The sequence below is a fragment of the Pleuronectes platessa genome, chromosome 8, assembly GCF_947347685.1.
Source record: "Pleuronectes platessa chromosome 8, fPlePla1.1, whole genome shotgun sequence".
In the NCBI taxonomy this organism is placed as follows: domain Eukaryota; kingdom Metazoa; phylum Chordata; class Actinopteri; order Pleuronectiformes; family Pleuronectidae; genus Pleuronectes; species Pleuronectes platessa.
Window position 1 is genome coordinate 17,733,572 of NC_070633.1, and position 71,863 is coordinate 17,805,434.

At 43.8% G+C, this 71,863-nt stretch overlaps 4 protein-coding genes across 12 annotated transcripts in view; 1 reads left to right on the forward strand and 3 right to left on the reverse strand.

Annotated features, from left to right (window-relative positions):
* The first annotated feature begins 1,926 nt into the window (after nt 1-1,926).
* LOC128445583 (protein diaphanous homolog 1) lies at nt 1,927-31,802 on the forward strand. The gene is made up of 12 exons (XM_053428336.1): nt 1,927-2,097; nt 11,861-11,879; nt 12,961-13,125; nt 13,281-13,375; nt 14,027-14,128; nt 14,399-14,638; nt 15,492-15,621; nt 15,811-15,935; nt 16,073-16,237; nt 16,676-16,808; nt 20,730-20,819; nt 29,424-31,802. Exons 1-12 carry the CDS (start codon nt 1,927-1,929, stop codon nt 29,609-29,611), a joined length of 1,623 nt encoding a protein of 540 aa, XP_053284311.1. The 3' UTR covers nt 29,612-31,802.
* Nucleotides 31,803-48,973: 17,171 nt separating this feature from the next.
* LOC128445521 (protocadherin gamma-A4) overlaps nt 48,974-71,863 on the reverse strand; it is a 248,766-nt gene continuing 225,876 nt past the window's right edge. For 7 of the 9 annotated variants that reach the window (XM_053428274.1, XM_053428270.1, XM_053428273.1 and 4 more), the window contains exons 2-4: nt 56,419-56,477; nt 53,166-53,263; nt 48,974-51,766 (exon numbers count right to left, since the gene is read on the reverse strand). In XM_053428274.1, the coding sequence (XP_053284249.1) occupies nt 51,471-51,766; nt 53,166-53,263; nt 56,419-56,477 (453 nt within the window). In that variant the 3' untranslated portion in view covers nt 48,974-51,470. Of the gene's footprint in view, nt 51,767-53,165; nt 53,264-56,418; nt 56,478-61,153; nt 63,903-71,863 lie in introns of those variants that run through there. The other 2 variants (XM_053428268.1, XM_053428267.1) reach the window with 2 other exon arrangements.
* LOC128446312 (protocadherin gamma-C5-like) lies at nt 64,825-67,338 on the reverse strand. Its single transcript, XM_053429331.1, has one exon. The coding sequence runs from the start codon at nt 67,336-67,338 to the stop codon at nt 64,825-64,827; it is 2,514 nt and encodes an 837-aa protein (XP_053285306.1).
* LOC128446313 (uncharacterized) overlaps nt 68,262-71,863 on the reverse strand; it is a 5,876-nt gene continuing 2,274 nt past the window's right edge. The window contains exons 1-2 of the mRNA XM_053429332.1: nt 71,655-71,863; nt 68,262-70,749 (exon numbers count right to left, since the gene is read on the reverse strand). The exon at nt 71,655-71,863 is cut by the window's right edge and continues 2,274 nt beyond it. Coding sequence (XP_053285307.1) covers nt 68,262-70,749; nt 71,655-71,863 — 2,697 coding nt within the window. The remainder of the gene's footprint in view (nt 70,750-71,654) is intronic.

Here is a 71,863-nt window from a genome sequence, read left to right on the forward strand (position 1 = left end):
ACATGGAATGCTCGGTGCATATGTGCATTCACAATGACAAGTATTGCAGTATGCAGTGCGTTAAAATTAGCCTGATCATGCACCCAAATCCCTTTTTAAAAAGTCGCTTCTAATAAGATGCAAACGCATTGTCCTGAAAGGTCACCATCTGGATGACATAACAGAAAGAGTAGCTGTGAAAATGGTGGCCGAAGGAGTGTACTTCGTCAGTGCAATGCTGATGTAATTTCGTTGTCGCAAGACACAATACAGCACACACAAGAAAATAAAATGTCTGTCCTTAAGTCCTGCGAGCGAAGCACTCTGCAGGTATCTTGACTGGTGACAATCACGGCACATATTGCGATTGTCATTTCGGGTTAGTGCACCAGGGCAGGGTTTGATTTGGGACAAACACTATGACAGTATTCTGTGTATATAGTGAGTGTAATGACTCCTATTTGAGACAGCGTACGTCTCCCCGCTCTGCTGTCCCTCCCTCTGGTCCTCCCCCGCAAACAACTCAGTCCAGTCATGTTTCCCGTCCCGCTCCATCTCTCACCTTTTTGTTCTTTCTTTTTTTTTTCTCTCTCATTCAATTCACCATAATCTAATTCAGTCTGTCTCCCACTTTCCCATCTTCTGTTACACCTCTCTCATCCCTCGCTGTTTCTCCCCATCTCACTCTGTGTTTTTAAAGGTCAGTTTTCTTCTCTTGTTTCTCCCAAGGACTCTGTCTCTAGCTTTTAATTATACTCTGCGGGCCCTGTCCCTGTAGAAACAGGCACACATGCGGATTTATGCACCTGCACTGAAGTGGAGTGCATTCATGCATGACAAACAAAGCAGGCTCAATCAGTATTGCCCAGCATAATTTAAATGGTTATGTTTTTTACCCTGTTGTTTCTTTATGGGTTCTTTTATACTCACTGTTTTGAAATTAATCATTAAAAGTATGAGGGAACTTTTTTTAAGTAACTTTCATCGCTTATTGATGACTGATTTGAGTCGATCCATGCTGAGGTCCACTAAGGTAGCAGGAGTTTGTCATGCAACTGGACAGCAAAGGAGACAGGAGAAGGTTGTCATGGTGATTCGATTCCCTCGAGGCTAAATTCCCCCCCCTCATTTATTCTCTCCACAAGTCTGCTTCCTGTCCACTTGCTGTATTTTTCTTTTTTCCTCTCTTGCTCTCGGTTATTGCTTCTTGTTGTCTTTGTCTTAACTATCCTTTTTCCTCCTCAGCCTGTCGCACTCAGCCTTCTGTTTGTTTCATTGTCTTCACGTCTTGCTCAGGCTATTCCCTCTTTCCTCTTAATGTCTTCTTTTGTTCCCATCTTTCCATTTGTTTCTCTTTCTCACTTCTTTCTTTTGTCCCTGTGGTCCTAACCTCTTGTCCAGCCATCGAGGGAGGGAGAAGCAGAGGAAGGAAAGGAATGCTAATTTCATCACCACAGCGACAAGTGCAGGAGGAGAGACAGAATAGGGGAGAGAGAGAGAGAGAAATGTCACTCGTCCGAGGAAATGAGATGGCCATGCGCTATTTGCGTGTGTGTGTGTGTGTGTGCGTTTGCGTAAGTCTCAACAGAAAAGATCAGGGTTACAGTCTGAGTGACATTTTGTGTATTTTTCTTTCGCTTTTCCTCGCTCCCCTGCCGAGTAAATGATGTATATGCATATATAGATGTGTGTTTGTGTACAGAGAGCAAATACTAATGTATATATACATATGTCTGTGCATTTCTTTTTTTTGTTGTTTCTTTTTTTATTACCCTTCGGTGCAAGGGCTGTTTTCTACCCCCTCTTTGTTTTTCAAGTCAGTCATCTGTCTCCCTCACTTTTTCTCCATTCCACTGCTCTGTCTCTCTCTCTCTCTCTCTTCACCCCTCACTCATGTCGGAAATGTAATCACGTTCGGGCTTCTGTAGTGAGGGAAAGAGAGGGAGCATGGCGGTGGGGTGGGGTGAAGCGAACGTGGGGAAGAGGAAGAAAAAGGCATTTGTATGTGTACCCAATTACCACTCCAGCCAGCCCAAAGTCACCTTCGCAGAGAATGGACGCACGCACACACCCGCTCAAAATAGCTGCTTCCATCCCGCCTCCTCCGTGTGTCTGTGTGTGAGTGTGTGTTGGTTACAGTGGTGATGAGGTAGACTGAATAATATCATGGCCTTTTCCTCGTCCGTCAGCTCAAAGCTTATTATGTGTGTGTCTGTGTCTGTGTGTGTGTGTGTGTGTGTGGCCTGTGTCTGATTGCACTAGCTGATTGAGTCCTAGCCCCGCAGATTTCATCCTAGACCCCTGATTAGGTGTTGTGAGGAGGAAGGAAGGAAGGAGGAGGAAATCATGTGTGTTTTTTCTTTTGCGTCTGTCTTTGTGCAGCCGAATTTGAATATAGATTTTACAAATGAACACACTGTTAAAATGTCAAGGCATTTAAAAAAAATGGGATTAGAACCTGGATTTATGGTGAAAGTATCAAACATGTGCAGATCAGTGTTAGAGGGTACAGCCTCGGGTCAGACTCATGGTGCTGATGGTTAATTTTGATTCTTGGGCCTGCTGACAAAAATGGTCCTTACAAGTAAAGCAGTGCGTGTGTGTGTCCTTGTTAACTGTGGCCTCGTTCCGCCTTGCTTCTTAATTAAGAGACCCTAGGCCTCCCAGCTCTGCCTGCTATCCCACACTCCACTGGGGCAGAAAAGGATAGGAACAGAGAGAGAGAGAAAATGGTAAGGAGACAAAAGACAGTGAAAGAGAGAGTACAGAGAGATGATACGTGTCAAAAAATATTGAACTTAAAGAGTGATAGAGAGAAGAGGGAGGAAAGCTAAAAGAAGGATTGTCTGATGGTTTGAGAATCCCGACCTGATGAGGGAGAAAGTAATAGAAGGTGAGGAAATGTGGATCCAAAGAGGAATGATGAGGAATGATGCAGAATGATGGGACGCAAGATTCCAACACATTCCACATTTCCCTACTAAATTGATGCCACTCATTTCCATATAGCCATCTATGCATCAGATCACACCACTGTGTGTTTGTATGTGTGTGTTTTCAAGTGGTAATATGTTCCACCTTATTCTTTACTCCCCATCTGTATTGGATCTTTCGCTCTGTCGCTTCCCATCTCTCGCTATCACATCTGACTAACTCTTCGGGAATGACTGTGTGTGCGCGCATATCTGCGGTTAGATATATGCCCGTATATCCTTGTATGCCTGTCCCAGCTATCTCTGCCATTCTCCCCCCCCCCCCCCTCCCCCCTCCCTCCCTCACTTGTCAGCTTGTGGTGAGTGGTGAGATAGTGGGTTAAATTTTAATGGTGCTGCCATCTCTCAGTAGCTTCTGAAAGAGGGCCAATGCAGACTGACACACTCACTGAGCCATGAGAAGAGACAAGACAGAGAGCAGCGATAGCTCACTAGACATTCATACACATGCTAGGTCATAAGTACACAGCACAAACAACAGGTAGAAGAAAGAAAATACTGCACCTGTCTTGTAGTTTAGGGAGTATTCTATTGACTTGCTGTCAGACCTAAGATACATCCACTGTGAAGATACAGGACACTGTTGCTTCATTGTCAAATATTAATGGGGATATGAAGCTAAACCTGCTAAAAAAAGGTGATTGACTCCTTCCCCAATGCCGGAAGAGGATTATGCCTTTTAGATTGAATTTGCTCTGCATCATGTTCGACATCAGAAATACACCAAAATCAGTAAATATAAAAACAAATAAAAACAATTCACATGCAGGTAAATTTGCAAGTTGAAGTAGCTCCGCTTTACATAAAATAATCTCTACAATGCACATTTATTTTCAGACACTTATCAAAACCCATGCATGCTTGATGCTTGAGTACTAAATCAATCTTTTCCTCAATATGCCACTCTTGCCAGTAATCATTTTTATTTACACAAGACCCAGAAAATCTCTGCACACACAGTCCCTCTAGGAATGCACTGGGTGAACACACAGGCAGGTCTCTGCATTATGTGCGCGTGTGTGTGCGCATGAATGTGTGAACACAACAAGCACACAGACACACACACACTAACACACACACTGGCTTGCACAAACACATGCTCGTCTCTGAGCCATACTTGTGTTATTCCTTGATTGTTTTCATTCGCCTGGCCTCACATAGCTGTCTGAGTGGCAACACGTCCCCCGACGACTCACTAAGCACACGGTGGGATTACGTGTGTACTTTTGTGTATGCGTGTTATTGTTTTGTGTCTTTGTGTTGCCTGTATGTGTGTATTTTTGTCTAGCCCCAACTACAGCCAATTCCTGAGAGAGGCCAGCAGACAGATGTTCTAGGAGAGAATTTGCACGTCTGTCTCTCTGTTTAAATATGTTTCTCTCGTGTAGTTTATTTTGGGGGGGTGTTTTTTCTTCCCCTCTCTCTTGGGGAGGAGGTAGAACTGATTTCACACACAGGAAACCCTGCAGCACCTCAACAGATCTTTGATGAGACAGACTTTTCCCCAGGTTTAAATACAAAGGTGGAGGTTGCCAGATCATGGTTGTCACCCCCCCTCCAGCTACCGAATTGACTATGATCCAGTGTTATTGATGTATTTGAAACACCTGCAGTAGTTTTCCCAAAGCATGTGCAACAAAGGAAAAAGGTTCACACCAGACAATGAAAAGAAAGACTTGCGGTGTTCTCAGCGGTATGGATGCAAGACCACTGCACTCGCTGTATTTGAAAAGATTCAAAGCTGTAAATTAAATACATTAAATTCCAGTTTAAAATGAGAGGATTGCATATGGAGATTTGTGTCCATCTTGGCTGTTAATCTTCATCTTTGAGGCAACGTCTTCCAGGAGCAGGACTTTGATTATCTCTTAATCCGTTTGACCATATCTCATCGTCTTTTTCTTCATCCTTGTTTCTCATCCTATTTGCTCCACAGTGTGTCCTCCATAATGCTGCCTCCCATTGCAATTTCTCTAGTATGTTACTCATCCCCTTTACCCCAGAGCAATATTATCCGTCTTTCCCCCTATTTTCCTTTTACAATCTTTTACATCCTCTCCTCTCCTCTTCTCTCCTCTCGGTTTAGTCATATTAACATGTTGGCTGAAAAAAAAAAGCATAGTGACAAGCACAAGAAAATAGCCCAATCTGTTAGCCGCTAGACAAATACACTTTCTCAAGTGTGTGTGTGTGTGTGTGTGTGTGTGTGTATCCTGCAAGCGATGGCTGACATTAGAAAAGGCAAAACTCTCTCCTTCTCTCCAGCCCCCTCTTTGTCTATGGGCCACGCTCAAGGGTTTATTAGACCCAGCAATACTGGCCCACGTCATTCTCTTTGCCACATATGCGTGTATGTGTACATGCTCCTGTGTGTGTTTGTACTTGTGTGCCAATCTTTCCACCATGCGGTCAAGTCACAATTGCTAATCAGGCCTGCGAGCCTTGCCTGAAGAGACCAAGACACGATGGAGGGGAGGGGGGGCAAATGAGTGAGTGCTTTCCTTTGTCCTCATCACTGAAGCAGAGATAAAGACGAGTGAAGGGATGGATGGTTGGAGACGAGAGGACAGAAGCTGAGGGATTAACAGAGGATGAGTCTGTGCTCCAGCCCTGCGATGAGCTTTTAACTGTCCTCCATGGCATGACACCGTGTAGACCTCCATTTTTCTCTGTCCTCCTTTCATCTATTTTGCTTTGCATAAGTCAGGACTGCTTGTATTCATAAATTGCCCCTCTATTTCTTACCCATGCTCTTTTTTTTACACTCTCCCTTTTTCTTGCCCCTTCTCGCTCCCACACACTCTGTGTCTGCTATCTTTCTATAAGGTAATAATGAATATTTGAAGGCTGAGAGGAGCGCTTCAACCTAATCCTTTTTGCCCGGGGCAAAATATGCCTCATGGGGTGAATGTGTGTTACAGTTCATCTAACTTTTTAATTGAGATGGAAACCCAGTTTATAAGTTTTCATTTCTACCTCAGTGGTCATGTCAATGAGACTCTCTGCATGGTTGTGCACATGTAATAGAAGCGGTCAGGATGAACAGTGCACTTAACTTGCAGGGAAATGTCAGTACGTTTGGTAGGCAGCTGGCGCCGTGTGGAGCGAGGGTACCATTGAACTGCACGACCTGACTCGATGTGTCCATGAGCAACACTTTGAATCCATACCAATAACAAAACCCCAATTTAAATCTGTAGCCTCCGCTGTTTATTGAAGGTAAGGCACGGCACCAGTTAAAATTGTAATTCATGAAGGGGGTCAATTAAGTATAAAGTTATTAGTTCTTAATTTCATTTCTTACAAACTAGATTCAGTGTGAGTCCTTCAGGTAGTCAGACCTTCAAAGAACACTAATCTCATCAGTCAGTGTGTCTCTCTCACACACACACACACACACACACACAAAGTGCATTAAGTTTCTGCCAACGTCACCGCATGTCTTTAACAGCGAAAGAACAAAGATCAGGGTGATTTACACCAAGCATAACACTGAGCAAGCCTGCTTAATTATGTAATTCACTCTCCTCCCCGTAGAGGGAGCACTGTGCTGTGAAGGCCAGTGCAGCGTCAAGGACATTCACACTGTGAATAACAAACACCAGAGTACCACAGAAAAACTACTTAGATACTCAGTGAGTCACTCCGTTCGTCTCTCCCTCTCTTTTTCACTCTCTTTTTCACTCTCTTTCTCTCTCTCTCTCTCTCTCTCTCTCTCTCTCTCTCTCTCTCCCTCCCCCTCTCTCCCTGTTTTTCACACAGACACACACCGGTGGTTTGTGAGTTTAACATTGCACCTTTGTGTCTTTGTGTTGTCTCCATGTTCCCCATTCAAGTCCCGGGTATTGTGATTGTCTCAAGGTCACATCCTCATCATCTTTGTCCTTTACAACCAACTTCTATCTCTCTCCCTTTTATTTGCTCCCTTATCGTTTTTGCACCTTTATTTGCTCTCGCTGCTTTTGATTTGATTACCTTCTCTCCTTTAGACTCTCCAGCTCTCCCTCGCTCCCTCTGTCTCTCCTCCTTGTAATTAGCCAGTGTAATTGCTGTAGTAAATCTTTTCTGCTGTCCCAAGGAGACTGGCTGATATAGGACTGATTTAATAAGCAGACCATAGCCACTCACCTCTCCCTGTGTTTGTGTGTGTGTGCGTGTTGTGGGTGGGTGGGGGGGGGGGGTCTGTCTGTGTCCTCTGTTATTTGCTTTGGGGATTTATGGGCTGTTTGTGTGGTTTCAGCAAGTGCAAATTCAAGTTCAAGGTAGTGCTGTGTCGGTGTGTCGACTGTAGTGCACCTTATCAGCAATGCAGGCAGCATACCGTGTGTGTGTATGCGTGCCATCAGCGATGCAGTTACATGCCGTGAGTGCGTCATTGCCGAAGACCTTCATGGCCAGAAGAGCAGAGGGAGGTCAGAGTGGCCCTGAGAGAACAACACTGACACACAGTGACACACAGGGACCAACTGTTTCCAAACCTCTGTCCCTTCAAACACATCCACACACTCTTTCCGGCGCCGTCTCCCCGTTTTTTTGTTATGTCACATACAAACAATCACAAGCAGAACACTATTCACTTTAGCTTTTATTCTTCTCTCCCTCTCTCTTTCTCTGACATACACCTATATATACACACATACACAACTGGTTTGGGGAGTGTGATGGAGTGTAAAAGTAATAAATACTGTATCCAGGTGAAGTTGCAGTCTGGTTGCAGTACACCAATCTGTCCAATGGAGGGCACTGTGACCCCATACAAAAACTGTAACCTCACTGAAGCAGCCACACTTTGTGCCTCCTGTCAATACATTTAAATGGAAATCCATTTACACTCTAGATTACACTAAAATACACGTTGTTTTTAATAAATAGAGCAGTCAAAATGACTTAAATTGTGTTGACAAATAAAAAAATCTACTTTACATTGAAGGTCTATGGTAGATTAGTGTAATTATGTTAGTTTAAAGTAAACTGAATTGTGTCATTCAAGCATCAACAAGATTATTAAAACTCACAACATAGATTTGAAACGTGGTGTCGCTCAAGAAATAATTGACTGGTCACTTAATATACTGCCTCATGTCAAATTTATCTCAACTCATATAAAAAACTACAGAGTGAGCCTGAATAATAATAAATAACAAGATGCTATGTTGTCAAAAATATATGACAAAGAACCAGAATGTCCATTTAGTATTGATTAGATTAGTATGATTAGAATGTGATCAGCGAAATAATGAAAAATAATTTTAACAGTTAATGCAAATTTCTTTCATCAGGCAGTAAACATGAATAAAGACACTATTTATAATTCTGATGTGAAGCAAAAATTGAGAAGTGGGCTCTAGTGAAACTAGTTCAGTTATTCAGATTTTTCTCAATTTTAGCTTTTAAAAACGTAAAAATACTGTGATAATATGGAACTTTATCAGTTCAGATAATTTCATGTGCAGTCACACTCTTCATACACCAGGGGTGCGCAAGTGAGCACAGCTTAGCCACGCCCATGTGCCCTCCCCCAGCATCCTGGCCCTCCCACATCCTGCCCCCGTCCCCCCTCCTCCGTGCCCCACCCTGCCATCTGGTCCTTTTCAGACACGCACACACACACACACTCATGCACGCACGCACTCAGTCAGGAATCTTTTCTCCTCATTTCCTTTCACAGTGAAAAACAGGATGAAGGGGCTCTTTCAGACCCGAGGTTACTGTGGAAACCCCCTTATTCTTCTTCTGTCAAACACGCTTAGGTTGTAACACACACACATTCTTATTCTGAGAGTGACATAATGTTGGACATTTAAAGTTTAAAGGGACCAAAGCTACAGCTGTCCTTCTGTCTGCCACTGTTCTGTCCTTCTGTTTATTTTAGACAAAGAACGTTATGCCCCCCCCCCCCCCCCCCCCCCCCCTTCTCCTTTCTGTTCTTCTCATTTCACTTTTAATACTTTTAATACAAGGACTTCAGAATTCTTAAAGAGAACTTTCTAAACCCATGAATAGAATGTGTTCTTATTTAGTTTCACTCAAACGTATTCAGTCTGTGTTGCTGTTAAAAGTTGGCAAAAGACTTGTTTGTGTCTTGTGCGTTTCTCTCTCTTGAGCAACCTCAGCAACTTTTTTTTTTTTTTTTCCAAAGAGCAGCTCACCCCCACAGAAACTGATGGTGAAACTTTAAACCCTCTCCTCTGCTCCAGTTTACACAATCCCCAGCCCTGGAATGTTGAATGGAAAAAGTTAGTTTAAAAGTTATATATATGAATGCTGTGCTTTTCTCCTGTGTTGCCACCAGAGGGCCCCGTGAAAAGCACCCTTGGCATGGCGGATACACAAAAGAGCACATCATATGAAAGCTTTTAGTGGTTTAAAAATAAACTGTAGTGCTCCGCAAACAGGGAGTGGTGATGGTGGGATGAAAGCACTGCATGAAAAGAATGAAAGAGAGAGAGAGAGAGGCTATGAGTGAGGACTGAAACAGTTTTTTGAGTTGAGAGTGTTCGAGGATGAAAGTGTCTTATTCTCTCTCTATGTTTGTCTTATTTGCTCTGTCTTTTCTTCTTTTTTTACCTCTTTCCATTCGTCTAATCCTTTTTACTTTTCTTTCTCCAAGCCTGGCTACCCATCATCTTCCCCTCCACACATTTTTCTCCTTTTAAGGAGTGAGGGAACAAGAGAGGAAGAGAGTGGGAGAGGGGGGGGCACTCAGGTCTGCTGACTGATAAACAGACTCCTCTTTGTGCAGAGAGACACACACACACACATGCACGGATACACTTAGTTACATATTGACAGAGAACTCTGCATGAGTTGGCTCCTCATGATTCTTTGTACCCTTCCTTCGCCTCCTCTCCCCCTCCATCCCTCCGCCTTTGCCCATTTCATTTATTTTCTCCCTCCTGCTCCTAATTAAAAACAGAAGTTACAAATGGAAGAATTTTGTTTTTCTTCATGACACACATGTGTATGCATGCAATGACACACGCACACACTCACACACATACACATCCCCCCCCTTTTTTTTCTCTCAGTACCAAGCAGCTGTTGGAGAGTAGGGGGGAAGGTGGTCCAGGAAATGATAAGTGTGTGTGTGTGTGTGTGTGTGTGTGTGTGTGTGTGTGTGTGTGTGTGTGTGTGTGTGTGTGTGTGTGTGTGTGTGTGTGTGTGTGTGTGTGTGTGTGTGTGTGTGTGTTGGTGTCAATCAGATGGGGTGGTAGTGATTAGTATTCAGAAAAGGGTCTTTCTTTGTGTGACGGAAAACAAAAAGGCAGCTGGAACGATAAAACATGTGGATGTCAGAACTCCACAAGTGTGTTCATATTTGCTTGAGTTGTGTGTGTGTGTCTGTCTGGTAACAGTTGTGTTCTGCCTCTGTCATCTCCTCTCCTCCCCAGCAATGACTAAGTGCAACGTGGTGCAGTGCTAGATAGCCTCCACCAGAGATGCCATTGGCTCATAAATGAAACGAGCCGGCTGTGCATGTGGAAAACACGGAGCAGCCATTTTACACTCTTGCACACCAGACCCCCATTTTATGAATCAGCCATGATGTCATAGACTGATTTCATTGGCTAGAGCGCAGCTGGCACTGTGTCTATTATAGCACAGATGTACACACACACACACATGCTCACTCACCAGTTCTCCATCTCTCTGAGACACACACACACTGACCTAGTGACATGATGCTGTCACTAGATCAGTAAATCCCAGACTAACTGGATTATTCCTTCTTGAGATCATATACTGGCCAGATTACACAGTCATTTGCGCTGTAGCATGTACACTTGTCTTTGTACAAATCTCCATATGCATGTTTAACTGTGCATACAAGAGTTTGTTGTGCTTATGCTTCACTGATTTTAATATTTATCTTTATTTCTCTCACCCTTATCTTAAATGATTTTATTTCCCTCATTTTCTAGATGGCACCATCTTAAAGAAGTTTATAATTTTAGGTTGTTATCAGTCTCCCCGTCCGTGTCTCTGTGTTGAGAAGGTAATTTGTGACGGCCGGTCAACTCCTTTGAGTTTCTTCCGGCCCTTCAGCTGTGTTTATGTGTTTGCGTGCAAAGATATTTATGTTGTTTCCTCTCTGATGTCCTGGTGGGTTTTCCTACCCTGTGTGTGTGTTAGCACCGGTTCACTTCCTGTTATGGTTTCCTTCTCTCAGCAGGGACTCTGGCTGGAGAGCTGGACACTCAATAGTTTTTATTCATGATAAGATATGCACGCAGCTGATTACAGTGATATAACAGACATCACAGGTATATGGCAGAAGAGTTCAAACGGATCAGATTTCAAACTTGAGAAACGATGATGGTCGATTCTGATAGAAGAGTTTCATGAAGCTGAAACTGAGTGATACACTGGGACATACTGAGGCCCCCGTGCACTGACCGACTGACTGTTTTGTGTGTATGTGTGTGAGTACTCAATGAATGGCTACATGGAGAGCCGCGGAGCTCATTAAGAGGACAAGACTCGTTAACAGACTGTCCAACTTGGTCTCTCGCATGGAGACAAAGCACTGTCTGACTGGACATATGGAAGGATGGGCCGATGCATGAATGGGTTGTTATGCTGTAGTGGCTGTCTCCGTTACTGCGTGAATGAAACTATTTTTCATTAATTTAACAAAGTAGAGAAGAAATGAATGGATGTTAGCAAAGGGGGGTTGAATGGGTTTAGGTAATCCTTATAGATGTGATTAAAGCAGATGTTCGCCACAACATTTCATCTTTATTATTCAATATTTTATGATTTCAGGCTAGGTCAAGGCTTTATTATAGCTTCAGATGACATTATATGAGGTCATCACCTGGCTGTGGAAACAGATGGGCTGCTCAGCACACAGGGACTGATTTTGACTCGCATTGTTTGTGTTTCAGATACTACGTGACAAAGAAGGTCAGCACACTCGTACTGTATGTGCTGCACCAGCGTTGTCTCTGGCTGTTTTCCAGACAACAATTCTTGTTTCCTGCCTTGTTTTTAAAGAGATAAGACGAGGACAAGGCCACAGTACAAAAATCTTACAAGGAGAATTACTAGACCTGAAGAGGGAGAGAGAGAAATAGACGAATATCGGAGAGACAAATATGTTCATAGTTTTTGAAACACAGAGGCAAAGGAAAAGATACACTTTTTTATGTACTGTGTTTACACAGTTAGAGGTGTTCCATACCATGTTTCTCGTCCCGGGGACTGAACAGTTACCTGTGCATTTAATATCATGTCAATTTATATAACAACTTATATTAATAGGTGTAAGCTAATCATGATATTCACTTTTTGTGCTGTATTTTCAGGTGACCTATTTTAAAATAGGTTTAATACTATTGGCAGGATCAAGTGTGACATCCTCTTATGCACTGACCCTAGATATGATGTGCCTTTGTCTCTATACAGTGGGCTCTAATGCGCTCAAACCTGAAGCCTGTTCATCTTGTCCAGTGCATATTCTTCTCCCCCCCCACACACACACACTGACATAGACCTGACCTTGTCAGAGTAAGTTAATTTGAAGTGTGTATGTGTTATAGTACTGTGTAATCCGACTGCAAACTTTAAATGCCGTCAGCTAACAAATGTCTGACCAAATTTACCATACTACCCCCCCCCCACACACACACACACACACACACACACACACACACACACACACACACACACACATATCTTTCCTCCAGTGTTAGAGCCACTTCATAGTAGTTCAGTCTTACCAAAGGCCAATGACGCAATAATCCTATCACCTCCGTGACACCATACAGTTGGGAAAGGGCAAAAAAAGTGAAGGCTGTGTCAAGTCTGTCTGTTGTTATAGCCATCACATGAGCCCTCTATCCATCGCTCAAATCCACAGAATCCACCGATTTCACCACTGTCCTTCTGTCTGACATCGTTTCTATTCATAGCCAGCTGAACTATTTATCTGAAAGTCACATATATATATATATATATATATATATATAAATATGTAATTTCTAAGAAAGTCTCCTCTGTCCCTCTCTGTACATTACCACCTCCCTTTCCATTTCTTTGTCCACCTCTCCAGCCAAAAAGGAGCAGGATGGTGGTGACGAGAAGAAGCAGCTGCAGAAGAAGAAGGTGAAGGAGCTCAAGATTATTGACGCCAAGACATCACAGAACCTCTGTAAGTCCGCACTTTGACATTTGATACCCCTATTCCAATTTCATGGGAGTATCAAGTACATTGAATTAACTCCTTCACTGAAAAGTACATTCTAAAGCACACTCAACTAAATACCAGTTGGATTTAAATATGATCTGTATTTTGTATGCTTGCAGCCATTTTCCTGGGATCGTTCCGTCTCCCCTATGAACAGATCAAGGATGCCGTCCTGGAGGTCAATGAGAAGATCCTAACAGAGTCCCTGGTTCAGGTACTGAGCTCAGATCTGCTTCAGAGTCTATACACAGAGTAAATGGGCAGAATAGTATATTAAGTGTATTTAGTTTTGAATTCACCATTATTTCTTATTCTTGAGTAGTGACCATCACTATGGCAGAAGTCTTTGATGATTAAAGTTCAGATGATTGTGGTACTGCTCATTTAGATGAATTAGTAGCTTCATTCACAGTATTTATTTCCATTACTTTGTGTAGTTGATGCCATGGTATTGTATTGGACAAAGCTTGTTTCAATATTAGGATAATTGCTAAAGAGTTTAGCAAAGTGGCTAATGCAGATGTCACATCTTTATGTTTAGATAACAGGATTTAATTGATTGGTACTAAAATATTAATGACAGAAACATCTGAATTATAATGTTTATTAAGGGAGGAGTTGTAATTTCACTTATATTTGGTAAAGCTGGTTATTTATATTTCAACGTACACAGTTGTCTGTATTTCTGTATTTGTTTATTTCAATCAAACAAGATGTTCCAATCACTAAATCACTTTGCAATGTGTGACCAATATTTCTGTGTTGTAAGACCCTAAGTTTCCTTTCATTGTGAAGTTTGTGACATAGACACAAGTGTCTCCATATCCAGTTAATCTTGTGTGTTTTCTCTGTTATTACCATGTAGAACCTGGTCAAACAGCTGCCATCAACAGAACAGCTGAGTACCCTGGGAGAGATGAAGGATGAATACGATGACTTGGCTGAGGCTGAACAGTTTGGAGTAGTGGTGAGATGAGACACACAAACCTAAGACACACACAAACAAACGGCAAGTTTAATAGCTATTATTTGAATTGCCAGCTGACTTGAATGTGACTTGCCCCAAAGCAGCGAGGAAATCAGTGTGATGACAAATGAGGCATGAAGAAATGCTGAGCGAGTGAGATAGTCATGCAGTTGTCGCTATATTAAAACACTGCCTGTTGAATACAGACTGCTTTGTTCAACTGTGGAAAGTGTGATTAATGGATGAAGCCCCCCCCCTCACTCTCTGCAGATGTCCTCCGTGAAAAAACTGATGCCACGTCTCGAGGCCATCCTGTTCAAGCTGCAGTTTGAGGAGCAGCTGAACAACATCAAGCCGGATGTGGTGTCTGTGACGGCAGCCTGCGAGGAGCTCAGGCAGAGCAAGAACTTTTCCACGCTGCTAGAGATTATCCTCCTCGTTGGGAACTACATGAACTCTGGCTCTCGCAATGGAAAGGCATTTGGCTTCTCCATCTCATACCTGTGCAAGGTAATAGGAGGTGTAGCCAATCAATATAGACACAAAGTGAAAACCAGCCTTTACTCTTACCTATTGTGTTATTTCCTGAGGTCAAGTGTGGACATGCCATATGATTCAGTTTTATAGCAAGTGGTCAGGGGTGATCTACTGGGAGATGTGTATGTAGACAATAACATGTAGGGTTTTCCCCTGCACCTTTTTAATAGGTAGGTATGTAATATCACAAATATCCATACACAGGTAAAGGTGACACCATAGTCCCTTCAGTAGTACACTGATGCTACCCAGACATGAACTCCTGATATCCTCCTGAAATTGTCCAGGGGGGCTAAATGTGAGGGTTAGGGTTTCTCACCTGAATCCACTGGAAATGTTCCTGTTGTTCTGAATGTCCGACCCGGGGAATCTCCTGCTGCTTCCTCCATATGTGAAAGGCAAAGTCAAGACTTTCCAGTTGTCGTGATATTTTCCGGAGTTCATGTCTGAAAATGGCTAAACTTTGTGTAGCAACAAGAAATCTATAGTAGACAAAGAAAGAAAGAAAGGGCCACATCTTGCTGATAACAATAACGATCCAATGAGACAGTCTTTAATGTCATCATGTACACCTGTACTTTTCCTGCTTTGAAAGTTTCAAATGTCTTCTCTAACAAAGGTTTATACCATATTACATCTAATGTATCTATGTAGTATAGACAATAGACACTCAGAGAACAGTGCATCAATGCTAAATGCTTTTAAAGCATATTTAACACATATAGAAAGTGTAACACACTGACAGCATATACATGCAGACATTGAATAACTTTTGATTGATTGCCATACCAGTCTACCCTTTTTAATCGATCCCTCTTCCAATCAGCTGCGTGACACCAAATCAGCTGATCTGAAGCAGACACTGCTCCATTTCCTCGCCAATGTGTGCCAGGAGCAGTATCCTGATATCATGAGCTTTACAGACGAGCTCATCCATGTGGAAAAAGCCAGCAGAGGTACGTGGGTCATCTAGCTGACCTTTATATGTGCACTTCCCCACAGTATCATCCAGTATGACTAGATTTTACACTCGTATGGATCACACATGTTCATATTATTCACAACAGGACTTTTATTAAAATGAAAAAAAACAGATACTATGTCCATCTGATTGGACATTAACATTTCCCTCCTGTCCCCAACAGTTTCTGCAGAGACGATTCAGAGGAGCATAGACCAGATGGGCCGTCAGATCAAGAACCTGGAGAAGGATCTGGAAACCTTCCCTCCTCCACAAAATGACAAGGACAAGTTTGCAGAAAAGATGTCTATATCCTTTTATTCTGTTTCAAATTTAATAGAATGTGGATATTTACAATTCCAATACATCCTAAGAGTGCATTTTGATGACCTCCTAATTAACATGAAGAGATAGTGGTTCCGTGTTCCTTAACACATTGTCTCCACAGTTTTGTGGTCAGTGCCCATGAGCAATATGAGAAGCTGGATCTGATGCATAAGAATATGGAGAAGCAGTATTCTGACCTGGGAGAATATTTTGTCTTTGACCCGAGAAAAATGTCTGCTGAGGAATTCTTCGGGGAACTCAACACCTTTAAGAACATGTTCCAGGTGCGTCAGTGTTTTTATGTGAATAAACAAACCCAAGTGTCATATCATTAAAAAGGGGGTAGTAGGGTTTTCATTGTTTCCTGACCACACTCAAAAACATTGTTATGCATACAGTTCAAAGGCTCACACACATGGAGTTGGGGAAGAAAAAGTCAATGAAAGATAATGTCAAGCCCGGATCGGATAAAACAGGAGCCGGTGCACCTGTCTGTATTGACACAATATTGAAAGGGAGTGACTCCATTATATTGTCAGTTTATACATCAGCTGTAAACGGCCATTGGGAGGTCCCTCTATGGAAGTAACTTGTTTTACCAGTTATTATGGATAACTGCCATCCACTGAAGTGGATTTAAGTTTTGTTAACATACAAAATCATCCAACAGATCCATCTTACTTCATGTATATTTTCTCCTTCTCACTAACTTTCCCCGACAGCAAGCGGTGAAGGAGAATCAGAAGAGGAGGGAGGCTGAGGAGAAGATAAGGAAGGCCAAGCTGGCTCGGGAAAAAGCGGAGAAGGAGAAGGAGGAGAAACTGAAAAGGAACAAGCTCCCCGACATCAACACAGGTCACAATATCTGGATCATATTTCTTTACCTGCATATGTGACTGAAAGAAAGAGCGACTCGCTCCACATCTTTTAATTTTGTATTTCCCTCAGACTCCAGTTGGGGGCAGTCAGAGTCCACACTTTTGTGGAATATATGTGTATGTGTCTGTGTGTTTGTGTGTGTCTGTGTGAGTGAAAGAGCAACCCATCAGTTTTTATAGACCGGAGTTAATCTAATGTTGATGACCCTTGTTTTGAAGTAAACACATGACAAGGAAACTCCTCATAAAGTGAGGAGGGGGAAAACAAAGGGTATGCAAGCAACTGCTTGACCTCTTTTCACTCGTGGTGGAAAAAGGGGATTTGCCTCCATTAAAGAGAACTGAAAGGATGGCTAAATCTCTTTATCACCCAAAAACACGTTTTCTTCCCCCACTGAGATGCTGTTATACTTTGTAAAACGCTTGCAGTACATTGTCCTGTGTAACAGACACACGTTATCGCACACTCGTCCCTGTATACACACAGTTAAAACTCAAATCCTCCCTCGCAGACATTCATGCTCAGGCACTTTTTCCCCCTTTCTCTGACTCTGACCTAGTTTCAGAACATTCCTCTTTTCTGTGGCTCCACTCAGATTCTCCTGGGACTCAACAGTCAAAATTTGCTAGAGCCCCCGTGTCTTTTTCTCAGTCAGGGTTAGTGTTAGAGAAATGTTGCGTTGGCCAAACTGTGTGTGTGTGTGTGTTCTGAACCCTTTTTAATAAAAGTCTTTCTGGCCTTTCTCCTACTCCATGATCCAGCTGGCTTCTCCTCTCCTCTCTTTCTTACTTTTGTTCCATCTCTCCCTCTTGTTTTTTTCCCTTTCCCTCCCACTCTGTCAGCCGTTCATTTAAAGGGCACTTAAAGACACAGCAACCCACTTGGAATATTTTGCCTCAGTGTCGGGGGAGACAGTTTCTGATAGAAAGTAAGATAGTCAAATTTCATATTTAGTCCCTAGGGGCATGTGCGAATGGAACATAATAGTGCTTCAAAGATGAGTGTGTGTGTGTGTGGATTCGTGGGATCATTTACATACAGGTGGTATATTTGACTGCCCCTGTTGCTTCGAGTCATTCAACACCCACACGCAAATCTGCCCTACACACACCTGTTCTTTGTTCCGTATTTGTTTATGACCTTTATACTGGGTGGCTTTGACACAATGGTTGTTTTCAGCAGCCAGTCTCTCGCATGCTGAAAATCTCCACTGGTTCCCTGGCTCCCACTTATCCACTCACATACCCTTGCCATCTCATGAACTCTTAGAATGAGTAAACATAATGTCCCAGTTGTTGGCTAAACCCTGCAAGGTCAGTGTGTGTTTGCAGTTTGTGGCCCTGTCATTCCTGTGTGAGTCAGACGGACCCACAGACGCTCCACTCAGCAGGGCCATCACATTTGCTAAGCATGTGATGATGGTTATTGTGAATAAACAGTCCTCCTGTTATACGTCATCGATTTAGAACTTGAGATTGTTTTTTAATAAGAGCTTTTACTCACATTGTGGGGCTCTTGGTAACGCAGAGGATTCAGGATTCAGTGTGTGAGACTGGCAGATGCCACACCCAAAGGTCCACATTCACCATCTGTGGTTAAAGTAAAGTCTTTGCTCTAATTTGATCTGATGACTCTTTCTTACCACTATAATGAAAAAATCCATTCCTGTTTCTTACATATTTTATCTTTGGACATGGGCCAAAGCTGTTTGGGAACCAACCATTCCTTATTTCCACAGCTAGGTGTCAGTACTGTCTGTTAAAGATTGTCTGAGGCTGTCTTTTCCTTTGAATGTGGGGGTGTGTGCATGTGTGATTTACACACCCATGCAGCTGCTAGTATGGGAATGGCCACCGGGAGTGCTTGTGCTCCACCAGAAAGCAAGAGAGGTGGTAGTGAGGGGGATGGTAAAGGGAGGGAGGAGGGTAGGTCAGCAGATGCTCTCTTGCGGATTAGACTGTGTTGTCATCTCTCAGAAAAGAAGGTTAAGAGGAAGAGAGGAGGACAGGAGAAAGGCACATGGTGAGAGAGGGATCACATGGGATGAGATAGGATGGCCTCATGTCTCACCCCCGCTGACTGTAGGAGAGGCACAATCATGTCACATTAGAGATGCTAAATCTGCCCAGAGACTCATTTGAACGCTGTCTTTCCTTCTCCATATGCTTTATCTTTTCCTCTGTTTTTATTCCATTATTTTTTCTATTTTATTTATGTTGTTGCTCCACCTCTCTTCTCTGTCATTTCTTTATCCATGTTCTCATCTGCTACTGTGTGAACAACCGTTAGGGGTGCTATTGCTCCACACAACATTCTACCCTCCTCTGTGTGTATGTGTGCGCGCATGTGTGTTTGGTGTGTGTGCCATAGATTGGCTCCACAGAGACATCTTCAACAGCTCATGATCTTAATGCTATTAAACTAATTCATTCGCCTTATGTTCTGTCTTCCTTCAGGCAAAACCTTGCTGTTTGTGTCACGGTGTGTGTGTGTATGTGGTGCATTGTTGCACTGAGTGGAGCCAGTTCAACCCTGATTTTGTATAAGTTGTCAATAATAAGCTAGTGTTTAAATGTCAAGTCCACAGAAAAATCATGTGATTTAACAAAAGCACATGATAATCAACAAGTGCCTCCCCTCTCCATTATTTAAATTGTTACTAGGTTCTAACAAACCAAATTCTGTAAAACTTGTCTTTGTTGTAAGAACACTCATAAATGTTTTTATCGAATACTGTTGCTCTTGGCCACAGTCTCATAAAAACAAAATAGAACTGCATAAGGTTTGAGAGTACAAAGGCCCCGGGACTTTCTAGTTTTAGTCGGGAGTTCAGTCGGTCAACAAGAAGTCTGTTTTATATACAGCCAGGTCATTGTGTGGTCCCTCTACTGCCTACGGTACATTTTCACAAATAGGTTTGTGTGTCTCTGTGCTTCCACTCGTGGTTTAAGCCAGCCATGTGATTAGTGTAAGAGGAAATGTGCCAGATGTGTTTCCCCAGAAGACGGAAAACGTGGCCTACATCAATCTAAAGTGTGTATGCAGTTCCAGGACATGGACATTGAGGGGTGTATGTGAGCTGTGCAAGGGCTCTGTGAATGTCTGAGAGACTTTCTCTGACGTGACAGGCGAGACCACTGGCCATCTGCTTCATGGCTTACTGCAGGATTAAATAGTGTGTGTGTGTGTGTATTTGTGTTTGGGGGTTGGGAGGCGACGACATAAACCTTTAACCCCCAGCCCCACTGCCCCCTCGGTCTGTTTCAGCTTCAAATAGAAATAATTAAAACCATCTGCCTGAGCGCTGAGCTGTGCCACTGAATCTTGCCCACAAAACAATCATGACAACACTCACACAGCAGCATTACCATGGAGTACCCCCTCTCCCTTGGTTTGGCCCCCACTCCTAATTTAAGGCCACCAGCCACTGAGGCTGTGCAGAGAATATTGATGTAAACAAACACACAAACAACCAGGCCACCCATACAAACTGTACTTGCACACCCACGGAGATATAAGGAGCCTTGCATCTGTAAGCTACAGTCTTATTCCATAGTATTTTAATGTTTATTTGCAGGTATAGTCTTTGTGTTTCCAATAAGGGTGTGTTTGTGTTGTAGTTTAATGTTTAGCCCCCTGGCAGTGACGCTAGCTGAGCTAGGTCACTGCCTATCTGGGTTAATATAGCTCATTTGCTCAAGTGGCCACGTGGCTGGTAAATGAACTCCTGCCTGCATGTGTGTTAGTGTGTCTGCTAAATATGTGTGGAGGATTTAAAAAAAACACTGCTGTGAGGGAAAATGTGTGTGTATGTAGGTAGTGTGCTTGTTGGTTTGTGTTGATTACTCCTGTGGTTGATGATGCATTCCTGATTTCATGTTTTGTTGCTATTTACAGAGGGTGATGAAACTGGTATCATGGATGGCCTGTTGGAGGCGCTGCAGTCCGGTGCTGCTTTCAGGAGAAAGAGAGGACCCCGGCAAGCAGGTACACACACAGAAGCAGAACTGTAGATCCCCACGAAACATGTGGATGTTTCAAAGTGTCATGTCTCACTTGATTTACAGATCTCAGGTAATTCTTTATGCACATTTTTGGCATGCGCACTATCCTGAAACACTTGTACCATATGAGACCAATTTCTGCCTCTTCCTCGCTGTCTTTATATTTCTGTCAAGGCATAGCAGCAGATATGTTCGTTTTCCTGTCTCTGTACCACATGTTCCATGGCTCAGAGGCCTGTGTTAGGTTTTGGCTGACCACAGTTAGCATGCCTCAAATCCAATTCTACGAGGAGCTGGTATAACAACAAAAGAAGAGGGGAGGGTGCCAAGGGTTAGTGTGGTCAGCAAGATACTTACAAGGGGAGCGACTGATGAGGGTGTGGTCGCAAAATAGGAACATATAAGAGAAATATGAATGTTGAGCCAAGGAGGGTAAACCAGTGTGGGAAGAAAGTTGGAGGAAGTGAGATCACTGAGTGAGACAACACATATTTCACTTGAAGTCCCCCTCCTCTAATAAATCTGTTTTTATTATTGATACTTCATTTGAAAGTTAGAAGCTATGAGTTTGAGTCCATTTGTTAAATTCATCTCATGGTGAAGGAGAGAGTTTGACCTCAAGGCTACATCCATACTACTGCAGTGTTTTTCTTCATTAGGGAAAATATGTCATAGTGAGTAAGGCATAGTAAGAAGTCAATCATGGTCCGATAAACAACTAACACAAGTGTGATGTGAAAAACTGGAAATCACCTGTGCACATACCCTGTTTCACATGGTTTTCTCGAAAGGTTTGAATCCACAGCTCACTATAAAGTGATTCTAGAATCTGTTGAATTACAGTAATACAACGTTCTATTTTATCTGTGAATAAAACGTTTTTTCAGAACATACTCCTCATTGCATCCCCAGCCTGTATTGATTCTCTTTCAGGCAATGTAATTCAGTTTGTCAGCTCATAGAGATAGGCCATTACTCTGTTAAGTTACTTCCTCTGCTAAATCCAGCTGCATTTATTGGAGATGGGACAGTTTTTCTCTCTCCTCTTTTAGTAAAAAAGAAATTTAGTAGATATGACCAAGCAGATGAAAATGAGGTCATGTGATCTGTTCGGATGTATGGAACATGATTCCTGGTGTTAAGGAACTCATGTGGAACCATGTGAGAGGGAAATAGTTCCATAGCCATTAACTCTAGCGACTTGTGTGTGTGTCTGTGTGTGGGTTGCATATTCACACATAAGAGAAGTTGGGGAAGAGTGTGTGCAACCCAATCCCTCCGTCAATAGAAGCCAGATGTGAAGCGGGGATCCAGAGAGGAATAACTAAAGGATAGAATGCTCTTTTTCTTTCTTGCTTTCTGTCTCGCTGGCTTTTATATTTTCTCTCTCGCCTGCTTGTTGTCCGTCTTTTCTCTTGCCTGATTTATTTCTTGCTTTCTCTCTTGCTCTGTGTCTTGCCTTCTTTCTGTCCCTCTAGCTTGTTTTCTATCTTTTGTAATTTTCCATCACAGTAAAACAGGGCTTGTGCCACACTGATGAATTATTGCAGTTCACAGTTGTTAGTACAAAAGGCTCAGACTCGTCACCAGTAAACTGAGTCAGACAACAGTAAGAGGAGGGAGCAGGGGAAGGAGAACTCTATGACTAAGAATGGGGCCCATTTGAGGGCTCAGTCAGTCACCCGCAATACTGTTTGGCCACCTCACACTCCTAACAGGAAATACCTGAACATGTGTGTGTGAGACAGAGAAAGGGAGCGCGAGCCTTCCTCCCTACGCATACTGTTCTGTGGTAGGAAAGTGGCCGTATGTATCACATTTCTGCTCACTGCCTCCTCCAGTCTGCTCTCCTCCACAGCCTTTTCATCCCTGGTTTTCTTTTGCCCAAGTTTAGTGTTTTCCTTGGCTCATTAGAAGCTTGTGAAGCCACGCTGGGATTTTTTTGGCAATCTCAGATGTGTGAGAAGTTTACATTTTCTTCTCTAATGTTTAAAGGCCATTCCTTTAGAGTTGCCAGCTCTGCTTCTTCCAGCCAGGAAGGGCTTCAAGTCTTTCACCCACACAATAGGAGGGGGTCTTCGTGCTTGTGACCGTGCATGTTTGTTTGAGTCTCAATTAAGTAAAGCCGAAGTAGGAGGAGGCACATCCTGACTTTGGATCAACTGATAGATATGCACTAGGTCGGCGACAGGCAGCCTCAGTCAGCAGGCTGGAAACCACTGCTCTATCAAGCTCATGTACACAGGGAGAGTATTTTTAGTGTTTGCTCCAATATATGTAGAACATCTATAAAATGTGGCTCATACAGGGTAGTAAAGTGGATACAGAGAATTAGATCTGGAGAAAAGTTATCTTTAATTTGTTCTGTGCTTGTGTTATAGCCGAGCTGGGGAATCTTCTTACTCACGAGGTTCATTACAATTGTTGAAATTTAGACATCATGACCCAATGCAATGACTAGGACTGCATCTTTTTTTCAATATCTTGCTGATGCCAACAGTAATTTGCTCTGCCACTCTAAACAATTTCACTTTGTATGTTGCAGCAACTTTACAGCGACAGCTAGGCTCCTTCACAAATTGACCTTCTGAATTAGGTTTCAGCTTCTTCACTACTTAACTAGCTTACTCAACACAAAACCGCATAAAAGAATATTAACACGCAGTCTTTTAAAAGGTTCTTGTTTGGCACCAAACTCTGCCAAAGATAATTAACTTTAATCAGCGTTTGTCCTTATTATTCATCTAATTTCTTGATCTGGTTTATGTTTTCAGCTGTAATGACACTCAAGGTTTCCCCTTTCCATCACTGCGATAGCTTCCTCGTAAACTTGGCGCACTGGTTTCTCCCACCCTTGTAAAACATCAAATCCCACATCTACTATTAGTTCTGTTCAGTCACCATGATGTTTGTCAGCTAAGTGTGTGTTTCGTTCACCATAACAGTGACCTGAAAGACAAACAGACAGAAGGAGTAACCTGAAGGAAATGTTCTACTATTTTATAATATGTTCTTTGTGTTTAAGTCATGTGGGCTGTTTGTGGCCCGGACGTCAGAAGTTCCCCCACCTCTGTTGTACAATAACATAACACAGTACAATAACACAGCTGGGGTTAAATGGGACTAATGTTCTTGAGTCTTTGAGGTTAACACTTTATGGAAAAGATTTGCATTGCTTTTCTATCATTAAAAACATTTGAAGCTGGTCATAGAGTAATATCGTTTTTGGTGATATAGGGCCGCTTTATAAAGAAAAACAAACTTTTGATTATGACTCTAAATTAACCAGGAAATGCGCACACACACAGAGACAGGCACACACACACACAGACACGCACGCACACACACATGCACACAGACATTTGCATGAGGGTGAACAATCTCCCTTTAGCAGCAAGGACCCAACATTGATGACACTTAAAACTTCATAATTATATCAATAATAGTGATGATGGCATCATGAAGCAAAGAAAAAAACATGGAGGCGGGGTTAAAACGCTCCGGAAGAAATGAGTACACAAAGAGAAAAAGTAAAAACCAGCCAATCAGAGACCAGAGCTGGAAAAAAAAATTAAAATAAGAAAAACTGAAAAACCATAAACAAATAGGAAAACTTATTTTCTTGCCCTCCAATGATTGTAAGGGATAATGTCCCCAGTACTAAAGCCAGTTGAACCAGTTGCTCATTGTTCCTCGTTCTTATTACATTTCTATGCAGTTAAAACACTATTTATTTAAACTCTTGTGTTCAGTGGTATTATAGATCAGATGTCACATAATGGCACTACACATGTAAAACCCAGGTTCATCCAATTGAATGATTTATAATTAAACATAAGTGGAGACAAACAAGGAAAATAAACTATTAAATCAAAATTAAGTTATTTGATAAAACAGAAGGTTCCGCTTCCTGATAGTCCAACATGATTCCCTTGCACATGAAAAACCGGTACTAGTGCCGGTTTACTTATTTATTCATCATTTAGTGCATGTCATAAGCTAATTCGGTTTGCATTTAAACTAAGTAAAGTATTAAGTGGGAATAATGTTAGTGTTAAAGTTTACCCTATACATCCTAATGCTTATAATCTGGGTCTTAAAAAGCCTTTTTAAACCTGCTTTTGCAATTTTTAGAATCATAAATGCAAATAACCTAATTATACAACCTATAACCTTACTCATAGTATGTCACATTGAAGCTCACTCCCTGAGTCATTCTAGATGCAACATGTGACATGACATTTTATTATATAGAAGAAATTAATTTATGAGATATTTGCATGATTACTGCTAATAAATTTATGACTGTGCTTTCAAAACACAAGCAACATTTTCTATTTAACCACATACATTGTTTTATTTAACTTTTTCCCCCTGTGGGTCTTTTGATTGCCATTGTGCATGTAATGGTCTTTATTACGTGGAGTGTGTCCCTCCTCTTTGTCTTCATCCAGTCACAGCTGTGGCGACTGCAGACATCACCAGCTTGCTGTTAAAAGCCGACTGAGGGCTCACTGAGTGTGTTGTCATGCTCATTGTGTCACAGCAGTGTGACTGAACACAAAAGTCACGAGGCTGCAGAGGCTCCCACCTTTGACCTGCACCTCAGGCCACTGTGTGTGTGTATTTGTGCTGGTTGTATAGAATAAATAGATGGCACGGGGGATCCTCAGCTGTCTACCCACCGTCTGTCTAGCCCCCCCTACACAGACACACACAGACAGATGCCCACATGCCAATACAAAGACCAACATGGATGACGTTTGCATACCAATACATAGGCCAACACGCACATTACGTTCCAGAGCGCAGACCACCTTGCCTATTTTGGAAAACACCATCACATTTTTAGCTTTATATTCTGATCTCAATGTCCCTTCGTGTCCTTTTTTAAGAATCCAGACTTGTCAGCCTAGCTACATTTGGCTTATTCATGTGTTTGTGCTCTAAAAGCAATTGAAGTGAAGGAATGACGTGTCTAAACGCTCACTATAGACACATCTGCTGGGTCTTGACCCTCGCTCAAACAACCAATCACAGTAGCAACAAGTTGACAAAGCGGCAGTAAAAGGAAAGGGTGGGGGAGATAAAAGGCAACAATAGAGGCACACGCTGCCTCTGCAGACAGTCTGCTCTTACAAAAAAGAAAAGACCCCTACAAAGATCTGTGCCTTCACAGATGTCCACACACACACACTTGCGCGTGCGCACACACACAACAGAGCTAATTCAGACCAATAGGAGAGCACTCATCAATCAAACCATTCATGAAGAAGAGATGTTGGCCTGTGCTTCCTCTTCTTAATCCTCACAGAGATCATTCAGACCATCAGACCACGTATATGTGCCAGTTTAGCACATTCAGTGACATGCTGTGAAATTTATTCTTGCCCATCAGTATTTACCCAGAGACACAAGCCTCTAGTGGTGTTAGATGACGTCACTCTTTCCCACAGTCCTCTAGTGCAGATCAGCAGCAGTGTATTCCCCTTTTGTAGCCTGAAGAGGGCGATATAAGTCCCCGCTAAGCCAGAGACACTGATGAAGATCTAGCCTCCATCTGCAGACACACCATCATGCTAGTGGAGGCACCGGCACCATCACGTGACTGCAACGGAGTGTGAACACGGCTGCTTCCTCGTCATACACACATCGCACCATGCTGACTTCACTGTCATTAGTTATCTGTTATGATCTGTGATCAAACAAGAGCTGAGCATTCTTTATATCCTTCATTATTGAAGCAACAACCTTGTCATCACAAACAGCTCTACTCTTGCTAGTTCCCTCACGCTTCTCCATGTTTCTGTGTTTTCCCCTCTTAATGGTAGCGCACGTATACTGTAACAACAAAGCGTTCTTTCCGTCAGCAGGCAGTCATTATGCAGTCTCCTGGTGTGTAATTAGTTACAGATGATATTTTAACTACACTCTTTGTAACCCTGATCGACTCTCAGCCTGCAAGCTCACTCATTCCCTCTCACACACGCCGGTAAACAGACCTAAAAACAGTCTTTCAACAATGGATCTGACGTCTCATCATCCTGGTTATGTTCTTAGGCTTTGAATAGCTCCTTTCAGAGCCACACAAAATTTGGTTTGTAAGTATATATCACAATTGACCGATTTATAAGTATTACAAATGAATGGGCTTAGACTTAGATCACACCCTCCAAGGGCAGGTAAAGGTAGGGTGGGTCGTCCACTAACTAGAAGGTTGGTGGTTCGATCCCTGGCTCCTCCAAGGTGTCCTTGGGCAAGACACTGAACCCCATATTGCCCCCTGATGGCTGTACTGACAGTGTGTTGTTGATGTGTGATAGAGAAAGTGCTGCAAATAGTTAAACTGTTTATTGTATAATAATAGGATATAAGTACAAACCTTAATAGTTTTTTTCTTTGTGTTACCAATGTAACAAACTGCATGTTCATACTTTCTGAGCTGTTTATTACGTGATGTTTCTGCTCCTGAGGCTGTGTGAGTTCCTGTATTTTAACTATATTTAAATATGGAAAGACATTTTCCTGTCATGACGTTAATCTGCAGGTTTTTGTCTCACCTCATCTTTTTCCCATGCTGCTTCCAACACAACCCTCTGATCCTGACTCTTATCCTCCTCCATGTCTTCTCCTGAGAGGGATGTGAGAGGAGAGGGATGTGAGGGAAGAGGAGAGGAGATGGGTTGACGGCCTTTTCAAAAGCTTTTCTCTGCAGGGTTGGATTTTTTTAGGACACGTTCAGCACAGCGCGAATACATGTAGAGCAACACCCACGCTGGCAACCACACGTACTTGCGCTCTCTCTCTCTCTCTGTTTTTGGGTCAATTGCATAATTTCTAATTAATAAGTTTATGAGTGAGGGAGAGGAGCTGTGGAACGGGACGGAAATAGATATGGAGGCATGTGAGAGGAGACTGAGAAAGAGACAAAGCGTTCCCAAGTGTTGGTGTTGACGATGGGGAGAAATCTGCGTCTCTCTTCCTCTGTCTCTGTCTCTGTCTCTCAGAGGAAAGAGTTGGAGGTGATGGTTTGACACCCCAGCTGTCTGTGCTGATCAGTCCAGCTGAGCCTCACATTGAACCGAGACACCTGTGAACATGATCCCCCTTCTCCTCTCTCTCCCCAGACTCAATTGTGTCTCTGTCAGAGCTCATTCTGGAGACCTGCTCGGTAACTGTGTGTCGGGCTATGTGTGTTATGTGTGTGTTGTTTTTTGTCGTCCATCAGAACCATGCGTCACGTCTGCTTCCATGGTTCATTTGCATGTGTATTTCTATTGGTTTGCATCGTGATGTTGATTTTTTTCTTCTGTAGCGCAGGAACACATTCCATCTGTGTTAATGATACTAAACTTGTAACATTTAATTCAGACCATCTTCTGCTTGAAGATTGAGGAGCTCTTAAAATAACAGCAAACACACAAACACAATCTCCCACTGACCTATATAATTCAAAATGGCCGCTGCCGCACAGCTGTCCTCCCACACAGCAGGATGATAAGAGTGGTAAAGGTTAGAGTGAGGGAACGAGAGGTAAAAGCTTGTGTGTGTTTGGCGGAAGAGGATAGAACAGTAAGCAGGTAGAAGAATAAAAAACGACAGCATCTTCAGGGCATAATCCATCGCACTGTTTCTCTCTCTCTCTTTCTCTCTCTCTTCCTCCCTCCCTGTGCATCTCTAATCTCTCTTCACCACATCCACTGTTCCCCTGTGATCTATCCCACTACTTATTCCTGTCATTCCTCACGGCTCATCCCTCCTCTCCCTCCGTCTCTCCATCTATGTGTGTCTCATTTTCATTCTTAGCTGCAGCTTTAATCCTCCCACAGAATGAATCATCCAACTCTTCATGGTGTTTCAGCCTCTGCCTTCTCCTTTTCCTCCCCTCCTTACTTTAACACACTCACTTTCTCCAGTTCTACTTGTCTTATTCCACTTGTTTCGTTCCTTTTCTCCTAATCTCTTTGTCAAGATCATACGTAGGCCTAATCTGACTATAGCAGTGAATTGCCCCAGCTATCTGATTTGCGCACATACACGACCACGTCATTTGTATTTTTATGTTAATTTATACACACATTTGACCAAAAGTCCTGCATCTAAATTGTCTCTCCAAGTTTACATCCTTGTTGGCGTCTTCTACCTGTATGATACCTCTTTTTCACCCTGACATATTTCTACTCTTTGTGTTCCCACTTGCTGTGTTCTGACATGGGGTCACTTCCAGAGTTTTTACGAGGTGCCTGGCAGAAAAAACTCCAGAGATTGTCCGCATATGGCCCCTCCAAATAATTTCAGGAGATCTCCCAGAGTTCAGTGCATGTCTGAAAGCAGCTTATAATATCCTCAGAGGCTCACACTTGCTCACAGAGTGCGCGCAGCCTCGTGTGTGTTAACATATTGAAGATGTGATGCTGTATGTTTAACCGACAAGCCTGAAGCAAGCAAGTCTTTTTTTGCACGTGCATCAGATATGTTACTCTGGCATGCGCTGACATACCTGTATGGATTTGTTGTGATCAACTATTTCTCTAACTTATCGTCGGGTCTTATTTTGCGTGTCTCACTCTGTCTCTCTCTCCCTCAGCTAACCACCGACGAGCTGGTAACGCAGTGACCAACATCCTGGCCAAAGAGCTGATGCAGGAGGACACGCCTTCGTTTAGTAAAGTGCCGGCAAAGAAGAGCAAGACCGAGGAGAAGGAGGAGCCTAAACTAGAGGGAGCCGAGTCGCTAGAGGAGTTACTGGAGGCTGCTCCCACTCGCTCTAATTAGACAACACATGCAGAATGTTTTTAGTCACTGAGAGGGTGATGTACAGATAAAGATATATTTCTGAGGCATTCCAACGGGCCAACATCTATCTGAGATTATTTTACAGGGAAAAAATGGCCGTGTTTTTCTGACCTTTGTCTTAACAGGAGCATCTTTATGGGTAGCGCTGTCTGTGTCTTCTGTGAGGACGGACAGAGGCAGAGGACGAGGGCGGGGCTCTCACCTCCGATCTTGGATGTCCCTCATCAACCTTTCGATCTTTGCCATTGTCATGATAATATTCATTTGCCTTTTTCAGCACGTGCACATATCTGTTTATGTATTTTTGGTTTATTTCTGTTTCCCTTTCTCCGTATTTCTACATCTTTCACTTCACCCGTCGTTCATCAAATGGCATTTTGAAAAATTCCAAAGACTTAACTCAGGAGGGATCCACCCATTGTGTTGTGGTAATGCCCAAATTCCAAATTAAGATTGGGAACGTCTGGAATTTGGCAACATCCTGCAGGTGCTTCATAGTTTTCTCTGGATGTTTCAGCCACAAGCAGTTTGCGCTTTTTGATTTATAATTTTTTTTTTTACATACAACAAACTGTGTTACATCTACCTATTATACTGTATGTTACTGTTTGTAAATGTTAATAATTTTTGCTGTATTGTTGATGAAAAAGTGCCAACCAATAGAAACCCAGTCTTGTCAATTCCCTTCCTGGTTTTGTCCTGTCACAGTTTGCACTGTGGTGGTGTGGGGACCAGTCAGACAGTAGTCGTCACCTGGGTGCGTTTTCATTTTGTTTGCATGTTTGAGTTGGGATGTTGAGAATTAATTAACACAAACATGTCTTAAATGTGTTGCCACAAATGCACACAACGGTAAAGAAAACTTTTCATCCACGAACATTAATGTTCTCACAAACTTACACGGTGAAGTAAATTTAGGGGAAAAAGTTCTTCCACAGTCACATAAACCAAAAAAACTTTAAAAAGGGTGTTTCCGTACAAAACCTAGTCTGAGCAGTTTGCATGCCTGTGTGTGCGTGTATGAGAGTGTGCGTGTGTGTGTGTGTGTGTGTGTGTGTGTGTGTGTGTGTGTCAGTCAGAAGCATAAGCCGCCTATATTTAGCCTTGTGTGTACGATCGACTCCCTACAAGTGTCTGTGTTTGTGCATGTAGGCTTGAGTGCGCGTGTGTGTGTTGCCATCTGTAATTACTGTACGGTACCGACCATGCTGTCATAAATGTTAGGTTTCACAAGCAGCTTTGTGGTCGTTCTGCTGAGGATATAGCACACTGGAAAACTGCCCAAAAACTGCTGAGACAAGTATGTATGTGTATATGTGTGTGTGTGTGTGTTTTCGTTCGCCCTCCTCCCCTCCCACTGAACTGCAGCAGAAGTTGCTGAATGTCTGGCCTTGCTTCCACTGGTATTCAGCAGGCGGCAGCAGACATGTTGCCATGATGCTGCGGTGTAATATCTGACAGGAATCCTGAGAGGTGATGTCAGCTGCTACACACAATATTTATTCCTATGCAAACACAATAGTGTAGCGTGCACTCTCTCGCCCATCCAACCTCAGGACATAAAATAAACCACTGGGCCAACTTATGTGATCCTTATCAACCCGCTGACCCGAGATCAGTGCGTGGTGTTGCCGAAGGGGAAGCTCGATAACTGCAGAAGTTCCGACTTTTAGGAATTTAAAAAAATCACAACTCCCCAAGTGATTACATGACATTTCCATATATATATATATATATCTATATGTCTGGAGGAACTGGCACTTAACATATCAAAATAAATGAGCTTCTTTCAGAACAGCAGGAGGCGACATCTTTGTTCTGAACTCTTGCTTAAGTCTCATACAGGAACACTGATTTATAATTGGGTGCAAAACCCTATAGACCACTGCACCCGCTCTTAAGTACAAAATATGTCCTAAACCAGAGAGAGAAAATGAAAGGATATAACATCACTGGAATATTTTCTGCTTCTTCTTTTTTTAAATTTTAGTCATTCCTTTGGCTCTTAAATTCTTTTTTTTAAGAGAATGTTTTCTATGTGAATTTTTACAGTTAATTGTTTTAACGTATTTGATTGTTTTCTCCGAGATTTCCCTATGTACACAGAATAATGCACATAGTCGTTCTGTTTGCTACACGAAACTTAATAAAAATGTCTCAAGAAATTGAACGACTTGCTAGTTTTTTTGTTGTGTCACACGGATGTTGCTTGTGTGTTAAGACACGGCTCCTCAGTCATTTTCATGTATTTACTAAATTTCTCTCCCCCTCTTATTCCCTCTCTCTTCTTCCCTCTCTCTCTCTCATGTAAACACATTGTGCTGTGAAATACCAGACAGCCGCTGCTTTCTGTGAAACCATCATTTTATTGCCAAAAGGCAGCAGAAGAATGAATAAACAGTGGAATTAGTTATTTTTACAGACAATTTCCAGACACTTCTATGGCTCAAGGGTTTCCACAGACATTTTCCACCATTGATTGCCTGTTTACAACATGATCCCTCACCAGGACATTTATACAGTGTACGTGTGTCTGTGTATTTGAGAGATGGAGAACAGTTGATGCCTTTATTCTGTTTTTCATCATGTGTCCCTTCTTTTCTCATGTTCTGTTTACACCCTCATGTTGCTGTTCTTCCTCTTCTCACCACCTCGTGTCTGTTAACATATACACATATATAAACTCGGCCAACTGCACTCCAGCAACAACAACATCATAGTTTGGCCTCAGTTTCTATTTGTTTTGTAATAAAATACAGGCTTTCTAAGAAAGAAAATTGACTCGGGGCCAGAGTGTGGATCATCGTATGTTCACAGTGTTGGTGGCCCAGTTTAGATGTTGTGACTTTAAAAGAGAACAATGTTCACACTGTTAACTTTTAGTGGTCTGTCCTATTTTAGGCCTTTTATAATGTTTTAATTTAATCTGTTTCTACTCCTCTCTGTTATTTCTGTATCTGTACTCTTCCTATATGATTTTCAAATTTATCCTGAATTGTCTCTTATTGTTTCCATTTAGTAAAGCACCTTTTCACTGTGTTTTGATAAGTGACATAAATAAAGTTTATTATTATTCAAAAAAAATATTTTTATTAACCACATTTTTATACAGCTCTCTCTGGTGCCACAGACGTCTATTGCTTAACGGACCTCTGGAATAGCCGACATGCAATGTATGAAAAAGTAAGTGTGTTAATTAAACTAATTAAACTAATAGATAAGACACTTGAATAGTAATACAACAAATGACAATAAAATCTTCACTGCAGATAAACCAGATAGGATGGACACAGACATAGGCAGTGCTCTATTGAGGGATGCTCCCCAGGACCTGTAAACGTTAATATGTGTAATATGTGGATTTCCCTTTTTACCAGCTCACCCAGAGGAAACTCACCATGTATCTGACCGTCGGCACAATCAGCAGCTCGGATCCCTCATCCCCTCCTTCCTCAAACCACAGCTGACACTCAGAGAAAGTTTCCAAACATATAACATGAATAATCATGACCTGCACTGATCCCAGTTTCCTCCCTGCAGTGGTCAGCCCAGTCACACGGGGCTGTTCTGTCTGGAAATACATCTCAGAAATGCCCTGCTGGCTCATGCCACATACCACAGATGCAGACCTGGCAGAAAAGCTGGAGGTTTTCCTGGACTCAGCTTTCTTCATTGAGGTGAATTCACAGTTTCAGTCAGGATGAAGGCCGCGGTGTGTTCAGACTGAAACCTTCGTGATTCGATATCCACATCTGTGTCAGCACACACCAGCCAAACACAAAAGTAAGGGACACAGCACTGCGGCATGTTGGACACGTCCCCACGTTACAACCAATTTGCTTCTGCTTTTGATTTAAATTGGAAATATAAACTTGTGTCCTTTATCATTCAGCAGTTCACGGTTTTACCTGAAAACTAAGTTCACATCCAACCCCCCTGTTTGTGTGTGTTAATGAGTAAGGATGAGAAACATCAGACAAGCCAGACTCCATGTGCAGGGTTTTATTGGCCAATAAACTTTACAGGAAACTTCCAGTGAAAGCTAGAAGGAGTTTAGGGATAATGTAGCTCTGTATAAGTTCTGCTGGGTGGTTTGATTCCAAAGCTTCAAGCACTTACCTCGTGTTTTCCTCATTAAGCTATTGTATATGAATACAATGTTTTTGCAGGATTCTGAAAACTTTTCAAACATCTAAATACACATTGTTTGCATTTCTCTCATTTTACACAGAACCCCTTCTCCTGTTTTCTCATCCCTGATTTAGCAATACTCTGGGAAAATAATGAGTTCTGTTTTTGGAAGTGGTTTCATGTGGAACACCTGGAGAATAAGGAGCCAGTTTCCCAGCAGCTCTCCTGTGCGCTGTGAGCGAAGGCCTCGGCTCCGCGGTGAATCTGAGCTTTCACCTCATTAACCGCTCCGTGTTAATTTAGCCGGAAAACGCTGCTTTCCTTTCATCATTTATCACCCTTCTGTGGGAAAACACACACACATGTAGGCCGTGGGGCTGCGATCATTCTGGCGTGACACTAGAGAAGATGGTAAATCAAAGTGTGCTCTGTTTGTGTCTTTGTCGCTTTTTCCTGTCGGTTTGAAAACAGAAATCAGCATCTGATCCTAATCAAAGACAACAACAGGTCCCATAGTTGTGTGTGTGTGTGTTCCATATGCTATCTACAAAAGTGTTGCTGAAGTCATTTGTGTAGCAGACCTGCAAGAGTGAGTTGGGTGGTGGAGCGGAGAACATTTGTCTTTTGATAACATTTTGATATTGCAACTGCAAAGAGATCAGAAATGATACTGGCAGAAACAATACAACCCAATTATTCGCAAATGACAACCAAACAAATGACATGAAACAATGTGAAATCTACACATCCATTCGTTTTTATTGTGTTTTCATGGTTATATAGCTGTGACATCACAAAGTTACAGAAGTCCTGCCAGCAATATGGTGGATATGGTGTTTGAGTATTTCTCTGTGGATCGAGTGTTTTAGAAACTTTCACAGTTTTCATAGAGCACCCTGATCTTCTTTGTTATCAAGAGACAAGGGAATCTCACTTACTGCAATATTGGACCATTACTCTTTGACAGTCATTAGTAGTTAAAACAACTTTCTTCCTCTTAAATTCTATCAGGTGATGAACACGAACCTAGTGATTGAATGTCTAATTTGGGTTATATTATTTGCTTTTAAATTAAACGCTCACAGAAAGAGGTGTGACGTCGTGCTCCAGTGACTAACACAGTTGGGAGCCGAGGGTGAGATTTGCAATTTAAAACAGTGAGTGTGTTTGAGAATGAATGAAACAAGGAAACACATAGAAGAGCAGATGAAAGGACGGGGAGCTGAGGGACTGAAACAGAGAGGGGAGATATGGGAGGAGACGTCGGCCATGATGGAGTGAGGTGAAGAACAAAAGCTGAGGCCTGTTGATTAAAAAGATGAGAACTTTGTTCACACCGACGTTACAGCAGGAGCCGCTGAGAACAGGCGACCTGCGTGTTTGTGTGTATGTCTGTGTTTGTGTCCTGTGTGTGTTCTGTGTGTGTTCTGTGTGTGTGTTCTGTGTGTGTGTTCTGGACTCACGCCCGCTGTGTTTGCCTCCTTTGTTTGGCTCATTTTCATCCTTGAGTAAATGGAGCCTATAGGTGTGTTCTCACGTGGGCGTGTCTGAGCGGGAGGTTCTACTCCTGTTACACTCCCGAGACACGCGGTTGGCTGCGTGTAAACATCCTGTTTGTGTTGCCAACAGGAAGCTGGAAGAAGTCACACGACCAACTCTGTGATACTGAGTTCATGTCATGTTGTGTGAGGATGAGACATTGATGACGCTGCAGCAGGAGGCAGGAGGTACTATGTTACTTCTCACCACTTGTCTATTACAAGTTCTGCACTCCCACATCCACAGATCCTCAGTTCACTCACACATGTTGCTTCTATCAGGAGGTCTCTTATTTGTCACATCAGTTATAGAAATCATCTTGTAGTTTAGAATGAATCGATCTCATGTGAACGACAACATGTTGCACCACTTTTTGTACATTCATTTTTTTCTAGAGTTTCCAGCCATTATCAGGTTGGTAACTAAACATGTTCTTCTTTCTTCAGCTGTCACACATCACATTTGGGAAGCTTTAATAAAACCTGGTGGAGAACAGTTGTGCCATCTGTTTTAACTTTGTTAAACATCGCTGTTTCCATGCCCGCAGGTATAAATCGTTCTAGGTCAGATGAGGGAGAGATGGAAATGTAATGCTGCCTCACCAAGACGTCCACTCATGTGGTTTTTAGTGAAATGATCTGATGGATCTGAAATTAGAAATATGAGCATGACAAAAAAAAAAATTCATATAGCAATCAGGCTTCATTAATATCCGGACATCGTCAGGTCATCATACTCATTTTGCAAATGCTTTCACTTCTGATGAAGTACCTGTAAAACAGCTGATGTTTCATATCACACAGACCTGTACTTCTTATCAAATGCTAATCAGCAATTATTGGCGTGTTTCAATAGCATTTAGTATTTATTTATCACTGATATTTAACACAGGAATATTAGCTTATCGAAATGATAAACATCTACACACACTGCTTGGGTGAAACATGCTGCAGACAACAGGTGTTGAAGGCCGACTGTTTCCTCGTCTACAGGCTGATTTATCCTTTTCACTAAATTATATTATCATTCTTCTTTCTCAGTGTTGTAGCTGCACAAAAGCTGCTAATCAAATTTGTACTGGAGACAATTAGAAGAATTATCTTTGATTATGGCTATACTAAAAAAAACGATTATCTTTAGCTTTTGTGTATTTATTTTTAATATGAATGTGGGTTTGTTGTAGTTGCAGTTATATCATGGATTAACGGAAGGATCCAAAGTGAAGTCTCATTACTATGAGTTTCAGGTTTTCTTGATTCCCAGACTCCTCCAGACTCTTGTCGTGACATTCTAGGGAGTCGGGGGAGATTTGTATGCGTGTGTGCGTCTGTGTGTGTGTGTGGGTCTGTGCCCTTATATGCGTGAAGGGGGTCTGCTGGGGGAAAGAGATCTGAACAAAGAGAGGGGGCAGTATAATTGGCTTCAGCACTGCCAGACGACACAATGATACGGCCATTGATAGTGGAATGAGTTCCCGGGAGCGGTGGACCAATGGAAGAGCAGGAGGCTGTGAATCACAGCTTCTGATTGGCTGGCTGAGGGAGGCTGTCGGTCTCCAGGTAGCAAAGTGAACCTTGGAGCATATCTGTCACCCCTCCGCCTCCTGGAGAGAAGGAGGAGGAGAAGGAGGAGGAGGGAGAAGGCAAAAGAGGAGGAGGAGGAGGGAGTGGTAGACGTCGAGATGTGACCTCAAATGTGGAGAGAGCAAAATAATAGAATGACATACAGAGAACATATTTATTTTAATTTGTTGGTTTCCTTTTTCTTTCTGTTTTCCCATCCTTTCTTTGCTCAGACTTTCTCTTTTGGACTGACATTCTCATGTGTGTGTGTGTGTTTGTGTGTGTTGTGTGTGTGTGTGTGTGTGTGTGTGTGTGTGTGTGTGTGTGTGTGTGTGTGCGGGTGTGTGTGTTAGTGTGTGCGTGTTAGTGTGTATGTGTGTGTGTAGCTCTGGCCGCCATCAGCGTCCTCATTGCCAGAGCTCTGGAATAAATGTTTCATTTGTCTCAAACTTGGCCGAACACTGCTCAGCTCCTCTGTCTCATCACCTCAGGTTCTGAGAACTGTGGATTAAAGTCTAACTTCATTTGTTTAGTTTGGCCGTTTCTCAGCTCTCCTGCTGGTTAAGGAGTGAAATACACTCTGCTGTGGCATTTAAACTCCAGAGAAACAGGCTCTGAGTGACTGAGGACCATTGCCAAGAGAAAAACTGGCTTCAGCTGATGCTCCTAGATAATAGTACGCATGTGTATTTGAATATGTAAATGGTGCTGTGGTGTTTACAGTATGCACTTGCAATTTGCATTAATTTTCCTGCACACACACACACACGTCTCTGTCTGGTGTGTAATTGTGTGTCCTCCTGCTTGATTCAGTCTCCCTGCCCGGGTCATCATATCTTAATACTATCACCTTGATCAAATTACTCGGCTTCATGTTCAACACTTCCCCATGTGACACACAATTAGTGGACAATTAACATGGGCCGGAGAGTGTCAACCGATTGGCTGTGCCGTCGCGCCGCTGAGTGACATCTCCATCATCACAGCGCCGGCCGTCTTCCACCCGGAGGCCCCGAGGTTCACAGATGAAGAGCACTGTCTGTCTGAGTCTGTCTGCTTCTCCGTCTTCATGTTGAGCTGCATCCATACACAATTCTGCTCGTCCCTCCTCATCTGCTCCTGTATTCCTGCTTATCTTCTTGTCTCCTACCATGTATTATGTTGCCAGTTAGGGCAGAATTCCCTTTATTTCTTTAAATCTGCCCAAACTCACCATGAACCCCACAATCCCAATTCACATAAATCCTTCCACCACCCACTATTTTCATTATAACACATTTTCATCCTCGTCTCTCTGAGGAGTAATTTGGTCCCCAAAAATATGAGCGAGGCCAAGAGAGAGAGAGAGAGAGAGAGAGGAAGGTCTGTGTTCTCCTGCAGGCTGAGCTGAAGGCCGATGCAAACAGAATATCAATAAGCACCGGGCCACATGCATGACTACAGTGCTCCCTGTCTCTCTCTGCTCCCCCCCCCCCTGTTCCTCTCTCACAGGCACAGTCTGGAATACCTACACAGCCTTTGCAGACATGATAGATAAACAATCATGATAGAGACGTATAGGATCAGTACAGATGATATCAGTGTGGACACAACAAACACATCTTATAGTGACGTGTGTTTAGAATCCGTAATCTCACACACGTGTAGCCTTTAACATGACCACAGCTGATTGATGAGGATCATCCCTGTGAATCGTGTGCAATAAGGCAGGATTGAAACCCTGCACGTGTGTAGTCGTGTCTCCATCACTGTTTCACTCTGAGAAACTCAAAGTGATTGTGTGTACATTTGAAAGCTGTGAAATCTTTTAAATTAACCTAATAAATTGAACAAATGTAAATTCAGGTATTTTAGAATAACTTTTTACTTCTATACGTACACAAATTGAATAGATATAGTTCAGATCTGAGGTTAATCTAACAGCAACTGTTATTCAAACCCAATCGAGATCGTGGATCGTGGATCATGGTGGCAGCTGATTGTGGATAATGATGATTACACCTAGACTGCTAAAATATATACCCACACACTTACTATTACTATTATAGACAATACCTTTACTATACATTACAGCTTTCTGAATTTTCTTTTGTTTAAATACTGAAAATAGGGATACAGCTCTCCAGTTATGTTAGACATTGTCGTTTTTTTCTAATGAATATTGTAAATATAGTTATTTACTGACACGCATGCGGTCTATTGCACTTCTGTCCGTCCCATGTCACATGTGGCTCTCTCTGAGGTCTCTATGTTTTTGTTCCCTGTTAATAGATTTTTGGGGGAGTTTTCTTTGCTCATGCCGAGGGTTAAGGGCAAAGGATGACGCACTTTGTTATGAGACTAACTGGGATTTGTGAATATGGGCTAAACATATAAAAGATGATTGATTGATTGAAAAGCCTTGTAGATGAGACCATTGTTTAACCAAACAAGTGTCCAAATATTATTACTTTCATTGGGCTTTGTTTAGTTTAGTAACTATGGAAATAATAAAAGATAGACACAGATCAACATGAGATGGGTGATCGTCTAATGCTGAATGAAGCTTTTCTGTGTCTGACACTCAACGTGTGCGATTTTTAAGGAGACAGTGAGGATTCTGTGCTCAGATACACACTGAGGAACCACGTGGACTCTGTTGTGATTTGGAATCAGATGCTGCTCTGTTTGTGTTTTGATACGTCGGGATAAACCACATGTTCTTGCAGGGCAGAGAAAAGCCTTTCTAGATGAGCAAACGGATGATCATTACTGATAAGACAATGAGGTGAGACAAACCTCTGAGATCCAGTCTGAACCCTCAGATGTTCTCACAAGAGGAAGACGTGTTGGTAGTGATGTAGTAGTCGATTACTGATGTGAGGAAGATGAAGATGATGGCGGTACCACCAGGAAGCCCCGGGGCTGTTGTGTCTATGTGGACGAGTCAGACTCTGATCACAAGGGTCTGAGCCGCTGACCTATTTCACGAGATCATCCAGTTTGTTTACTATACATTCATAAGCACATTCACATTATTTTAGAATTTCTATAACATCTATACATACATATGTTACATAACATATTTTATTTTTGTTATCAGTGGTTTTACTTTCTTGTGATTTTAGGAAGAAAGGAACAAAATTAAGATAATATTTTTCCACGTGTGAGTGTGCACGTGCCTCGCCCCTCCCTCCTGCCCCCTATCTGTCCATACACATTGATGGAGGTAGAGGAGGTTTCAGTCCATTGACCTACATTGGGTCAGCCTGGAGCAGTCTGATTTCCTCTGGGGGCAGTAAATCTCTGGGTGTGGCATATAAGGGTATTTATGAGGTTCATGCATGCATGTCTTGGACATGTATGTGTGTGTGTGTGTGTGTGTGTGAGTGTGTGAGTGTGTGAGTGTGTGAGTGTGTGCCCTACATAAGGTATCCCCATCTAAGGGGTTAAGCACGGGGTGAAGATGAGTAACCTACATCGACACTGACATTTGGAGGTTACAGAGAATTAAAGAGACAATTTAATATCTTTCTAGACATTTGTTCTGACCCAGTTTGAGTATGGGGACAGATCTAGATGAAGAAGTTCCCTATTGAAGTTCATATGGAAAAGTGTTGACCCTTGTGATCTTACAAAAGAACACACGCACACACACACACACACACACACAGACACACACACACACCGTTTCTTCATCCACCTGTCGTGCAATAATATCAAATACTGGAATGAGGATGGACATTCATTGTACACACTACAAAAAGTGTTTAAATAAGATGACTTTTATTTGGAGAAGATTCGACAAATCAACTGATGGAAATAAAACTACATTACAGGAGCACATGTTAAAGACAATGACAATGTCAGTCCTCATCTTTTATTATCTCTAAATGAAATTCCTGAAAATCCACATACACAAACACGTTTTCCTTCTGATGTGAGACAATAAATCACTGAGGGTAAAGACACACACCTCAAACTCCACAAAAATACCCCCACCATGCCAAGCACATGTTAGAGACGATGACATCACCCCTTTCCCCCGTAACCATGGTTACACTCATGCTGGCAAGAATCAGCATCCATACCCGACTTCCCCTGATGTTTGCCCTGCCTGTCTCGTCTCCTTTCCTCACCTCTCCCTCTAACTCCCTTTGTTTCCTCTCTCACGTCTTCCTCTCTCTCCTATTTCCTTCCAAATTTCCTTTCTTCTTCCATCCTCTCCTTTCATCTCCTCCTCTTCAATTCCCCACGCCTTGCTCTTTCTAAAAACATGTTGGGTTTAATGTTTTTTTTTTTTGTGTGTGTTCGAGCTTTCACGCTTTTCTCCTCCTCACATTTAAAATGGAGTCTGTACATTAACAGAGGAAAATGGAGGGAGCGATGCAGAGACGGAGATGACCCACATAGACAAAGAACGCACAGATGTGAATGTATAGCTGCAGCCGAAACAGATTTTAATAACCACCGCGGACGATGCTCGGTGGAGCCTGCAGTCACGATGGCGGCCGAGGCGATGAGAGGAAAAGATCAGGCTCGTAAACAATGACTGACGTGTGATTGGAGGACAGTCACAGCCGGGCAGCTCGGCCATGAGTCACAGCTCCACACTGATAACGTAAAGGACAGACGGGTCAAGTGTTCCATTAAAATCCTGGTCCAGAGACGTTTCCTCTGCAGAGAGGAAGTGCTGCAGTGTCACGTCCAGTTCAGAGAAGCCATGCCCCCCCCCCCCCCCCCCCCCCCCCCCCGAGCAGCCAGTGTGTAGCAGTGTGTGCGTGGATGGGGGGGGGGGGCAGCGTGCAGCGTGCAGCATTACAATCTGTTTTTCAGGCAGGCAGGATGGGTGTGGGGGTAAAAGAGGAGCATTAGAAGCCATTCTGCTGCTGTATTAGAGTAAGCAGCTTATGGTCTCTCTGCTTCTTTATGGGGGGGGGGGGGGGGGGTGCAGGGGAGAAAGAACAAAGAGCAGACAGAGAGGAGGAGACCTGGAGAGAGGGAGAGCCGAGGATGGGGAGGCTCGTCTCTCCCCAGTGTAGAGACGTCTTTCTTTCACTGAACAAACACCAACATGTGCTTTTTTCCCTTTTGTCTTTTAATGGCATCAATTATTTGTAGTTTTTCCCTTTTTTTTCCCGGCTCCTCTCTTCTCTCTGTCTCACCTCTTGGTGATCTACTCCCTCTGATGCCAACATGTCTTCCCCCATGCTACATGTTGCCAGGGAGGTAATCACCGTCTGTACCCACCCAGCAGACTTGAGAGGAGAGGAGAGCAAAGGAGGGGAGAGGGATGGTGGAGGTTGCCATGGAAACTGGGAGTCTGTTGCCAGCCGACATCATCGGTTGTTGCGCGATGCAGAGCGGGCGCATGAATATTTGAGTTTTATGGACAGGGACAGATGAGTGACACAGACTGCTCCCTGGACCCCCACCACAGACTCGGATGGAGACACAGAGAGGTTACTACAGGGGGAGAGGTGGGAGGATGGATGGAGGAGAGGCAGGGTCGCAGGGGGAGACTTCCAGACGTCCATTTTATCTGGGGCAGAGTGTGTCTGGTTATCTGGGTTGGCAATGGAGAGACTATGAAATGGATGTATAGCGACAATAATAGAAAAATGACTAGGGCGAGGAGGTGAAAGTATTTGAACCAAGTTCAAGTAAATGAGTTTAGTGTGGTGGTGAAAATGCAGAGATGATGGGGGGGGGGGGGGGGACAAAGAGAATGGGAGATGAAGAGTTGGTGACGTTCCATGAGAACAGTAAATTAGGGCACTGGAGCTTGTTTTTCCTCTTTTCCCTCCTCCTCCTGTTTCTCAGAACGTCCTGCAGTATTTTCTAATTAATCCTCTTCAAGTGTTGTTTCCTTTATCTGCTGTTGATACACACACACACACACACACACACACACACACACACAGACACACAGACACACACACACACACAAACATACACACATACACACACACCCTTACTCATGCAATCAAGTTACAGTCATGATTCATGCAGACTGGGAACTGAATTGGGAAGTGTAATTGTGCCCAGTGTGACTGCACTGCGTCAAAAGAAGCAGAAGAACAGGCTCCTGTTCACCGTCACCAGCTTCCAGCTCCGTGTCATTCATCTTCTTCTGGTTCTTCTCACGCTCTTAAAAATTCATGTAGAAAAAAGATGCTACATCTCGGCCCTATGCCTCACACGTTTCCCTTACACCTCTGACCTCTGGCTCATCTTGTTTTACCTCCTCATTCTCCAGCATTGTGATTGTCCTGCGCTGCTGATTTGTTTCACACGTGTCCCAGAGGTCGTGGTCTGCAGCCAAGTCCCTCGTGTCTGAATGTGAAGTATCGCTCTAAACATATTCCCTTAGGTCCCCCTCTTTGATTTCATGAGTTTAGATCCAGTTGGTTTTTGTCCCTGGTGCTTCACAAATATGCAACTTTCTCATATAATTCGCAGTCTGTGAGTTTCCATCTGGATCCACTCCTTCTTCGTTCTGTTTTTAGATTCTGAGGTGAGTCCCGACTGTGGAAGGATGTCTGCTCGTTCCAGACATTTCTGGAATTCTTGAGGATGAAGTTTATAAGATGAAATATTCGTCACTTTCTATTAGTCTTTTTATTAACTCTGCTTGTCACCACTGCACAGATGCAGTTTCTCACGTTGTGTAATGTACTGTAAAGAAGAGATGAGATGGCAGTGTGCGGGTAGTTGGTCATATCTTGGAAACGGGAGAATTCAACAATATTTTCACTGTTTACACAATTATTATTTAATGCTGGAATAAACTACATAATATTTGTAATAATATTCCATAAGACAATATTCAATTTTCATGACTGTGTATTGATCACAGATCTGGATCTGAGAAGTGATTAACCTTTTTATAAAGAAGTGGAACCAGGATGTGAAGATAAAATAAAAAAGCAACATTAAATTTATACTCCTACTCAATCAGAAATGTAAATAAAGATTAAGTTCTTATTTCTTTTCTTTTTTTACTTGCTGTAACTATTTGTTGGCAAACAGGTTGCAGCCATTTCCTGGAATCTCAAATTTCTGTTTGTCTTCAGGGGATTTGAAAGTTGGACTGTTAATCTTTGGTCAGAACCAGTTTGTCTGTTTGCTCCTGCCTCCAATGTTTATGCTAAGGTCTTTGCTAATCACTTCCTGGCTCCATCTCCATACTTCAGCAAACATCGTGACATCCATCCTGTCATCGAACTCCCAGCAACAAAGCAAATAAGTGCATTTCCACAACCAACTATTGCCTCGACATAAAATTCAAAATTTCCAGGTAATTTTTAACCTGTTGACTATGCGAACTTACATTTTCATGTTTTAAGGGATGGCTGAAGGTTTTAAAGATGGATATTTTCATGACAGAAGAGTAGTTAGAGACTTTTTACATGAATGATTGTTTGAAAATCATTTCCCCTGTGTCTGGTTTTCTTGTTAAACAGCTGAATATATAGTAACACATCCAACACACAGTTGTATGTGTGAGATGGACTCCCCCCTCAGAGTTTGCATTGCAGCCTCCATTATCATCAGGACTGTGCTGGTCTTGGGGGAACGGAGCGGAGCACAGTAAGGAGAGTGTGGTCTTGGTGCTGGTGGGGGGGGGGGGGACACGCTGATTAGCCTGAAATATCCATGCAGCAGCTGCATCATTTCCGCGGCAACACCTGTCGCCATGGTGCTGAGTTGTCGACATGCCTCTGTGTCAGTGTCTGCATGTGTGAGGGGCTTCAACTTCATAATGTGTCCGAATCCTGAGAACGTGCACACACGCTTTCCCAGTGAACGCCACGGCACGGACAAAATGTCGTACATGCAAGACAACATCCTTTGTATGCCATGACACACACACACACACACACACACTTGTAAAGCACAACTTCCTCATTGTCTTTTTGTGTCGCATCCTCACATTTTGTATATCCGCTGGTTTTCCTCTGACTCCCTCCCTCTCTCCTCACTCAGATGGGGAATTTTTGCGTTTCCATGACAACCGCAGCGTCGGATGAAATGAATTCGATGCTCTGTGCTGTGCTGGGGGGTGGGGTGGGGGGGGGGGGGGGGGGTGGGGGGGGCTGTTGCAGCTGTATGTGTGTGAGCGCTGTATGCGGGGGGGATGGGGTACTTATAGGGTGTAGGACTTATAAAGAGGGATTGGGGTTATGGTTGAATGTTTTTTTCGTTTGTGTGGTTGCGTGTGTGTGTGTATGTGTTTGTGTCAGTGTGTGTGTGTGGAGACAGGGTGGGGGGTAGATGATGCCCCCAAACCACATTGCACCAGATGGAAGCTTTTGATCTCTTTAAAATCCCACATTGCTCCATCGTGTCGAGTGAATTGAAACCACTCCGGCAAAGTAACTTGATCGAACTGCCTCTGTTTGTTTCACACTCTTGACCTTTGACTCATAACCTGTGAAGTGACGCCCTCTCCTCTTCTCTCCCTCCATCCCTCACTGTAGACAAATCATAACCAAAGAAATGATCCCTCTGAATGCAACCCTCACTGTCCCTCCCTCTGTATCTCCCCTTCATTCCTGTCTCCCCCCCTGTCTGATTTCCATCCTCCCAGCTGAGACAACAGGCGCTAGAGCTCTTGGCAAAGAAGATGGAGCTGGAGAGAGAGAGAGAGTGAGAGGGAGACTTTTCAGAGGAAGAAAAGAGGAGTTCGCTGCCTTGAAAGGGAGCTTTGTGTTCTTCTTCTTCTTCTTCTTCCACATTGCTACAGCTCCGTCTCTGTGATTTAGCCAAGCCAGCGAGCCAGCACATTACTGTGTCTCTTTAAATCAGGGTAGCGTTAGCCTTAGCAACGCTCAGGCTCCAGTGCGCCTGCTTCTGCTTTCAGCCAAAGACGCCTGAGCTCCCCGTTGACCCTGTCTGATGAGCACATTCCTCTCAGATGAGGCAAACACTCCTTTTTTTCAACATAATGACAGAAATATCGTGTGTTCAGAGGCAGATAGTCGAACGTGTTGGACACTGTGCATGTGCAGGACAGTCAGGGTTTATTTTTGGAGCCGGCTGAGTGAGCCATCAGAAAAAAAAAAGACTCCATTCCTTTCTCTCCCTGTTAATTTTTTATGGAGAACATCCATTTCAAGCAGGAGGAGAGTTTTTCTCTGTGTTTCTGCTCTGCATGTGAGGAAACTCGCATTAATTCACTGTTGCCTGTATCTGGGTCTTTCCATTAAGTGTGTCACTTGGATTTAGACCCTGATTAAGTTGACTGTGACTGAGTGAATATATGTGCACTTCATCCCAGTGTCACACTAATGTCCAGATTAAGCCGGTGTTTATCCCTCAGTGTGCGAATCCACAGAGGAGAGCTCTGTCCTCCAACATGTGGCGACCCGGCACACTGCAGAGACAGCTGCAGGATGAGAGGAAGGAGGGAATAGAGGGGGGGAGAAGAGAGGAAGTCAGTGAGAGAGGATGAGGGGGAGGGTTATTTCCCTTTGCTTGGACTGCTAAGAGGGGGGGGGAAGTGTAAAAGAGGCGCGGAAACTCACTTCCTGTCCCGCCACATGTGGCCTGCTGCGTCACGTCCTGCTCTTCTCACACATGGATCAGAGGTGATCCAACTCAGCCTGAAACCTGATCCTCGTTTCCTCTCGCTGGGAGTTCAGCTCTCACACTGAGAGGGGGGGGGCGGGCCGCACTGCTTTCTCTCCCACTGAACTTAGTGTAACTAACATAAATAAATTCGATTTTGAGGCTGCTCACGAAATGTGTGATCTGTGTTTGAATGTCTGACTGATCACATTGATGTAATTGTGTCTGTGGGCCGCAACCACATGCCTGCATGAGTGTGCATGTGTCACACGCAGGATGTGAAGACGCCTGCTATTCTGTCTTATGTGCAGGCTGGTTTGCTAATGCTATTAACGCACACAGGCTGTCCATTGTCAAGTTACAGTCTGCTGCTGCTTCCCCTCACTTTTCGAAGGCTTTTTCCTGTGTGTTACTGTCACTCTATTGTGCATATCTCTGTGTGTGTAAAATCAGCAGGAATGTGCTTAATTAAGCGAGATAGAGGGGGGTGGGCAATAAAAGAACAATCTCCCCATTCTGCTGGGTCTCCCCTGCAGGAAGCGGGTGACACATGGGGACAGTGAGGACATCGGGAGCCTCTGTGAGTCACAGGATGAGAAACATCAGCTGACAAAGTGGCTCTGAAGTTATTTTAAAGCCTGACAGTACACAGTGTGCATTATATACCCACATGAATAAGATTTCGTCTTCCGTCGATTGTTGAGTGAATCAAAGTGGAGCAGACCCACTGTGCATTTCTACCTCTGACTCATCCTCTTGTTTTTGTGTGTGGGATTCTCTCTGCTGAGCTCTGCCATGTTTCCTGCATATGTCTCTCTCTCTCTGTGGTGCCAGGTTTTGACGAATGTGTTTGTCATCCCACAGGTCATTCGGCTCAGCCAGGCCCCCCCCCCCACCCCGAGCGGAGCCAGTACTGTCCACTGCATAGATCGTAGTGAAGAGGTGGATACGAGGAAAAGCATCCAGCGCCCGGACTAACAGTTGCTGTAGCAACCACATAATACAACAAGAGCCGGGTAGGAGAGGAGTCGGCCATTTTGGGCAAGTGAAGTGTGCAGTGTTCGATGGGGGACTGCTGCTGGTTTGTCAAGTTAAAAAGGTTTTCATTAAACCTAATAGGAGGAAAGCGTAAGTAGCAGATGGGGAATTTTACATGAATGAAAGCATCTTTATTCAAGTGTGCCCTCAGATGTCTCATAGCTTCTGTTCTCGAGTCACGTTCAGCAACATAAACTCACACAACCTGCGTCCGCTGACATTTGAATGGTGGACAGGTCTGATTCACGAGCAACACTCTCATCATCTCCATCCCTCCAGCTCAGCAGTCCCTCCTTCCATCCCCCAACATCTGCAGCAGTGAGTTAAAGGCTGCTCCTTTTGTTTTGCTCTGTGACGTCTCCGATGGGCTATTTATAGGCACGTATGTTATTGTGTAAGACCTCGTGAAAGGCACAAAGAGCTTGAGCAGGCCACCATGTCCCCTGAAGTCTCCATGTGGAAAAATGGGCCTTGGTACGATGAGATGGAGCAGGAAAAAAGGGAGATTACATGGGAATGAGTTTTCTAAATGTGACTATATTTTACTTAATCAGCCTTATATTTTTACATTTTGATAATTGCCCAAGACAATAAGGTTTGGAAGTGGATTCCTTATGTAAACGACTCGGCTAACATGTTTGTACTTGTACTTGACAAGAGTGGAAGCATCTCTTCAGGGTTAAATGTGCTTGTAGCTTTTCATCGTCAAATTCATAGATTGTTAGTATCACCTTTTTCCTGCTAGAGGTAATGTTTTTTTTTAATTGGTGGTCTTGCTGCAGTGCCGTTTAAAATGGGAATTTAATCAAGTACATTTATATAAACTTATAATTACCTCCACCAAGGAGGTTATGTTTTTATCAGTTGTTGTTTGGTAGTAAGTTAGCAGGATTATGTAAGTACTACTGGACGGAATTTAGTGGAAGGATGCAGATTGGGTCAGGGGAGAAACCATAAAATATTTGTGCAGATACAGGATTTATTTCCCTCTCTTTAGCGTAATGAGAAGGAGATTTTTTCAACATTTGTGTTAATTTCTAAAGAAATATACAGCGGCCATGATAAAGAAAATCAGGCATCTTCAAGGGAATAATAAATGTAATTATGTGTAATTTCCAGGGTGCTGTTGGGCCGTAGTTGAGGTGTTTGCTCTCTGAGTTTCCTTTTAGTTTCGTATTTGGATCGTTTTCTGATCAGAATCACTCCGAATCATTACTCCAATTCATCAAGAGATAAAAAAGGAGTGAAAAAGCTTGTGTTATTTTGAACTTACACCGACTCTCTACCTCACAGACACAAAGAACACATGAACTGGACCAGGAGTAAAGCTTCATTAGAAGAGCTGCAGTCCTAATGAACTTGGCTCGCACAGACAAAAAGGTTTAACACAGATTTTAGTGAACAGCAAACTTGATATTGCAGCTTTACTAGCAATGTAAACACAAAGTTAACTTGCTAAACAGCAGTTAAGAAAGATGAAAAATATATATTAGTATACAACAGATGACACAGACAATAGTTTCTTAAATGATTTCAGAATCTTTTATTTGAAATGTCAGTGTCCAAGAGAAAATAAAACAGCAATATAAATATTAGCATAAAAATAAGAGAGTAACACAGGGGTAGCGTGGGGGCTAAGCATTTGATAAGAAAGATAATACAGCAGGATAGAGCAGTATTAATTCAGCAGCGGACGGACATACACATATATAATATTTATAATCATTTGTTCATATGGACAGAAAGAGAGAATGAGAGGCATTCTTTCACAAATGCACGAGATAAAATCACCGCAAAAGAACATTAAGAGGTTACAGAAGGATAGAAACAGTTTCCATATTTTTTTTGTTTTGTTTTGTTTCTTTACAGGGTGATAAAAGATAGTAGAGAGAAAATGAACACAAAAATATGCGCAACACATATCACAAGTTAACTAGTCTACGTGTGTCACTTTGTTTACTTATCTAAAGTTATCTTTAATTCATTTATTTACACTGAAGAGTTAGTTGGCTTCCATGGTGCTTAGTTACTACAATGCAACACAAACTGTTGAAGAACATCTCAGATTTTTTATTCATTACTGATTTTTTTTTTCTTCCAAACCGTTGTTTTTTCTTATTTTTCTTGAAAAACAAAATGCAACACATTCCAGTAGTAAGCCACGCCTTGTGGAGAGGGACTTTTATTTTGAAAATGTTGGACGTGGTCCCTACTATACAAACAACTGGCTCATACCATCGACAGGACTTGTGTTTATTTACAGTGGGAAGAGCCTCACAGGGCCGGGGAGTGGGGGGGAGAGGTGAGCGGTACAGAGGCTGAGGTTGGGTTTCAGTGGAGAAGGATGTTTCAAAGGGCTCTGGAGTGGTGTCTCCTCCCCTACAGGGACAGCTGTGCCTGGCTCTGTTGACCTCTACCTGGGTCAGTGCATTAGAGAAGGTTTACGGGGTGGGCGGGTCAACAGTGGTTCCTCTGTACATTCAGTGGGTAGAGCCAAGGTTGTTCCCCACCCTCCTGGTCGATGTGATGGTGCCACCTCAGCCTGTGTACCCTTCACCCCCAACGCCCGATCTCCACCCCCCCCCCAAAAACAGCGTGCAAGCTGCCTCTCCTCATGCAGTTGTGTCTGGCCAGGGCCCCGACAGACAGATGGACGGACGGCAACGTTAAGACTTCATTTCTTATACAAACAATTCCTCTATGCTATTGAATCATTATCTCCCAAAGAAAAAAAAAAGCGTGTTACTGTGTCACATCAATAAATTTCTTCAGCACTTTAGGAAAGTGAGGGAAAAATACTCCGCCCCGGCCCTAGAGGCCTGCAAAGTGTCTAGAAACACCTAAGCACTTAAGTTCACCACATCTACGCGTTTCCGTAAAGACCGAAGGGATATCCTAGCCCCTACTTCATCTCATCTTCAGGATACGAACAGTGCATTTCTCTTTGTTTGGCTCTCGACGTGGGGTAGTGAGTGAGGGGAGGACACGAGCTGGGTAGGAAGAGGGGACGGTACAGGGTGCAGGACATGTCTGTGCCCATCTGGACGTGTTACACCAGCAGCCGGGGCCCTGCTGTTACACCACCTGCACGGACAGCACGCCTCATGACTCCATTAAACAACGCCGGGGCCTCCCCACCCTCTACCAGCCCATCCTCTGGGTGCATGCTCAGGTCATACAAAATAACAGGAGATTAAAATTGTATCCTTTTTTTTTTTCAAACTATGATTACAAAAGTAATTTTCCTTTTGTGTCAAACAAATGCTACATGTGCATTATGTTGACCTGCGATTGGAGGGATGATACTAGACTCCGGTTGTCCTCCTCTCTGCTTTTGCAATGCATAGTTTTTAACTCTAAACTAGAATATGTGGTTTGAACCTTAAAGAGCATGCAGAAGAGTTTGTAATACCTGTCGAACAACAGCCTTATATCCACAGGGCTTATGCTTTAGGACCCTGTAAGGCTGATCCTATATAGGAATCTAATGGATGGCAACTAGCGTACTTTACACCTCTCCACCACCAGGAAAGAACAATAAATCCAACATGAAAGACATCAACATTTCATCTTCTTAATACATCACTGCGTATAGCCTTGTCATCCCAGCAAGGTTCGTTACACTGAATATCTTCGTCCAAGTTCATTTGATTTTGCCAAAAAGAAAACAAAAAAATCACAATAACCCCCCATACCCTGCCACACATATCTACCAACAAAGATTACAGGAGCAATACTAGACCTTTAGCACAGCACGGGTTATCAACACCATCGACAGCCTTCAACACATTCATATTCTTCAAGACACTCTGTCAAAGAACCATCAACATCGTCCATGCGGCCTAAAATGATTAGATGCCAATATTTAGACCGTGGCTAGTATGAGTGACAGTGACAGTCAGATACCTAATGGGAGGATATGGGGGGTTGAATTTCTCATCAGATCAGGTCGGGTTTATCATTACTCCTCCTCCTTCTCCTCCTCATCCTCCTCCTCCTCCTCTCTCCATCCAGATCTACTTCTTCTCCTTCTTGGTGGACTTCTTCTTGGAGGCAGGGGTCTGGGCGGCCTTGGGGGGCTCGGGCTGGGCCGAGGCCTGGGGTGGAGGAAGGGCCTGCTGGGCGGCCTGCTGGGCGGTGGCCTGCTGCTGCTGCTGCTGCTGCTGGGGGTTGGAGGTGAGGGTGGCGGTGCTCCCGGGGATGTAGACGTTCTGGCGGTAGTCGGGGACGTGCTGCAGAGTGAACTGGGGGCTGTAGCGGGTGCTAAGGCCCATGGTGCCAGGCCCCAGGGTGCCTGTAGCCTCACTCACTTCTGGGGGGAAGAGAGACACAGTGGGGGGACAAGGGGTAAGGAGGGAGAAGGGAGAAGGAGAGAGGAATGAAACTTGTTAGACATCAAGAAATTGAAGGGTTTTTAGTATGACAGTGTTAGAAAGACGTGGTGAATTCAAATCAGGTCATGAAAAGGGATAAAACTAATTACTATTAAATAATCTATAAGGAATGAGGCTGTGGCTTAAAGGGTGTGAACATTAGACTTTGTCTGCAGTAAGTCGAAAAAGAAAAATGAACAAAAGAGGAAGAGGAGATGGTGAGAAAAAAGTGTCCATGGTGCGCAGATTTGTTTTAAATGAATGATTAAACTGCCTCTCTAGTATTCTCATGTGTTTCTGCTTCTCTGTCATGCATGCTCTGAGCCAGTGTGCGAGTGACGTAGCTGCTCCGCTCATAATTCTCCCACAGCCCCTGCATTGCAGAGCCGGAGACACATCCCCCATCCTGTAGATCCTCTCAGCCTATGTAAACACGTATGTGGAAACGGTCATAATATGATATATTTTTAGCCGCTTCACACTGAAAACGGACACTCTTTAAACTCTCCTCTGCTCTGACTCATTGCTCCGATTGTGAGATTCCTTCAGCATCATCCTTATCGACGCAGTGACATTAACTTTAGAGCAGAGATGACCTTCAGTGTTTATCACATGCACCGTTTGTTCTTTCTTTCCTGACGACACAAACTGTTTGTTCAGTCTAACTTTGTGCTGACAGTATCAGTCGGCTCGAGAGAGAGAGAGAGAGAGAGAGAGAGAGACTGTTTTTCTCTCTCTGTTCACTGCAATGGAAAAATTCCACACACCATCCGGTGCAGTGTCCAGGAGGACGACACGGTGTGTGTGTCTGTGTGTGTGTGTTTGGTGTCGATTGGATTACATAACAGTGGAAACAATGACTTGAGTGCATTTGGCAATACATCTTTGTCCTTCCACCATTTTTGGGCTATTTTGTGTTTGTGTCACTATATTCAGTGGCTGCTTTCATGTGTATTTTTCCATGTGATTACCACAGTAACATCCCAAAGATGACTCACCGAGTGTGAGTGTGTGTGTGTGTGTGTGTGTGCTGGTTATGCAGTCACTGCAGACGAGTGGCCCTAAGCCTGCTGCTTATAAGAAAACACCGCGCGTGTGATCAGTGTGCTACAGTGGAAACATGCATCTCTGTCATGTTATTGAATTCAACACATCCACTGTGTACTGTCTATCTGGTGCTGGTAGCTACGTTCACAGTCTGACCTCATGGAAACATCGATGTGGACAGAAGGACCTTTAACACTGAGCGAGTTCTCCTCCAAACAAAAAGAAAAGAGCTGGATTAAAGGAGATGTAGTGGTAGGAGGGAGGGGAGAGGTGACAGGGTGTGGGACTCACCGTTCGCTGCAGCCATCAGGGCCTGGAGCTGCTCAGCCTCAGTAGGGGGCTGGGGCCAGGGACCAGTTCCCATGGCAACCTCAGGTCCTCCAGTTGCCCTGTGGCGAAAAAGAACCGTCATTAACTCGTGGTTTGCTCTCTACAGTGTTTGCATGTGAGTGTATGTTGAACTCGTTGGATTGACAGTTGGCGGTTTATGATGTCAAGGCAAAGCAGCTGACGGCGAGGTACACAGCCTGAGGAGAACTCCATAACGGGGAGGATGTTAAGTTTACAAAACGGGGTCTGTCACAAACAAACACACACTTTTTCTAAACACACTCTCGTGCCTGCGCACAGACACACACAGCAGCCACTCTCTGCATTATGGCCGTGAGTGCTGTGCCGTCTAGTAAATCGGATGAAATATTTAACGATCCCCACCTTTATAAAGGAAATGGTGCTCTGCATAAAGGCACACACGCAGCGCTCAGACAGCACTGAACATTTCCATCTGGGTAAACTTCACCTTCAAAGGCTTGTTTATTTAAAGTCTACAATTTGTATGTGGGAGCAACAGAGGATAGGACCTGGGATCTTGTATGCGCGCCTACTTATTTCCATTCCCCCACTTATGACACAGCAGCGCAAGCTCCGCAGCTGATAACTAGGTCAGTGCTTTAATCATGGCCCTGCCTCTGTTCCCAAAAAGCTCTAACTTTGGATTTTTAGATTGTGGCTTTAGTTTGCAAATTAAACTGCAGTATGTTATCTGCATGCTATGCTGCTCCCGTGTTCAGGTTTACGAGGACAAAAACAACAAACATGGCTTTAACTACTCTCGCTCAATATGCTGAATTATGCGTGTGTGTTTGAAAACATTGGTTAGTTAACAAGGGCACATGGGTAAAGGGTTCTGGTAGAGTGTACAGCTCCGGGAAGGACACATCAGGGTCTACGGTGACACTGAAGTCTCATGTCTGACGAATAAAGGCTTCAAGAGAAAAAACAAGAATGCACGTACATCCATAGTGTGGAGAGAAAAGCTCTCCTGTCTAACTCAAAGACCCTTTGGACAAATTGGTCTGCTCAAGGGAATCAAGAGAGTTAAGGACACAATAAGAAGAAAAAAGTAAAAAGGGAATTCTGACAGAAAAAACTGGGCTCTGCTCGAGAGCAGGTTGCCAGAGTACACTGCCAGAACTCTGAAGTGGGTTTCCCTTCAGTGCCAGAGAAAGACAGAGGGAGAGAAACATGTACGTCCTGTGCCAGGCAGCCAATGAGACACAGGCTGCGGGGTAGTGCACAGTCAGTAGAGCCGGGGCTGCCATTTTGTGCCTCTTTACCTCAGTCAAGATAAAAAGGAACGCTTCATTTGTGCCAAATTAGCGTCTCCGTGTGCTTATCACATCCTGTGGTTGTGTTAAGAGCTTCCTGTGGTTAGGATTATCACTTCCTGTGGTTAAGATGTGAACTGTGGTCCAGAGCGATGTCCTTGGTTGACCAGACATTGCTATCAGTTTTTCCTCTGCAAATTAGTGTGACATGTTTTATCTCTGAGTACAACTCTCCTCGATGTTTTGCAGAGAACATTATAACCTCTAACTTAATTATAGACGATACAGAGTCCCTTGGTGACGTCTGTCTCATCTGCACATCGACTTCGACAGTCGAATGTGGTGTGCTTCTTCCTCCATTAAGGAGCTATTCACCCTCTAACAGGTGTTTTAAAGAATTATATCATGAAAATGCTGTTTTTATCGTGTCCAACGTTTTTAGTCCAGTTGATAAATCACATGAAAAAGCCACACGTGGTGATGTTGAGCTACAACCATCACAGACACACAACAAAGGCAACACTCATGGGGAAGCCAGTTCCCTGGAGGGAGAAAAGCAGGGAGCTCTCAGACTGTAATGACTATAGACTGTATGTATAGCACACATATACAAGGCATAGCAAAAGATCTACAAAACACTGCACGCAAAATCAAAAGTGTCACAATCCTTTTCTACGCCACAGCAGGCATTGTGGCCTATGCACATCGATCAACAAACCCCAACAAACTTTCGGGGAGACTAACAGAAGCTATGGGTTAGGTACATCTACACACAGCACAGCACGCAACCGCAGTGCACTACCCAGATTTCAGCCACCGTCTGCCATCATCAGCTGATCAGGCCCCTCTCTCACAAAACCGTGACTTCAAAACAGTGTCCACTGATCAGCTAATAAGGACAGAAAGAGACCAGACAATTTCTACGTCTAAATTAGTACCTGTTCCCACTGTTCGGCGTCCATCGTATGTGTGTACCGTATGGCATGTGGGGACTAAAAACAAAACAAGTTATACAGTCTGAAATTACCATTTTGTTTTTCACTGAAGGTAGGGGGGGGCAGCATTATTGAAAGTGTTAAAAAATTGTTGCTCTAGAGCTCTGTGGAAAAAATGTGAGTCTGCAGAATCAATTGAAAATACCAGAGATGCCATAATCCCAGTTGTCTTGTAAAACTGCAGTGGCTTGTGCTTGTGTGTGTCTAGAATGTTCCTGACTTGGCTCCGCTCTGCGGTTTCAGGGAGAAACCGTGTCTCACGGAGCGTGTTGTGCAATCGTTATTGTGAAAAACTGCTGGTGCAGGCACCGCATTTGAGCCCACGTGACGTGATGGGCAAAAAAAGTAAAAACACATAGCTGGGATAGAAAACACAGTTGGGCCAATTTCATTTGCTAGATAATTCACTGATATGGAGAATTGAATTTGAGTCAGTACGACCCCTCAGATGGCAAAAGATGAAGAGAGAGCACGAAGGATAAACACAGAATCCCATCCCCCCACTGGCTCTGGTCACAGTCCCTCATCAGCAGTACTGAGTGATGGCGCACAGGCTCAGAGAGCGCAGAGAGGAGGGGAACAGGAGGGGGAGGGGGGAGTGGAAGCTGCGGCAGCCATTTTATAAAGCAGCCTGGAAACAGGCAGAGATGCTCATTCCGGGGTATATAAATCAGAAACTGGTGGCGCAGAATTATGCAATAAAAATGGAAACAATAAATTACATTGATGCCATTCAAAGTCAGACTCTGATGTTGTATAACTAAAAACACATTTCATTGTAATCAGCTCTTTAGAATCAGCAGCCTGCAGGCAGCAGCACTCACTACCGTCACCTTATATTCTACTCTCCATCCTCCATCGCTCTCTCTGCCTGATAAGCTGCCCCTTGCAGCACAACAACATGTCAATATGGGAATTTTACAGGTGTGTCACTGTACTCACCCGCTGGGTCCAGGTCGCTGTCCTTGGGTGAAGCGCCAGTCATTGTTGGGGGGTTTTTGCTGTGAAGAGAACAGAAGATGCAACATGAGACGTGTGTTACACTGGGCCAACAGCTGGAACGTTGGAGGGGCACCATTTGGTTCATGAGATGTTGTTCTGCGGCTGACACAACTGTGTGTGAGGGTGTTTGTGTCTGTGTGCATCCTGTTGTGTGTCAGGCTGTGATGTAGAAAACCTCTTTGTTTCAGTAAGGCTCAACAAAGGGCTACAGATGGCAACAAATCTCTGTGTACTCAGGCAGCCATGTTGTTCCGAGAGCTGTGGAGCATAAAATGCTGCAGGAGCACAAACACACGCACGCACACACACAAACGCACACACAGACAAACAAACACTCGCACTCAGACAAACAAATTGCAAAATGGGACACAGCTTATAAAACTGGACCTCAAAACTAAAACCAAAATGCAGATAGTCACATGTGTGAGCAATTGGCTATTTAAAAATATAATAACCAAGAAAGAATAAACCAGTAGCAGCCAGAGGATGAAATGGGACGTTCGTGATATGTGTATCAAAAAGAGATTCTCTCACTGGATGAACAAACACACAAAGATCAGTCTGAAATAAATTCAAATGATTATAAGTGGAAACAAGCAGACGGAATGAAACTGTAACTCAACCATATTCTATAACAGGGAGGATGTTAGGTTTACGTCCGGGAAAGACCTTGAAATATAATCATGTTTTTATTTTGATACCTAAATGTCATGGAGATACTGCAGTGATGACAGAGCAGCAGCCTCTCTGGTCTCTCCCTGCTTCTCTCTATAAATGTCTTGAAGGCAACTGCACTCCTGTCCATCTCTACCTCACTGACCATGTCACCGTGTCTTTTCCATCTCTCTGGCTCTTTCCCCTCTCTCTCAGACTCTCTTGTTGTGCACTGATGCAGTGAATAGACCCTTGGCTCGGCTCCAGATTCTGCCGCCTAATCGACACAAGAGCTCCCCTGAGAGAGAGGCCAGCAGGATGATGTGCTGCATTATTGAAAGAGCTGCTGTACCCGAGAGAATCATCGACAGGGGCAAAAGAACGGGAAGAGAAAAAATACCGATGCTAAAGGAAGAGTATTGTGGAGTAAACTGGTGACTATCAGAACTGGAGTGACTAATGGACAAGGGGGGAAAAAGACAAAACAAGGGACTGTCCCATTAAAAATGGAATTACTGCAAAAAAAGAGGAATGAAAGAACGCACTGTCTATAGACCTGTGTGACGGACACCACAAAGTGCTAGAGGGAGTTTGGATGTAAAGAAATGAGGAAGTTGAATAGCATTCAGTGTTCTTTCAATAATACGATATTGAATAACCCTATAATTCGTTCAGTGTTGAGTCAAATTGAATCAAGTTTCATCGTTGTCTACAAAAGAATTTGTTTCTCCCTTGTGATCACCAAATACAATACACCAAATTAATCTAGTCCTCAACATGAGAGGAAATAGTCAGATAAAGAGAAGACATGTCTGCTCGCCCTCATCCTCATAACACACTGCAATGCCAGAACTCACACGTTGTTGTTGTTATTACAACAGGAAATCATAGTGGATGAGGAGGACATATTAGACCTCGTAGTCTTCTTCTGAGCAGAGCCTGGTCGATGTTTAGAGTCTAAAATTGGACTCAGAGTTGACTATGTGTGCGTGGGCATGTGAGTCCGGCTGAGTTTTGCTATAGGGAGAGAAAAGCATCGGCACATGGAGGTTAACATCCACCGAGAGGCCCAGCATTCCAGCTGAGTGACTCCTTCTCTACGCGCAAACATTCACAGACACAGACTTGTCCTTCAAAGGTCTGATCCCACTCCACGTATATGAAGCATTTTATATTTTTCTCCTAAATTAGTTGATTTCAAACAAAAAATGAAGGTTTTTCAAAATGCCTCGATGAGAGAGAGAGAGAGAGACAAGGTCAGACAGAAGCTCAGGCCCGCTCGGCCAGTGTAGAGAGATGAAGGGATTACAGCTCTGTGGGCCGGTTGTAAGACTTTCACGTCAGTCTGGAAGCTTTACACGCTGTCAGCCTGCTTTCCTTACGTCACGAAACTGAACTAAAGAGCTTTGAAAGTTCTTTAGGTGAATTACAACTGGACTGAGCTACAATGTGTGTCAGTTGAAACCCTATCATCTTCAGAGATGAGATGGATATTCATTATATGAGCACCGGATTCATCAGGAGGGGAATAAGCTGGACTGATCACAGGAACATCTGGACTCCATCCAGCATGTATGTAAGCATGTGAATGCTGAAACGTCTGAGTTACTAGCTAACCAATTCTTTTATCATGATGCACAAATATTTATTCAGGTGTACAAAGGAGAAACTGTTGTATCACCTGGTCCACCTGGTGCTCTTTGATCCTGATCCAATTTCCGAACACACACACACACACACACACTAACTGTATTGGTGTTAAAAGAACCATTGCTGGACTGCACCTGGTGCTGTTTGAAAAGAGGAAGTAGTTTCTATTCTGTTGCTCTGATAATCTTTATCACACACATACACGCCATATAACCCAGAACAGATAGAGGCAGACACATTCACTCCCTCATGCTGTTTCCCAGCTATCTCACATTCTTGCCAAAGACATTGTTGTTTAATGCTCGGCCAATGATTAGGCTAGTGGAAATATTGACTCTCTAAAATGCAGGATTATACTGTTTATCCACTGTAAGGGGAAAAAACTCAGGACTGACAGGAGAAAGGCATAATATGCACTTCCTGGTTTTCATCTTCTTTTCCCGAGACAAACATCATGACTCGATTGACAAAACCCTTGTGGACAGTTTCACTGAACCGCATGAGCCAGTTTGTCGCATGTGCAGCTTTTATCATCCATAAAAAGCCTATTTACAAAACACTTGGCCTCACTCGGTGCACGTGCCAACCCTCATAAACTTCCACAGACTCCGAGACCGAAAAAACCCACGATTATAGAAATAGTCATACTGTGAGAAAAGTGATCATTTGAAAGATAGTGGAGGCAAATTATCCCATTGCTATAAAATAGTGTGGCAGGCTCGAGACATCAGGATTACATGGCATGGTGCTGAGTACCAACTCTCCTGATCATGAGACTATTGCTTTAAAAAGAAAAGATTTGCCAAATGGAGATAATAAGCTGTTAATCTGCTTCAGGGGAAGAAACGTAAAACAGATTTTTTTTCCTCAAACTGTCTGTGTTAGCACACCTTTAAATAGAGTGTGCCAGTACACTGCAGAAGAAAAGAGAGTAAGAAAGAAGGGCAGTGGGAAGGCGTAATGGCTCCAGGGTCCTGCTAAAATTACACACTTCTGCAGGGCTCCTTGTGCCTGATGCTTTTTACACACAATCTCACGCACAGGCACATAGACACTCACTGTGATAGCAAGAGCTCTTAAGCCATTACAGCCTTTGCCGTCTGTTGCTGTGGCACACGTGCGTAAAGCCATCTTTTCTTTCCCTCTATCTAACTCCCTCCACCTCTTTTCCTCTGTTGTCCTCATTGCACACGTGTCACTTGAGCAGAGAGACAGATGGCATCCTGCTAACCTCAGGGACAAACCCCTTCAATGCAGAGAGAGAATCTATGTTACACAGACGCACAAAACAAGAATTAGACGATGTTAAAGGGTAAACTGTGGAGAAGGAACAGTTACCATTAAAACACCGACGAAAAACAACAACCTTCAATCATCAACTCCACATTAAAGACAACATCACTAAGGATGAATGGATTAAGGAGGACAAAATCCTTTTAGAATTCCCTTAAAATGACTCATCCTGGTGAGAGCATGGTCAGCCATTTTCTATAGCTGACATGTGGTCATTATCTGGTCAGCGGTCCTTCACACCCGACACTGAACACATTGAAAGGAGGATCTACAAATGATAATTAGGAAGGGGAACACCACACTCATGTGATGCAGAGGCCTGGAGCCGATAACCAAAAGTTCAGAGGACAACAGGAAGTCAGGGGTCAGGCCACTGACCCCCTGGATTCCTGTTTTTCAGTCACCGCTTTATTCTTTGACTCTCTCCCCCCACCCCTCTCACCATTTTCGTTCCTTGGCCCTTTTCCTCTCACTCTCCCCCCACCCCTCCCCCCTCCCATCTCTCCCCCTGTCATCCTGTTCCCCTCAGTCTCTCAGCTATTCCACTGAGCCAACACTGCAGGACCTATTTTCATCTGTTGTCTCCACCTCTCCATCTGCTAGAAGCACTCATGTTCCCCCCTTTCTCATTTCTCCAGCGACCTTTATCTACGTTCTTTCAGCATATTTCACTCAATCTGCATCTTTACCATAAACAACAGTTCTTCTCAACCAGAAAGTGAAAGACCTCATTTCCAACCATCGGGTAATATTAAATATTAAAGATTCTTCTCTCTGCCCAAATCTGTCATGTAGAAGCCTTAAGAGGTTTTTCTCCATGTACAAATAATACATATAAGATACTGCAGAGCTGCGTGACTGAGGAAGCCTAGGTTAGTACTACTACTCTACTGTCAGGAGTCAAAGCACCAAAACAGATCTAAATATGATATGTGATGTTTTCAGATACTCGACAACCCATACATCCACATGCTTCTCTAACATCCATATACATCCAAACTGAAACACCTGTATTGGTCGGGTCACACCTTTACAAATTCAACCAATAGAATGTCCTCTCTCCAACTCAAGCCCTCACCTCATTGACTGAGTTCATAAGGTGCTTCCTGCTGAGTGTCATGTTGAGTGTGTTGTTTTGACTCAGCATTGGTGTCTTCATAAATACAAAGTCACTCCGGCTGGATAGGGTGGAGTAGCACGGCCTGTAAGTGCGAGTGTTTGGATCCTGGGAGCCTCCCACAACCTCCATGTAGCGTATAGGTCCATCACTGTTGAGCTGCAGGTGCAGGTCCTTGCTGGGCCTCTGGTGGTAGCGGCTGGACCTGTGGCTGTCGTAACAGCAGCAGTCGGAGTCTCCCAGGCCCGGGCTCCGGTGCCTCAGGCAGCGTATCATGAGGGCAACAAAGGTGATAAAGGAGACAGCTGATACACAGGCTAGAGAGATGATAAGGTACAAGGTGATGTCTGACATCCCTGTGCGGTGGTAAAAGGGCGTGTGGCGAGGGCTTGCCGGTGCGTCAACGGCTGTGCTCTTCTCATCCACGGTTACTGTAATGTTCACAGAACAAGACTTGGGCGGTTCACCATTGTCCTGAATGATAACCAAAATGTCATAGGCGGAGCCCTCTTCCTCCTCGGCCCATTTGCGGGCTGTGCGGAGCTCACCTGTGTGTGGCCCAATACGAAACATTCCAGCATTTGGTCCCGGGGCTATGGAGTAAAACAGCCATGCATTGTGCCCACTGTCTGCATCCACCCCTACAAGTTTATTTATGAGGTGCCCTGGGCCTGCAGATGGGGGCACAGTGAGCTGTAATCCTTTCTCTTTAGGGTAGGGGGGATATACAATCACTGGTGCATTGTCATTCACATCCACCACAAACACATGCACAGTGACATTGGCGGTCCGTGGGGGCACCCCAGCATCCCGGGCCTGCACCTCAATACGGAATGCATTGAGCTGCTCATGATCCAGAGAGCGCATGCTGTAGATGTGACCATTATCTTGGTTAATGTAGACATAAGAAGCAATGGGTGAGCCCTGGACCATGCTGGGAAGGATGGAGTACGATATGCGAGCGTTGTCCCCGAGGTCTGGGTCAGTGGCTGAAACAGCTGCGATGGGGGTACTGGGAGCGTTGCTCTCAGGGATGTCCACAGAGTATTTACCCTGAGAGAAAGTTGGAGCATTGTCATTCACATCAGAGAGCTCCACCACAAAGGTGATATGTGATGAAAGGCGTGGTGAACCCGTGTCAGTGGCCCTGATGACCACTGTGTACTCTGGGACAGTCTCACGGTCCAGGTTGCCAGCTGTGATGAGGCTGTAATGCATGCCAAAGGCTGGAATAAGTTTAAAAGGCAAACCTGGTTGGACAGTCAATGTAACCTCTCCATTCACACCTGAGTCCAGGTCCCGGGCACTTATGAGCGCTATGACTGTCTCTGGTGCCGAGTCCTCTCTAATAGGACTGGTCAGTGACGTCAGCGTGACCTCTGGTGCGTTGTCATTCACATCAACAATGTCCACTAGGACGTTACATGAGCCCTCCATGGCAGGAGAGCCCCCATCTCTGGCCTGCACTGTGATGTGGTACGCAGTGGCCTTCTCATAGTCCACATGGCCCTTCACACGGATCTCCCCGCTTTTAGAATCCACACTGAAAAGTCGGAGAACCCCCTCCGGCGTATATTTACTAAAAAGATAAGAGATTTCTCCATTGTTGCCGGAATCCGCGTCAGTTGCGTTCAACTTTGTGATTAAAGTGCCCAGTGCAACATTTTCTAATAGTCTAACTTTATTCACTGGTTCGTCAAAGACGGGCGCATTGTCATTTACATCCAGAACTTTAATGAGCATCAGGGTTGAGCCAGATTTCTCCGGCTGTCCCCCGTCTACAGCTGTGAGCATCAGGCGAAACTTTGCCAGCGTCTCCCTGTCCAGAGGTTTATCCACCACGAGCTCTGGAAACTTACTGCCGTCGCTTTTAGTTTCCACGTTCAAAGTGAAAAAGTCATTTGCTGCGAGATGGTACGTGCGTAACGAGTTGGTCCCCACGTCCGGGTCGTGCGCGCTTTCCAAGCGGAACCTTGTGCCCGGCGCGGCCGCCTCTGATATCTCCAAAGAAATGTTGCTGGTCGGAAAGTGGGGCGCATTGTCATTCACATCCAGAATGTCCACCACGACGCGATGGCTCTCTAATGGATCATCGAGAACTATTTGAAGGTTGAGCGTACACGTTAAACTCAGTTGGCACATCTGCTCCCGGTCTATACTTTGTTTGATGACCAAATCGCCGGTCGCCTGTTTCACCTCGAAGTACTTAGCTGAGGAATCCGACAACACCCGCAGCCTCCTCTGGTCAATCCGCTGGGCAGTCAGACCCAAGTCTTTTGCGATATTCCCAACGAAGGAGCCCGGGCTTAGTTCCTCCGATACGGAATAACTGAGCTGAGCGGACGCGCAGGAGAGGCCGGCGAGATACAAGCAAATGCTCCACAGCCTCCCTCCTCTGGAGCGTCTCCTCTGCCCGGAGTCCATTGTGCTGCGCTCCGAGGATCCGGGGGAAAGTTTTCTAACTTCTTCTCTCACCGTAACGGATCCATGGTAGTTTTACCACCGGGCTGTCCCTCTCGAGGGCGAACATTTCCGTTTTAAAAACAGGGCGATGGGAAGTTTTGAAGTTATCATGACGGCCGACTTGCGAGAGAAAACGAGGACGAAAATCAAAGTTTTTTTCCCCTTCTCCGCTGAAACTCTGCTCTGTCTCCGCCGCCTCACTCCCCTCATGGGCGGGGACAGGCCACTGACGGCCTCCCCTCTCATTGGAGGACAGGGCTGGACCAGCGCTGTCTCACAGCTCACACACTCCCTCACACATTTCCTCACACTCAGAAAACTTTATTCAGTCACTCCACTTCCACCGAGAGGTGAGTACCAGTCTTACAGCTCAGAGACTGGAGAGGACAATGCCGAGGGAAAAGCAGGAAGAAGTATCGGTGCTTTTTCTTGGATAACGAAAAATTGATTTGTACAGTGTGTAGATGTGAATTTAGTGTCGCAAACACACGCACGCTCCCATGAAGAGCTTCTTAGAGCAGTAAGAGGTGGCGGTTATTTATAGAGATGCCATTTGTAACCGCGGGGGGGCATAGTTTCCAAAGTGGTTTTATGCCCTGAAACCCAAGCGCACATCAAAGTGAAGCTGGAGTCAAACTTCATTGGGCAATAAAGTGAAGGCGTTCTATTGAAAATACTTTCAAATAAATCACAGCTATAAAAATGCCAACGTAATATAGCTCAAACTAAAGTGCATTTATTAAAGAATAATAAAGTAGAATAATTGCTGCAGACGATACAAAAGAACATTATTGGAGTGAGAATGAATGGACAAAAGAGGGGGTTGGACCAAAATATTGAAATAATAACCTGGATATGAACATTTTAAATGAACTGTTTTATCTAATAATAAGAAGTGCCAAATGAAATTAGGATTATGTTATAATATATAACTAAAACTAAAAAGTCACTATCTTACTAAAGTTATAGGCATTTTGAATATATGTTAAGAATATTGTGACATTTCATTCAGGCCCGAAACAAATGGTCTGTCATGCAATAAGAGCTACAACATTAGTGTTGAAACCTTCACCCTAAAAAAGTTGTGCCATCTGGTCTTCGTTGTTTAGAAGCACCACACAAAACATAATTAGTAAACTTCTGTCGATCAAACCTTTACAAACACAATTTTACAAATGGCCTTTTCGTTTTCTGCTCACCTGCTGGCTCTCAAAGGTCCAGGTGCTGTCCGGTAAAGACGCATCCAGGACACTGATCACCTCATTAAAGTCAGTGGTGCTGCTGGGCTTAATCAAAGTGAAGTCACTGTACTCGGACATTGGAGACATTGGAGACATACAGGACCTGAAGGATTGACTCTGAGACATCATGTCTCCTCCCATGACCTCCACGTACTTTATGGGTCCATCAGTGTTCAGCTGAATCTGCAGGTTTCTGTTGGGGTTCTTGTAACCATCATAGTCCCCCTGTCTCATGCAGCAACTACCGCTGCTTCTGCTGCTCCTGATGCATTTAACCGCTAAGATGAGAAAAGTCACCACAGACAGCACGGACACCGAGGCCAGAGAGAGAATCAAATATAAGGTGATTCTCCCAGTTTTCTTGCTGGGCTCGGTCACTTTCTGTCGGAGGTCTAAGATGGGCTCATGGAGACCGTCCTCCAGCTGGATGGACACCGTGACGGTGGAGGACTGGACCGGGTCCCCGTCGTCCTTGATCTCTATAAGCAGCCTCTGAGAGGAGTCGTCCTGCTCGGACACAGCGCGTTTAGTCCTCACCTCCCCTGTGTACAGATTGACAGTGAACAGAGAGGCGTCTGTGGCCTCCGCCACTTTGTAGGAGATCCAGGCGTTATGGCCCGAGTCCGCGTCCACGGCCGTCACCTTAGTGACCAGGTGACCCGCTTTAGCGGAGCGGGGCATCCTCTGGTGAGAGAGGGAGCCCAGGACAGCGGAAGAGGGGTAAATAACAGAGGGGGCGTTGTCGTTCTGGTCGAGGATAAAAACATGGACGGTGGTGTTGCTGCTGAGAGACGGAGAGCCCTGATCCTTAGCCTGAACCTGAATCTGAAACACCTTCAGTTTCTCATAGTCAAACGAGTGCATGCTGTAGATGCTGCCGTTATCTGAGTTAATGTAAACATACGAGGAGACAGAAACGTCCTGCACTTTAGAGTCCAGTATAGAGTAAGAGATTTTAGCGTTTTCCCCAAAATCCAGGTCAGAGGCTGATACTGAGTACAGTACAGATCCTGGTACCCCATTCTCTTTTAAATACACATTATAGGAGGGCTGAGAGAATACAGGAGGGTTGTCATTCACATCAGTGATGCTGACTGGTATGATTTTCTTACTGGACAGAGGAGGCGAGCCTGAGTCAGTGGCTGTTATTTCAATATCATAGTGTGAGCAGCTCTCCCTGTCTAAAGTACCACTGGTAACCAGTGCGTAATTATTAGAAAAAGAAGGTTTCAGAGCGAAGGGGAAGCCCTTGGTGAGTTGCAACGTTACTTTGCCATTATCAACAGAATCAAGATCACGCGCACTGATCAAGGCAACTACTGTGCCACTTGGTGCGTCTTCGCGCACTGGCTTTGGCTGAGACGTGAGGACTATTTCAGGAGCGTTGTCATTGAAATCAGTAATATCAACCTGCACGCGGCAGTGTCCCTCCATTTCAGGGCTGCCTTTGTCTTTTGCAGTGACATCGATGTCAAATGACTTTACAGTTTCATAGTCTAACTCCCCTTTCAGACTGATTTCCCCCGTTATAGAGTTAATATCAAAAATTGACGAATCAAAATCTGGAGTCCGGGAGCCAAATGAGAATTCGATTTGACCATTCAAACCTTCATCTGCATCTGTTGCTTTGGGTTTTATCACAACAGCCCCCTTTATACTTTTTTCACCGAGTGTTACTTTATAAACGTTCTTTTCAAAAACTGGAAAATTATCATTTATATCAAGGACGGTTATGGTTATTTGTGACGTTCCTGATCGAACTGGATTCCCTCCGTCTAATGCTGTTAGTAGGATTTTGTGAACAGCTCTCTTTTCTCTATCTAGTAGTTTATCTAAGACAAGTTCCGGAACGGTCTTACCACCCTCTATCTCTTTGATTCTGAGGGAGCAACACTCATTTTTACTAAGCGTATACGATTTAAGTGAATTGCTGCCAACGTCTGGGTCCGTTGCGCGCTCCAAGTGAAAGCTGGTGCCAACTGCTGCTGATTCTGCTATTTTTAAAGATAATTCGTTTGAAATGAAACCTGGTGAATTGTCATTAATATCTCGTATTTCCACCTCAATGCGATGCAACTGTAGCGGGTCCTCAATGACGACTTGCAGAGGTAGAACACAGCTGGCGCTTTGTCCACATAGAGCCTCTCTGTCTATTCTGTCATTCACCACGAGCTCGCCCTTCCCCGCATCCACAGTGAAATACTGCTTACCAGCCTCCGAGGCGACTCGCAGCTTACGGTCAAAAATCTCAGACAGTCCTAAACCAAGATCTTTGGCTAGATTTCCTACCACAGAGCCCTGTTTTAGTTCCTCCGGGATGCTGTACCGAGTCTGTGCGTCTATTATACTCCACAAGAGAAAGAAGTGATACCACCAAAGCGCCTGCCATCTCCATTCTCGGTATCCCATTGTCTTTGTCATCCGTGATTCAGTAAAATGCATCATTTCCAATCCACAGGAACAAAGAACATGAAGTCAAAATCCACATCCCAAGAGCGTGACATATTCCGTTAAAAAGATGCCCGATTATGGCCAAAAAAATGAATGAAGAATTGACATGATTCCCTCGATTATATTTAACATTTACCTACACTCTCTCTCCCCCATTCTGAGCAATGTGGTTTTGGTGCTGAAGCTGCATGGGGGAGGGAGTAGATCTCTTTGTACAGTTCGGAATGTTATTGGTGCATCGCATCCACCTCTCACATCCAATGAGAGCAGCACTAAGCAGCGCCGTTAAAGACACACTCACCATTTGCACTGTCATGAATGAGCGAGTGAAGAGTCAGAGGGAGATGTATTTAATATATCAACGCATCAAATAAATGAAAAATGTATAAATGTATTAAGTCGATGCCTACATTACATTGAATGTACGTTTAAAATTAAATTGCATTGACACAATATGTGTTTCCATGTATTTGATGCCTACATACCATCAGCCCCATTTACGTTAATTAGTATAAAAAAAATAAACAAACAGCTCAGTCATGAAATAAAAGAAAATAGTTGAGTGAATTAGTTTTATGTTCATGGATTTTGAGTGTTACACCCTGCGTCAATGCCTCAAACAACAATTTATTCGCTCTCCGTCCACAAGTCTCATGGGTCAGAGTCGCTGTCCATCCCTTTGGTGCTGAAAGTCTAAGATCGAGAAGCTCTGCAGTTTCTTACACACTCATATTTTGTATGTAAATTATATATTTAAATATTTCGATTTTACATTTTCATTTTCATTTGATACATATTTTATTTATTTAATTAATAAAACCACATAAAAATGCAATAGTATGTTTAGTTGCTGAAAACGCTCCGATTTCCCACAAACATAATTACAATAAAAGTATCTGTTTGCCACGTCTGTATTACACCATGCTCACCTGCTGGCTCTCAAAGGTCCAGGTGCTGTCCGGTAAAGACGCATCCAGGACACTGATCACCTCCTTAAAGTCAGTGGTGCTGCTGGGCTTAATCATGGTGAAGTCACTGTACTCGGACATTGGAGACATACAGGACCTGAATGACTGACTCTGAGACAACATGTCTCCTCCCAGTACCTCCACGTACTTTATGGGTCCATCAGTGTTGAGCTGAATCTGCAGGTTTCTGTTGGGGTTCTTGTAACCATCATAGTCCCCCTGTCTCATGCAGCAACTACCGCTGCTTCTGCTGCTCCTGATGCATTTAACCGCTAAGATGAGAAAAGTCACCACAGACAGCACGGACACCGAGGCCAGAGAGAGAATCAAATACAGGGTGATTCTCCCAGTTTTCTTACTGGGCTCGGTCACTTTCTGTCGGAGGTCTAAGATGGGCTCATGGAGACCGTCCTCCAGCTGGATGGACACCGTGACGCTGGAGGACTGGACCGGGTCCCCGTCGTCCTTGATCTCTATAAGCAGCCTCTGAGAGGAGTCGTCCTGCTCGGATACAGCGCGTTTAGTCCTCACCTCCCCTGTGTACAGATTGACAGTGAACAGGGAGGCGTCTGTGGCCTCCGCCACTTTGTAGGAGATCCAGGCGTTATGGCCCGAGTCAGCGTCCACGGCCGTCACCTTAGTGACCAGGTGACCCGCTTTAGCGGAGCGGGGCATCCTCTGGTGAGAGAGGGAGCCCAGGACAGCGGAGGAGGGGTAAATAACAGAGGGGGCGTTGTCGTTCTGGTCGAGGATAAAAACATGGACGGTGGTGTTGCTGCTGAGAGACGGAGAGCCCTGATCCTTTGCCTGAACCTGAATCTGAAACACCTTCAGTTTCTCATAGTCAAACGAGTGCATGCTGTAGATGCTGCCGTTATCTGAGTTAATGTAAACATACGACGAGACGGAAACGTCCTGCACTTTAGAGTCCAGTATAGAGTAAGAGATTTTAGCGTTTTCACCAAAATCCAGGTCAGAGGCTGATACTGAGTACAGTATAGATCCTGGTACCCCATTCTCTTTTAAATACACATTATAGGAGCGCTGAGCGAATACAGGAGGGTTGTCATTCACATCAGTGATGCTGACTGGTATAATTTTCTTACTTGAGAGAGGGGGAGAGCCTGAGTCAGTGGCTGTTATTTCAATGTTATATTCTGAGAAAGTCTCTCTATCTAGACTACGCCTTGTCACTAGCGCATAATTATTAGAAAATGAAGGCTTCAAAGCTAGAGGAGAATCTTTTGGAAGTTTCAATGTCACTTTTCCATTATCACCGGAGTCAAAGTCCCGCGCAGTGAGCAGAGCAACTACAGTGCCACTCGGTGCGTCCTCGGGCACTTTGCTCGGTTTTGAAGTAAGAACAATTTCTGGAGCATTATCATTCATGTCGACCACCTCAACTTGAACACGACAATGACCCTCCATTTCAGGAATGCCTTTATCTTTTGCGTTAATGTCAATCTCGTGTATTGCAACGTTTTCATAATCCAACTGTCCAATAAGCATTATTTCTCCTGTTTCCGGGTTTATCTGAAAAATAGACAACATCGTCTCTGGTGTATGGTCAGCAAATGAATATTCAATCTCTCCATTAATACCCTCATCTGCGTCTGTTGCTTCCACCTTTAAAATCATTAAGCCACTTTGACTATTTTCAGGAAGACTTATTTTATACAAAGCCTTTTTGAAAACCGGGACATTGTCGTTGTTGTCTAATACGGTCACTATAATCTTCGATGTTCCAGTTTTGACAGGACTTCCCCCATCTAACGCTGTCAGCAGTAAATTATGGATGTTTTGTTTTTCTCTATCTAACGGTTTTTCCAACACAAGCTCTGGCACTTTTCGTCCATTAGCCAAGTCTTTAATTTTCAAACTAAAACATTCATCTTTGCTGAGGCTGTACGATTTTAGTGAATTACTACCCACGTCGAGGTCTTGTGCGGTCTCCAAAGGGTAGCGCGCACCCACCGCTGTCAGCTCCGCTATTTTCAAATTCTTTTCTTTGCTGAGAAAATTCGGTGAATTGTCGTTGACATCTCTTATTTCTACCTCTATTCGATAAAGATGTAACGGGTTCTCTATTACAACTTGCAGAGGTACAACACAGCTGGCGCTTTGTCCACATAAAGCCTCTCTGTCTATTCTTTCGTTCACCACAAGCTCGCCCTTCCCCGCATCCACAGTGAAATACTGCTTACCAGCCTCAGAGGCGACTCGCAGTTTACGATCAAAAATGTCTGATAATCCCAAACCAAGATCTTTGGCTAGATTTCCTACCACAGAGCCCTGTTTTAGTTCCTCCGGGATGCTGTAACGAGTCTGTGCGTCTGTTATACTCCACAAGAGAAAGAAGTGATGCCACCAAAGCGCCTGCCATCTCCAGTCTCGGTATCCTATTGTCTTTGTCATCCTTGGTCCATTAGAATATGTTATTTCCCATCGAGGTGTGGTTCACGCAAGCAGATCAACATAAATTCCACAGGCAGAATGGACATTTCATCATAATTAACTCCAAGATAGGTTATAATAAAGACCTAAATGCCAGACGCCATCGAATACGCACATCTCTCCTCCGGCTCTGACACTGTGTTTGTTACCGTGGTGAAGCAGAAAGGGGGATGGAGTAGATCTCTTTGTACAGTGCTCCATGCTATTGGATCAGCAGGCATCTTTGCTGTCCAATCACAGAGAGCCAAGTCTGCCCCCCCCCCCCCCTCCACGTCACAGACAGCAGTGAGGGGAGGGGAGAGAGATTTATGTGATAATTTTACTTGAAATATCACACAAAAAATTTTACAAAAAGAAAGATAAACGCCACATAAAACGTTTCTTTATATTTAATAATTGAGAAACAAATTTAAATATAAGTTTCAGTGATTGCTGCTGCCATTTTTTCTTTTGCATGAAATCAATCAATAATAAATCAATCAAAAAAACTGTTCCCATTTCATTTTATGTATTACCAATATTCCATTCGATAAAAAATACTATATTGGTTGCTATACACCCATGATCAACTTGATTTGCTGATTATAGTGAGACAACAGCAGTGTGTCAATGCTGCTGTTGAAAGTTTGCATTGCAAGTTTAAACTCGGGATATTGAAGGTTATATAAGATAATGAAAGATGCATGGATGGAAACAAATGTTGAATAACACACTTCAAATGTTGTTTGAGCGAATATCAAATCATACGTTTGAAGCAGCAAATAGAACAACACTGAAAAATAACCAAGTCAAAACGCTTTACCGCCATAATTCTCTCATAGATATAAACTGACCCTGAGTGTTAAAAATAAACTTATTGGCCAAAAATAACTGGAAATGTGTGACGTCCATTGTTTTCTGCTCACCTGCTGGCTCTCAAAGGTCCAGGTGCTGTCGGGTAAAGACGCATCCAGGACACTGATCACCTCCTTAAAGTCAGTGGTGCTGCTGGGCTTAATCAAAGTGAAATCACTGTACTCGGACATTGGAGACATTGGAGACATACAGGACCTGAAGGACTGACTCTGAGACAACATGTCTCCTCCCAGGACCTC

What these genes read in the sequence shown, in the direction of transcription:
- LOC128445583 (XM_053428336.1), top strand. Translation starts at nt 1,927, where the DNA reads ATGGCGGTGGGGTGGGGTGAAGCGAACGTGGGGAAGAGGAAGAAAAAG. An exon ending in TAACAGAGTCCCTGGTTCAG is followed by an intron (nt 13,376 to 14,026) that starts GTACTGAGCTCA and finishes ATTACCATGTAG; the next exon opens with AACCTGGTCAAACAGCTGCC. An exon ending in TGTGGAAAAAGCCAGCAGAG is followed by an intron (nt 15,622 to 15,810) that starts GTACGTGGGTCA and finishes TGTCCCCAACAG; the next exon opens with TTTCTGCAGAGACGATTCAG.
- LOC128446312 (XM_053429331.1), bottom strand. Translation starts at nt 67,338, where the DNA reads ATGCATTTTACTGAATCACGGATGACAAAGACAATGGGATACCGAGAA.